This window comes from Leptodactylus fuscus, chromosome 8 (assembly GCF_031893055.1).
Source record: "Leptodactylus fuscus isolate aLepFus1 chromosome 8, aLepFus1.hap2, whole genome shotgun sequence".
NCBI lineage: Eukaryota > Metazoa > Chordata > Amphibia > Anura > Leptodactylidae > Leptodactylus > Leptodactylus fuscus.
The window spans coordinates 11,452,478-11,513,425 of NC_134272.1; the positions used below are offsets into that span (position 1 = coordinate 11,452,478).

Genomic DNA, 60,948 nt, shown 5'->3' on the forward strand with positions numbered 1-60,948 from the left:
ACATACATTACATTACTTATCCTGTATTATACTCCAGAGCTACGCTCACTATTCTGCTGGTGCAGTCACTGTGTACATACATTACATTACTTATCCTGTATTATACTCCAGAGCTGCGCTCACTATTCTGCTGGTACAGTCACTGTGTACATACATTACATTACTTATCCTGTATTATACTCCAGAGCTGCGCTCACTATTCTGCTGGTACAGTCACTGTGTACATACATTACATTAGTTATCCTGTATTATACTCCAGAGCTGCACTCACTATTCTGCTGGTACAGTCACTCTGTACATACATTACATTACTTATCCTGTATTATACCCCAGAGCTGCGCTCACTATTCTGCTGGTACAGTCACTGTGTACATACATTACATTACTTATCCTGTATTATACTCCAGAGCTGCGCTCACTATTCTGCTGGTACAGTCACTGTGTACATACATTACATTACTTATCCTGTATTATACTCCAGAGCTGCGCTCACTATTCTGCTGGTGCAGTCACTCTGTACATACATTACATTACTTATCCTGTATTATACTCCAGAGCTGCGCTCACTATTCTGCTGGTGCAGTCACTCTGTACATACATTACATTACTTATCCTGTATTATACTCCAGAGCTACGCTCACTATTCTGCTGGTGCAGTCACTGTGTACATACATTACATTACTTATCCTGTATTATACTCCAGAGCTGCGCTCACTATTCTGCTGGTACAGTCACTGTGTACATACATTACATTACTTATCCTGTATTATACTCCAGAGCTGCGCTCACTATTCTGCTGGTACAGTCACTGTGTACATACATTACATTACTTATCCTGTATTATACTCCAGAGCTGCGCTCACTATTCTGCTGGTACAGTCACTCTGTACATACATTACATTACTTATCCTGTATTATACCCCAGAGCTGCGCTCACTATTCTGCTGGTACAGTCACTGTGTACATACATTACATTACTTATCCTGTATTATACTCCAGAGCTGCGCTCACTATTCTGCTGGTGCAGTCACTCTGTACATACATTACATTACTTATCCTGTATTATACTCCAGAGCTACGCTCACTATTCTGCTGGTGCAGTCACTGTGTACATACATTACATTACTTATCCTGTATTATACTCCAGAGCTGCGCTCACTATTCTGCTGGTACAGTCACTGTGTACATACATTACATTACTTATCCTGTATTATACACCAGAGCTGCGCTCACTATTCTGCTGGTACAGTCACTCTGTACATACATTACATTACTTATCCTGTATTATACTCCAGAGCTGCGCTCACTATTCTGCTGGTACAGTCACTCTGTACATACATTACATTACTTATCCTGTATTATACCCCAGAGCTGCGCTCACTATTCTGCTGGTACAGTCACTGTGTACATACATTACATTACTTATCCTGTATTATACTCCAGAGCTACGCTCACTATTCTGCTGGTGCAGTCACTGTGTACATACATTACATTACTTATCCTGTATTATACTCCAGAGCTGCGCTCACTATTCTGCTGGTACAGTCACTGTGTACATACATTACATTACTTATCCTGTATTATACTCCAGAGCTGCGCTCACTATTCTGCTGGTACAGTCACTGTGTACATACATTACATTACTTATCCTGTATTATACTCCAGAGCTGCGCTCACTATTCTGCTGGTACAGTCACTGTGTACATACATTACATTACTTATCCTGTATTATACTCCAGAGCTGCGCTCACTATTCTGCTGGTACAGTCACTGTCTACATACATTACATTACTTATCCTGTATTATACTCCAGAGCTGCGCTCACTATTCTGCTGGTACAGTCAAAGTCTACATACATACATTACTTATCCTGTATTATACTCCAGAGCTGCGCTCACTATTCTGCTGGTACAGTCACTGTGTACATACATTACATTACTTATCCTGTATTATACTCCAGAGCTGCACTCACTATTCTGCTGGTACAGTCACTCTGTACATACATTACATTACTTATCCTGTATTATACTCCAGAGCTGCACTCACTATTCTGCTGGTACAGTTACTCTGTACATACATTACATTACTTATCCTGTATTATACTCCAGAGCTGCGCTCACTATTCTGCTGGTACAGTTACTCTGTACATACATTACATTACTTATCCTGTATTATACTCCAGAGCTGCGCTCACTATTCTGCTGGTACAGTCACTGTGTACATACATTACATTACTTATCCTGTATTATACTCCAGAGCTGCACTCACTATTCTGCTGGTACAGTCACTCTGTACATACATTACATTACTTATCCTGTATTATACTCCAGAGCTGCACTCACTATTCTGCTGGTACAGTTACTCTGTACATACATTACATTACTTATCCTGTATTATACTCCAGAGCTGCACTCACTATTCTGCTGGTACAGTTACTCTGTACATACATTACATTACTTATCCTGTATTATACTCCAGAGCTGCACTCACTATTCTGCTGGTACAGTTACTCTGTACATACATTACATTACTTATCCTGTATTATACTCCAGAGCTGCGCTCACTATTCTGTTGGTGCAGTCACTGTGTAGATACATTACATTACTTATCCTGTATTATACTCCAGAGCTGCGCTCATTATTCTGCTGGTACAGTCACTGTGTACATACATTACATTACTTATCCTGTATTATACTCCAGAGCTGCACTCACTATTCTGCTGGTGCAGTCACTGTGTACATACATTACATTACTTATCCTGTATTATACTCCAGAGCTGCACTCACTATTCTGCTGGTGCAGTCACTGTGTACATACATTACATTACTTATCCTGTATTATACTCCAGAGCTGCACTCACTATTCTGCTGGTGCAGTCACTGTGTACATACATTACATTACTTATCCTGTATTATACTCCAGAGCTGTGCTCACTATTCTGCTGGTGCAGTCACTGTGTACATACATTACATTACTTATCCTGTATTATACTCCAGAGCTGCGCTCATTATTCTGCTGGTACAGTCACTGTGTACATACATTACATTACTTATCCTGTATTATACTCCAGAGCTGTGCTCACTATTCTGCTGGTGCAGTCACTGTGTACATACATTACATTACTTATCCTGTATTATACTCCAGAGCTGCACTCACTATTCTGCTGGTACAGTCACTGTGTACATACATTACATTACTTATCCTGTATATACTCCAGAGCTGCGCTCACTATTCTGCTGGTACAGTCACTGTGTACATACATTACATTACTTATCCTGTATTATACTCCAGAGCTGCGCTCACTATTCTGCTGGTACAGTCACTGTGTACATACATTACATTACTTATCCTGTATTATACTCCAGAGCTGCGCTCACTATTCTGCTGGTGCAGTCACTGTGTACATACATTACATTACTTATCCTGTATTATACTCCAGAGCTGCGCTCACTATTCTGCTGGTACAGTCACTGTGTACATACATTACATTACTTATCCTGTATTATACTCCAGAGCTGCGCTCACTATTCTGCTGGTACAGTCACTGTGTACATACATTACATTACTTATCCTGTATTATACTCCAGAGCTGCGCTCACTATTCTGCTGGTGCAGTCACTGTGTACATACATTACATTACTTATCCTGTATTATACTCCAGAGCTGCGCTCACTATTCTGCTGGTACAGTCACTCTGTACATACATTACATTACTTATCCTGTATTATACTCCAGAGCTGCGCTCACTATTCTGCTGGTGCAGTCACTGTGTACATACATTACATTACTTATCCTGTACTGATCCTGAGTTATATTCTGTATTATACTCCAGAGCTGCGCTCACTATTCTGCTGGTACAGTCACTGTGTACATACATTACATTACTTATCCTGTATTATACTCCAGAGCTGCGCTCACTATTCTGCTGGTGCAGTCACTGTGTACATACATTACATTACTTATCCTGTATTATACTCCAGAGCTGCGCTCACTATTCTGCTGGTATAGTCACTGTGTACATACATTACATTACTTATCCTGTATTATACTCCAGAGCTGCGCTCACTTACAGGTTGCATCCTCTCACTTCTGGCTCATACATAGAATTGGACGGCCATGTATATATGACCTGCCCTATGGATGATGGGCGCGCTCCTTACTTATTGAGGGTTATAGTCGGGCGTCCATGATTCCTCCTCAGCATAGACCAATGAGATTCGTCTATAAATCGCCATGGCCATACCGTGAGATATAAATATTAGTGACATCACCCAGAAACCGTGACAGCAGGCGTGCGGCAGACGCTGTGATAATATTTGTACACACTTCCATCCCGCCTGTCTCTATCACGGAGTTTTTATTACATCTCCGGCGTCAGCGATAATGACCATGTTGCCATGGCAACTAACACAGATATTACAAGCAAATTAATCAGATGCGCCGAGAATTCGCAGGCTCGGTCACGGGTTGTCAGGTTTCTCGGTGCAGTAGTCACAAGGTGGTAAGTGCTCACAGCTCCTGCGCTATGTGCCATATGGATGGGACATGGCGTCCAGAATTGTACTGGCTTGTGTATATATACACACCGGTAACTGCGCCGGGGCCTACTGCACTGTAAGGGGATTTACTGCGTCAAAACAGTGCCACACCTGTCTGCAGGTTATGTGTGGTATTGCAGCTCAAGCCCATTCACTTTAATGCATCTTAGATACAACCCATGGCCAGATGTGGCGCTATATCAAAGATAGGTTTTCTAATCCACAACAACGCCCTGAGTATTCCTGTCCTATAAAATGATGGTGATGGGCACTAGGATACGCTATTACTTCATGACCGGGATGGTCTGAAGATTCGGACCCCCCACCAATTCTGAGAATAAAGGGGCCACAGCACCGATCAACAACGTGGCTGCTTCAATATCAGGATTGGTGGGGATCCAAAAGATCATAAAGTGAGGCCATACTAGAATCTCCCTTCGAGGCTAAGGACTACACGGCGACTTTATCGGCGACTCCCATCACGTGACCAAAGATCTGAGCCTCTATGTTATGTATTCCCTGTATGGCACTATATGGCAGTATTATATATGGTACAGGGTAGGTGGTACATTGGAGCTCTGAGCTTCTATGTTATGTATTCCACATATGGCACTATATGGCAGTATTATATATGGTAGGTGGTACATTGAGGCTCTGAGCTTCTATGTTATATATTCCCTGTATGGCACTATATGGCAGTATTATATATGGTAGGTGGTACATTGGAGCTCTGAGCTTCTATGTTATGTATTCCACATATGGCACTATATGGCAGTATTATATATGGTAGGTGGTACATTGAGGCTCTGAGCTTCTATGTTATATATTCCCTGTATGGCACTATATGGCAGTATTATATATGGTAGGTGGTACATTGAGGCTCTGAGCTTCTATGTTATATATTCCCTGTATGGCACTATATGGCAGTATTATATATGGTAGGTGGTACATTGGAGCTCTGAGCTTCTATGTTATGTATTCCACATATGGCACTATATGGCAGTATTATATATGGTAGGTGGTACATTGAGGCTCTGAGCTTCTATGTTATATATTCCCTGTATGGCACTATATGGCAGTATTATATATGGTACAGGGTAGGTGGTACATTGAGGCTCTGAGCTTCTATGTTATATATTCCCTGTATGGCACTATATGGCAGTATTATATATGGTAGGTGGTACATTGAGGCTCTGAGCTTCTATGTTATATATTCCCTGTATGGCACTATATGGCAGTATTATATATGGTAGGTGGTACATTGGAGCTCTGAGCTTCTATGTTATGTATTCCACATATGGCACTATATGGCAGTATTATATATGGTAGGTGGTACATTGAGGCTCTGAGCTTCTATGTTATATATTCCCTGTATGGCACTATATGGCAGTATTATATATGGTACAGGGTAGGTAGTACATTGGAGCTCTGACCTTCTATGTTATGTATTCCCTGTATGGCACTATATGGCAGTATTATATATAGTATATGGTAGGTGGTACATTGAGGCTCTGAGCTTCCATGTTATGTATCCCCTGTATGGTAGTATATGGCAGTATTATGTACGACGGATATGTTGCACTGTATGGCATCCTTTATGGGTACTCTATGGCACCATTATTCTTCGCCATAAGTCTCTAGTTGTCACCCAAGCAGGACAACAAGATCTAGAAGACCAGGGTATAGGTGTCCTTTAAGGTTACAGTACACGTCTTGTTATGTACCATGTAGTGCCAACCTCTAATTCTGGCCACTGGGCACCATCCAATTTACGGTATTATTTTGTACCCGTCGCCTGGTTACACTATCCTCCTTGTGGGGTAGACTTTCAAAGATGGTTCCTCCCTGTGAACTGGGCATGTAACATGACACACAATGTGGGAGGCCATTTAGGTCACTCATTCAATACTCATGGGAACACAAGACGAGAGTCCGGCGGTGACATCAATGCGGGATATGAGGCTTATGCTACAGATCCCTCAGTCCTCCAAGCCCCCCCAATGGCACCCTCACAGCGACCGCACTGTTTGCAGAAGGGGCATGTGTACCGCCATGTCACTTCATGGATTCCTTGTAATTCTGATGCTTTGAGTCTATATTGAACCAAGGAGTATCCACCTATAAAGCACACACAGATAGCAGCTCCGGCGGGTACTTGTCTGGAGTGAATGGAGCTCTGAACAATGCTGAGAACTTTGCCCAGAAGGATTAAGTGGTGATCAGGGCGGACAGAGGAAGAAATAGGAAGCCGAGGAGGTTACGAGAAGTCAACCAAGCTAAATTTAACCAAAGCCACCGCACCAAAACATGATCCGTAGTAAACTGAGTCAGTCGTAAGCTCGGACAGGACTGCGTAGGCGAGAAATACTGGGAGTATGGTTGGACCGACTCCTCTCCCCGCACCACTACTCATATCCACCATGTTGGGGGTCTTCCTCAGGGGTCATCCACTGCCTCCAGGGTCTCCTGGACCATTAGCATGTGATGGGTCGATGTCTTACCGGCCTTTGTTGATGGTGGCTTATTAATACCAACTATAAGGAGAGTGTTCAGATTTTATTTATCCTTAGGATAAGTCAACCGGCCCCCAAACTGATCAGTTTTACAGGGCCGCTTCCAACACCCGTACTATACGCAATACAGGGTCAGACTCTATATAGTCGCTGGGCATTAGTACGATAGCTAAGCTCCCATTGGCATCAATGGAAACTGAGTTGCAGTACCGGCGCCTGGCCACTATACAGGGACTGGATTTCTCTGCTTTCAGCTGTGTATTGTGTATAGTATGGGTGCTGGAAGCAGCCCTGTACAGCTATTCTGCGCGGGGGCCCAGCTGTTGGCAACCAATAATCAGATATTTATGGCCTGTCCCAAAGTTAAAAACATTATTTTATAGAGTACTGGTGGCATACCTTCAAACCGTCCTAGATACAGCGGGACAGTCCCAGATTCCAGGTCCTGTCCCAGTGTCCCGATTGGTGGGAGGTATGTACCAGCATCAACTCATCTGCATCCTCTTCAGTTGCATATAATGGTGCAGGAGGAGTCGTCCGCCCCCTGAGTCAAACTTTCTGTCCTTTGAAAGTTGGGAGCAATTCTGGTGGTATCAATATAAAGTTAAGAGGTTCTCCTCTTCAATTTCCCTACAGCACCTCTGCAGGGGAAAATAAGCATTACACCGTGTCCATTCACATTAGTAGGTTGTCTGTGCAATGTAGGACAAGCAGGTCCTCCAGAGGGAGAGTTCTTCTCCACAAGACCCTCAACAGGGACTCCCCTCTATAGACTCAGAACTCCCCGATGGGGTTCATGGAACTGGGTTTGCAAAAATGGACCACCCCTTTAATTAATAATTGCTCATGACTTGAGACCTCTGCTTGTCATGTCACACACGTGTGTTACTCGGGATCTCCACATTGGGGCTCATTGACCTGACGGGTCATTGTATTAATTAACAGTCTGAGAATAAATAGAACTTGCCATCTCTCAATAGACTCATAACTACGAGGGATGTGTGGTGTGTACTCGAACCTGAAAAAAAGTACTTTTGTGGTTCTGCTGTGTGAATGCAGCCTTATATATAATTTTGGGATGTTACAAGTCACATGCCTGTCAGTGAGAGGTCCTAAAGCTTCAAATGACGACCAAGTTTATTTTTTTTGAAGCAAGTTCGGTGCGGTCCAATTTGTGTGTCCTTGGGGAGTAAACCCAGCCCACTTCTGTTACGTTGCTAAACCAAACAATTGGGGGCTCGTCTGGGATGATCTAAAATGGCCATCTCGATATGCTTTGTGGTAAATTATTATACACTGGGGTCTCTTCTGACCCGTCACAGGTGACCCTGGGGACATTACGTCACCGACGAGGCTGAGACACTGCGAGGAGGCACAAAGAACTCACGGAAGGTGAATGTAATTTTTTTTTTATGGTTCTATACAATCTTGTTCAATCCGGAACGATTTAGGGACCCAAGCTGCCTGAGGCTAAGGCCCCATGGGCCGTAATCACAGCGCTATAGCACTGCAGAAAGAACGGCGGTGTGAACGCATTGCAGTTCTTTCTGCAGCGCTTTTAAGAGAAAGTTCACAGAGATTTCCTACACCTATACCCTAGTTGTAGATATAATTGACATGCTGCGATTCGCAAAGCCGCAACGGCTTTGCAAATCGCAGCGATCTTTTCCGCAAAGTGGGGATGGGATTTGCATGAATCCTCATCCACTTTGCCTGCACTGTACAACGCTGCGATTTTTCCCGCAGTGTCTCCGCTGTGGGCAAATCGCGGCGTTTAGGTCCCGTGGGGCCCCGGCCTGAGACGAAACAGTGGACAAAAGGAGACCTCAGTGCCATGTGACTGTGTTCTGTTATTCTCACACCTGTGATCGCTGTTTTGTGGCCATATTTGGTGCTGGGTGCGCTTGGGATCATTAGTGAAGGTGTTTGCTCAGTGATTCTATACCCATGAGCTCACGGTGACTCTAATGCTATTAAGGATTCGGCTTTTCTGCCAGCGGTGACTGTGGTCGGGAAGTGACTAATAAGACAATACTCGGCCGCTGGTAATAGTCCTCCTATTGTAAGTGTGTCAGTGTCAGTGTGTACGGCGGCCCACGCACAATGTTATCGCTGGTGTCAATCTGATTGTTTAAAGGCCCTATAAAATTGTTCTCTATTTACACTTAATTTAAGGTGAAGCCTTTGGCAAAGATAACATAAGGCTCTGATTAATCCACTTATATAATGTCCGGTAACACGCCTGACAACCATGACTGTCACCAGGACGTAGGATCCATTGTGGTGATGTCATGGGAGCACACCGTGACGCTGGGCCTACAGCCACCGATGATGAGAATATCACGATAGGGTCATAGTTATTTCCTCGACTGCCGAGGGTGCATGTTATTTTAATAGACCATTGGTAATGCATTGAAATCGCAGCGGATACCGTACCCCAGTCACATGACACCTCTGCATCATGGTGTTCTCCAGGGGATATGTCGCAGACACAGGAGTGTACTACTATGGATATTTCCATTTTCTCTTGAGAGAACACATGCATGCCTGGCCGAGCCGAGTGTGCATGTCAAAGGTGGATCAAGAGGAATAGCTGTCAGATTCTGATTCCATCCGCAGCAGGTTATTACCTGATTTTCTCAGGAGAGAACAATGGACACCTGATGACCCAGATATAGTCAATGGAGAGCCTTGGGATCCATTGTTGTTTGTCTTCAGACTGTGATGTGAACAGGCCCTTAGGTGTACGAGCGCCATAAAACTTTCCTTGTCCTATATTCCTCTCCACCTCGCTGTCGCCCCGGGGGTATCACTTGTTTTTTTAGCCAGGTTTGTCCCACTTACATAACTTGCCCCATCCTAAGGTATGTGGACGGATCAAGAGCAGGAACTTGGATGAAAACACAGGCAGGTTACTGAGAGTCAACATCTTGTACATACTGAACCGGCCATTGTTCTCTGTTCATCCATAGCCAGGCTGCAGAAATAACAGAGGACGCTGGAAAACAAAAATGTCATCAGGTAGAGGTCACCTTAATGGTGGGGGAGGGGAGAGGTCACCCTAGTGGTGGGGGAGAGGGTTGTGCTTCATGGACTGCTGCAATGAATGCAGTATTGCTTACCATTGATTACCTTGGGCTTCCTAGTTCAGGAATAGAATGCCAGAACTACAGTAAAGACTGACACAGGTAGATCCAAAGGTGTATAAACTTAATAGGCGGGCAGGGGAGTGACTACCTGAGACCCCTGATATGAACCACAGCAAAAAGAGCAACTACAATGACAAGGCAGCTGCCCTGGAGACATGAAAATGATCAGCCGGTGACTGCGGGGTTCTGATCTCTGCTTGCTGTCAGTGAACGGAAACCAAGTTATTTACACCTAGAAGCAGAAAACCTCATCCTGAATACGTCCCTGTTCACACTGGTGCACAATTCTTTACAAAAGAGCCTGTGACAAGCCCTGCACAGGTAAGGCCGTGTTCAGACAACCATATTACATCCTGTATATACGAGCCATATTCTGGCTGCAAATCCCACAGATCTAATGTCCGGTACTAGCAGCATCAGAAGGATATAACGGGCTGTAGATCTGGGGGATTAAAGGGGTCTTCCAGAGTTGTATTATATTCATGACCAATCCATAGGTTAGGTAATCAATATCAGATCAACGGGAATCCAATACTTGGAACCCCCACTGATCAGCTATGTGAAGAGACTGCACCAAGTAGCTGATCCCTGCTGAGTGCAAAGCACAGCGCTGTATATTGTATTGTGGTTGTACTTGGTATTGCAGCTCAGCCCAATTCATTTGAATGAGACTGAGCTGTAAACAGGCCACATAAGGAAGGAATGTGACATCACATGACCTTTGAGGGGAATAGGTCATCAATATTTATAACCCCTAAACTCATAGTTAGGACCGGAAATAGAACCATAATACGAATTATATAAAATAGGTCGCATCATGGACCCCTGAATGTGGCCGAACTAGGTCAGGAGAGAGGGTTTATACTGAGGATGAAGATGGAAGAAAGTATATCACTCCCTGACAGCAAACAGAGATCTTACTATCAATAAAGATAGATAGATAGATAGATAGATAGATAGATAGATAGATAGATAGATAGGAGATAGATAGATAGATAGATAGGAGATAGATAGGAGATAGATAGATAGATAGATAGATAGATAGATAGATAGATAGGAGATAGATAGATAGATAGATAGATAGGAGATAGATAGATAGATAGATAGATAGATAGATAGATAGGAGATAGATAGATAGATAGATAGATACAGTAGATAGGAGATAGATAGATAGATAGATAGATAGATAGATAGATAGGAGATAGATAGATAAATAGATAGATAGGAGATAGATAGATAGATAGATAGATAGATAGATAGATAGGAGATAGATAGATAGATAGATGATAGGTAGGTAGGTAGATAGATAGATAGATAGATAGATAGATAGATAGATAGATAGGAGATAGATAGATAGATAGATAGATAGATAGATAGGAGATAGATAGATAGATAGATAGATAGATAGATAGGAGATAGATAGATAGATAGATAGATAGATAGATAGATAGATAGGAGATAGATAGATAGATAGATAGATAGATAGATAGATAGATAGATAGGAGATAGATAGATAAATAGATAGATAGGAGATAGATAGATAGATAGATAGATAGATAGATAGGAGATAGATAGATAGATGATAGGTAGGTAGGTAGATAGATAGATAGATAGATAGATAGATAGATAGATAGATAGGAGATAGATAGATAGGAGATAGATAGATAGATAGATAGATAGATAGATAGATAGATAGGAGATAGATAGATAGATAGATAGATAGATAGATGATAGGTAGATAGATAGATAGATAGATAGATAGATAGATAGATAGGAGATAGATAGATAGATAGATAGATAGATAGATAGGAGATAGATAGATAGATAGATAGATAGATAGATAGGAGATAGATAGATAGATAGATAGGAGATAGATAGATAGATAGATAGATAGATAGATAGATAGATAGGAGATAGATAGATAGATAGATAGATAGATGATAGATAGATAGATAGATAGATAGATAGATGATAGGTAGGTAGATAGATAGATAGATAGATAGATAGATAGATAGATAGGAGATAGATAGATAGATAGATAGATAGATAGGAGATAGATAGATAGATAGATAGATGATAGGTAGGTAGATAGATAGATAGATAGATAGATAGATAGATAGATAGATAGGAGATAGATAGATAGATAGATAGATAGGAGATAGATAGATAGATAGATAGATAGATAGATAGATAGGAGATAGATAGATAGATAGATAGATGATAGATAGATAGATAGATAGATGATAGGTAGGTAGATAGATAGATAGATAGATAGATAGATAGATAGATAGATAGGAGATAGATAGATAGATAGATAGATAGATAGATAGATAGGAGATAGATAGATAGATAGATAGATAGATAGATAGATAGATAGATGATAGGTAGGTAGATAGATAGATAGATAGATAGATAGATAGATAGGAGATAGATAGATAGATAGATAGATAGATAGATAGATAGATAGGAGATAGATAGATAGATAGGAGATAGATAGATAGATAGATAGATAGATAGATAGATAGATAGATAGGAGATAGATAGATAGATAGATAGATAGATAGATAGATAGGAGATAGATAGGATAGATAGATAGATAGATAGATAGATAGATAGATAGATAGATAGATAGGAGATAGATAGATAGATAGGAGATAGATAGATAGATAGATAGATAGATAGATAGATAGATAGGAGATAGATAGATAGATAGATAGGAGATAGATAGATAGATAGATAGATAGATAGGAGATAGATAGATAGATAGATAGATAGGAGATAGATAGATAGATACATAGATAGATAGATAGATAGATAGGAGATAGATAGATAGATAGATAGATAGGAGATAGATAGATAGATAGATAGATAGATAGGAGATAGATAGATAGATAGATAGATAGATGATAGATAGATAGATAGATGATAGGTAGGTAGATAGATAGATAGATAGATAGATAGATAGGAGATAGATAGATAGATAGATAGATAGATAGATAGATAGATAGGAGATAGATAGATAGATAGATAGATGATAGGTAGGTAGATAGATAGATAGATAGATAGATAGATAGATAGGAGATAGATAGATAGATAGATAGATAGGAGATAGATAGATAGATAGATAGATAGATAGATAGGAGATAGATAGATAGATAGATAGATAGATGATAGATAGATAGATAGATAGATAGATGATAGGTAGGTAGATAGATAGATAGATAGATAGATAGATAGATAGATAGATAGATAGGAGATAGATAGATAGATAGATAGATAGATAGGAGATAGATAGATAGATAGATAGATGATAGGTAGGTAGATAGATAGATAGATAGATAGATAGATAGGAGATAGATAGATAGATAGATAGATAGGAGATAGATAGATAGATAGATAGATAGATAGATAGATAGGAGATAGATAGATAGATAGGAGATAGATAGATAGATAGATAGATAGGAGATAGATAGATAGATAGATAGATAGATAGGAGATAGATAGGATAGATAGATAGATAGATAGATAGATAGATAGGAGATAGATAGATAGATAGATAGGAGATAGATAGATAGATAGATAGATAGATAGATAGGAGATAGATAGATAGATAGATAGATAGATAGATAGATAGATAGGAGATAGATAGATAGATAGATAGATAGATAGATAGATAGATAGGAGATAGATAGATAGATAGATAGATAGATAGATAGGAGATAGATAGATAGATAGATACATAGATAGATAGATAGATAGATAGATAGATAGATAGATAGGAGATAGATAGATAGATAGATAGATAGATAGGAGATAGATAGATAGATAGATAGATACATAGATAGATAGATAGATAGATAGATAGATAGATAGGAGATAGATAGATAGATAGATAGATAGATAGGAGATAGATAGATAGATAGATAGATAGATAGATAGGAGATAGATAGATAGATAGATAGATAGATAGGAGATAGATAGATAGATAGATAGATAGATACATAGATAGATAGATAGATAGGAGATAGATAGATAGATAGATAGATAGATAGATAGATAGGAGATAGATAGATAGATAGATAGATAGATAGATAGATAGGAGATAGATAGATAGATAGATAGATAGATAGATAGATACATAGATAGATAGATAGATAGGAGATAGATAGATAGGAGATAGATAGATAGATAGATACATAGATAGATAGATAGATAGGAGATAGATAGATAGATAGATAGATAGATAGATAGGAGATAGATAGATAGATAGATAGATAGGAGATAGATAGATAGATAGATAGATAGATAGATAGATAGGAGATAGATAGATAGATAGATAGATAGGAGATAGATAGATAGATAGATAGATAGATAGATAGATAGGAGATAGATAGATAGATAGATAGATAGATAGATAGATAGGAGATAAATCTGTATTTTTACATGTTTTTACTATTTCTTTCAATTTTACATTCACAAACATTTAAAAATGGATGACAACACCAGACAATGGATACGCTCAGACAATTTTCAGTTGTATTCACAGTTTATTGATTTGTCATCGTCTTTCTAGAACATTCTTTGATGCTTTCGCTGCTATCGGTAGTTGATTAATAAAGTGCAAATGTCCCCCCTCCCCCGCACCACATGATCGACAGGTAAAAGTCCGCAATGTCCATTAATACAACGGCTGATGTAAAGGGAAGAGATATTACATCGCACATGATCCAAAGACAATAACAACAATCACCCTCGGCCTTTAATCCGCCCCGATAAGGGAATGTGTTTGACTCATTACATTATGTCCTGGCTCTATAAAAAGCCTCAGGCCCGGCCCGCGCTGTGCAAATATTTTCACTCTACACTACAGGTTCGGTAATAACTCAGCGTCTTAGAGTACGCTAATGATTTTTAGAAGCCGCCTTGGGTCGCCGAAGCACAAGCAAGACATTCGGGGCGATGCTATAAGGGGTGCAGACACGGTGGCGGCATCTTGGGGACTAAAAGGTCTTTGCCCAGTAATATAAGCACAAGGGTCCCATGACAGATTTTGCTATTGGGTCCCGGTGACCCGATGACGGATCTATACTAATAAGCTACACCATAAATTTTTTGACATTTTTTTTTTTTTTACAAAAAAATCAGTATCAAAGTTTGATCCAGTTCTATAAAACCTTTCCTAAGACACAGTCCTCAATAACCAGTGCCTATAGACTCTTCCACTGTCTCCGCCCAGCACCTATAGGCTATGTGCACACTACAATTTCTGGGTGTTTTTCAAAAAAATTTAAACTTTTTTAATGACTTTTTTTGGAAATGGTCTGGTCCAAATGATGAAGGTCTCGACTTCAAGAAATTTTTTTTAAAAAAATTGCCAAAAATAATCCTACTAATATCATTTTAGAAACCCCCCAAAACATCAGAACAATCGTCGAAATAACAAAAATAACACTACTACTAATAGACTAGCCCCAAACAGGTAGTGTGCACAAGACCTAAAGCTACCGGGGACTTTCTATACAAGGTGGAACCACATGTCCCAGCAACATACATTCTGGTTGGTACAATACACTGGTTATTTGGGTCCCTCAACCACCAAAGGGCCACAAGTGGGCAACCTATGATGCAGAAGAGACAACATGGTCCATGTTCCTCGTAAATGTGCTCAGGAGCGACCAGCGACTCTTAAATATCCATCTTCATCAGTTCTAGGCGTCGGCGTTCCTCTAGGACAAGATACAGTTCTGCTGCTTCCGGCGAGGCTGCCTCCTCCTGGGTTCGGCTTGTGCGCTGGCTCTGCGCCGCTCTAACGCGGGGCTCAGTAAACACGGCAGGTTAACCCTGCGCAAGAGTTCCTCAAAAACGTCCTGAACTTTTTGGTTGAGCTTGGCTGAGGTCTCTACATAGCCACTGTCCCATTCTAGTTCTGCAGTAGCGGCAGCCTGTAGTGCCATGAGCTGTCCAGCGTAGGATTCCACGCCGGGGAACAAGTCTGTCTTGTTTCCGACGACTACGATGGGTATGTCTGTCTCCCCTTTGATCTGGAGGATTTCTTCCCTCAGCCTCTCCACTTCTTGGAAGGATTCTAGATCGGCCAGCGAGAAGACTAAGGCAAAGGCATCACCTTGTTGGATACGTAGCTTCTGCATGGCTGGGAAGGAGTAGCTGCCGCTGGTGTCCACGATTTCAATACTTAATCGGAGGGCATTTGGCTCCGGGTCCAGGCAGTATACCTCTTCTACCGTGCACCGGTGTCGAGGCTCAAATCGGTCATATAACAACTGCTGGATCAAGGATGTCTTGCCCACGCCGGCAGCCCCCATGAAGACCAAGCGTACTGTGCCATTGGATTGCACCGAGATAGACATGGTGATCCTTGCTTGGAGTGGATTCGCAGTCACCAAATGGCTTGGTTGGGTCAGTAGAGGAGATCTGTGCAGAGATGATGGAGTGCCCCAGACCTCCGAGCCTGAATCAGGTTTTAGTCACAGCTGTAGAAATCTCCAGGACTTTGCGCAGCGCTGGGAGAGAAGATGTGCACGCCTCGACTCCTCAGTCACTACTAGTTCTCACACCCACAGCTCACAACCTGCTCCTTCTCAGCTGCAACTCCTACTTTTATGTGAGAGCCCTCGCGAGTCCAACCAATGAGACAGGGAGGCTGGAAAACACCATGTGCCAAGATTATTAGACTTTTTTTTTTCCCCTACACAATACACGTGTCTTCTGTATTCATTGCAATTTATCTCAGAGAGAAAGGATGTGGGAGGTGCGAGCTGCGAAACCAAGGCGGCAGGTTCTAGAAGTGACTGAGGTGCCTTGTCGCCTGCGACTACTACAAGGGTCCAGCTATAGGGGCTGCAGAGGTCAGATCGGTACCTGGTTCTGGTGCCTGAAGGGGTCAAAGGTTCCTTTGCCAGATAAGAAGACACAGAGGTGATGAGAATATCATGATACACATATACACTGACTGACAAAAAAAAATACCGCACCAGATTGTTGCAAAACTCATCCTGTAGTTATATCTCAGGCAGATATGTACATATCTCTGGCTCTCTGATGCCACTTTTGGGTAGTGTACTTTTTAGTGAGAGATTGTTGACAATCCTTGTCCTCCATCCAGACACCGGGAGCTCCTTCATTACTCCTTCATTAACCTACATGTAGGTTTTTTCTGTCCGCTTGAAAAATCGGACATCTTTGTGAACGGACACTTAAGGACAGACACGGACTGTAAAAGAACGCACCCGATGTCCCATTAAATCAATGCAAAATGTAACGGACACAGCTAGTGTCCAATGCTAATGTCCGCAGGATACCCTATAGAACCTGTATACCCCTGTACCCAACCGTATCTCATCTTGTATCCAGGTAGAGAAGCCAAGAAGGTCCTAGAGCCTCCACCTAGTTTGTCCAGTGTCCCCAATAACCTTCTCCTTTGGCTGTAATATTGTCATCACCTCCATAGATCACCATTACATCACACTGAGAGAACGTCAACAGGACAACAACTCCTACTCAGTGTGGTATTATTTCAGTATATATCGGTCAGATATGGCGCCAATGTTTGACCCCTCTGGGCAGTGAGGAGATGGGGTGACTTAGTAGACGATACCCCAGTGATCAGACATTGATGCCGATATTACCTGCGTGTTATCGTTGGCACTATAGCTTATATACATATCTGTCTATCTATGGCTGATGTGGGTGATACGGGAATGTGACTGATGTACATCTGGAGAATCTATCCTGACAGTGACAATCTGGTGACAGTGAACACAAGAAGACAATAGGGCTATTATCATGGCTGACAGCTGAGATGCGATTGTGCTCGAGGCTCTTAGGCCTACGTGCCGCTATATTCATACCATGTCCCAGGCTCTATGTCAAATAAAGCAGACAAGCAGCCTATGGCCTAGCTAGCCCCAGCTCTGCACTACTGAAAGTGCTGATCATATCATATCCACTTCTGATTCCTGTCAGGGACACTTGTCATGGAGATGTGGTGTAGATCCAGTCACCAAATGCATCAATATCTACATCAGTGATACCGAAACTCTTCAGGGACACCCATACAGTATAATGCTCCCTTAGTGGCCCCCCATAGTATAATGCTCCCTTAGTGGCCCCCCCACAGTCTAATGCCCCTTAGTGGCCCCCACAGTATAATGCTCCATTAGTGGCCCCCCACAGTATAATGCCCCTTAGTGGCCCCCACAGTATAATGCTCCATTAGTGGCCCCCCACAGTATAATGCTCCATTAGTGGCCCCCACAGTATAATGCTCCATTAGTGGCCCCCCACAGTATAATGCTCCCTTAGTGGCCCCCACAGTATAATGCTCCCTTAGTGGCCCCCCATAGTATAATGCTCCCTTAGTGCCCCCCCCCCCCACAGTATAATGCTCCATTAGTGGCCCCCACAGTATAATGCTCCCTTAGTGGCCCCCCATAGTATAATGCTCCCTTAGTGCCCCCCCCACACAGTATAATGCTCCATTAGTGGCCCCCCACAGTATAATGCTCCATTAGTGGCCCCCCACAGTATAATGCCCCTTAGTGGCCCCCACAGTATAATGCTCCATTAGTGGCCCCCACAGTATAATGCTCCATTAGTGGCCCCCCACAGTATAATGCCCCTTAGTGGCCCCCACAGTATAATGCTCCATTAGTGGCCCCCCACAGTATAATGCTCCCTTAGTGGCCCCCCATAGTATAATGCTCCCTTAGTGCCCCCCCCCCCCACAGTATAATGCCCCTTCTATAAGCCTGCAAGCAATACTGAAAATAAAATCACATTCTTATTCATTATCTCATGTACCGTCATGTACATTCTGCATGCTCGGCCTGATGCATATGTATGAACGATGCTGAGAAATGACATCCGTGTCGTAACCATTAACCCTGCAGGGGCCACAATTCTCCAAAACGCCATTTAGCAATGAAACATTTCCAGTACATCAGAACAACAGGAAAAACTAACATGATCCGTGTTGTCACAGAGGTGGAGCAACGTGCTCAGCTGTGAGTTCTGCAAAGCCCAGTCCTACCAGCAGAGGGCAGTAATCACAGCTGATAGTTATCATGCACTTATATAGGATCATAACAATAAACATCATCATCATCATATTATTTATATAGTCCCATCATATTCTGCAGCATGTTACTGCCTACATACAACACCGCCTAACATATATGGTGACACGGCGGTGGTACGTGATGATGTGTGTACAATATCCTTCATGGTATATCCATATATTCAAAGTTGTTTCTGCGGCCTCCATAGCAAAGGCTTTCGGGTCAGAGAGTCCATGTCTTATATCGGTGCTCAAGGTGACCTAGGGTGCTTGTCCAACTCAGCCAAGTCTTGAGAGCAAAGACTGGTAAAGTCCAGCTATGGATAAATGTCCCCAAGAGACTCCTGACCCCCGGTCACCCGACCACACCTAGAATATAGTCCTTAACATGATGATTACAGTGTACTGTGCGCTGCCAGGGGCCAAAATATCTCTGAAAGGAGAAGAAACGGTGTAACTTCTTAAAGGGATATTTCAGACATATAAGACCTATCCATGGGACAGATGACAATTGTCAGACTAGGGGAGTCCTGGTCCCGGCTCCCACCACATGCCACAGCAAACCCGATTTGGATGCTGCTGCCGCACACAATACCGTAACTGTAGGAGTGACGCTGGGTTCACACCAGCGTTCGGTCTACTTGCTCAGGTTTCCATCTTCTGGTTTTTTGAGGTGGATTCTGCGTCAAATTTCGGTCCAAAAGACCCCGTGTGAACCCAGCCTTAGTGAGCAAAGCTGCGGCAGAAATCCAAAACTCTGCTTCGGCCTTCTGCCGTGGGATCTACAGGGCAAAAATTTGGAGTGACCACTCCAAATTGCTCCATGTGGACATAGCCTTAGCCTGGCCCTAGTATTGGGGACTATACAGTATAGAGGAGCTTTGGAGAACGTCTCAGTCCTGCAGCCATTTCCAGTAATTTTCCACTTGTGAGAGGTCATCTTGTCTTTCACCTCCTTGTGCTGTCCTTCCAAGGCCATAATCTTAAGATGGCAGGCGATATTTAGCCGCCGCGGTAGCAGCACCGCGCTCTGTAAGCAGCAGCGTCAATGGAGCTCAGTGGAATTTTAAACAAGTCCCGGCCTTCAGGACGCTGCGGCTTTTTATCAGTATGGAAGATGTCCAGCTCGCGATAGAATTGTTGTGGACTTTTCGCTGACATTTTCCACGGTTCATTGCAGATCAAAATAAAAACAAGCACAGCTGAATGGACCCGGAGCAAAACATAAGAACATGTCAGCGCGCCGAATACTCGCCAATAACAGGAACATAACACGATAAGGCCGGGTGCTGGATAGAGGACTGAAGTTAAAGGTACGGTGTTGCCGAAAATATAACCCAAGACTATATACGGTATATCTTATAGGGTTAATACTGTGAAATATGGGGGGGCTATATATGCAGGACATATTATCTAATATATAGGGCAGATTTATGGGGGGCTTCACCACAAATCTCTAGACTGTCCTGCAGATGTCCATTGACACTGTGCACAGAATCGGACTTGATGTATCAGAGTTTCCCAGGTATAAGACCCAATGGTCACGACTCGTGTCTCTGCCCATCAGAACGGTTGGGCCTCTTCCTTTTAATGTGCCGGCCATGTTGTGTTGTGTTTCTGTCCAGGGGTATAACTAGAGGCTCACGGGCCCTGATACAAAAGTTTGGCTCTCCCTGCACGACCATCCGCCGAGTCCCATCCATACGTTTTAGCAGCATTTCCATTTCCCTTTCTTCTCTATCTGGTCCAGACCACCATGATGGCTTCTACATATCATACACACTACACACAAGCTTCCCATCATTCCCATTCCTTGTTGGTGTCCCCCACATAGTACTCCTGCCACGTAATCCCTCCTTGACTATATATATGCTGCTGACCATCTGCTGTTTTTGCCATTGAAATGTTAATGTTCTCCTTTCTGACAGTCGCAGGCTGTGTATCATAAATCTTCTTCCACCAATGCACCAGAGGGCAGGTTGAATACATTTACAACACACAGACTGGAGCCATCAAAGGGAATCGGAAAGAAGATCCAAGACGTTTATCCATACCTACCATGGTGAAGATAACCTGTGGAACTCCTTGGATTCTGGGCCTGGTCACAGCTGTGCCCCCTATACTGCCACCCGTGTTTCTCACAAGTATATGTAAGTGAATCATATACAATAATGGACCCCAGTGGTCCAACAGAAGACAACCCCATTTGTTTTTTGTCTAACCTCTCCCTTAGCTCCCCTGATAAGCCTACCGCCATTACAGGGCCTAAAGCATATCTGTCCCACAATCCCATATTATAATAGAAGGGCACCATGTCCCTTAGCCCAGGGCAGCCAGGTACAATTCTACCACCAGTACGGGGGGTAGAGTCACTTGCCCTAAATTTTTAACACTCTGTAGGACCCTACAAAAACTCTGCCCCTGCAATGTTAATCTCGCCTTCATACCGCCATACTTTGCCCTATTTTTGCAGTCATACACAATGAGGACCCCTCCCATAGACGTGCATGCCCAAAAGGGCATACATTGGCCAGGGAGAAACCTATGGTAACATTATAGTATACATTGCTGGGTTCTCATCGTACACCACAAACGTGATGTGAACAGAGCCCAAGACAAGCAGAGTGATATCCGAGACGATCAGGAACGCAATAGGTTAACATCATTTTCCAATTCCTCCTTGGCATTAACCCTTTCCTGTTTTCTTCGCCAGCTGACTGGCAGTGTTCACTGTAATTGTGTTGGTTTTTCCATAAATATTCGGCTCCACCTTCTCCTCGCATATTTACAGATCTGCTGTTTGCAGTAGAAAATTAAAGCATCTGGCGGGTGTTTAGTTTACTACGCGGTGCCATGGAGCGCACAGACCTCCTGGTTTATGGCCCTCACTGTTTTGATATAAAATACAGCCCTTATGAGTTTGGGGAGAGGCCATCGTGTTTATGTCACGCGGACTGATCCCTTTAACCAGTTCAGGACCAGACAGCGATCGCCATTTTTAGCACGTGTCAGATGCCATGTATAGTTTAGGATAATTTATTTCCCATTTAAAGGGAATGTCACCGAGGTAAAGCGTATTAAACCAGCAACACAGTTAGATAGGTAAGGCTTACCTGAATGTAACGCCATTTTCACCATATAAATTTGTGCCTGTGATATTCATTCATTTCACATATGCAAAAGAGCAGTCTGGAGCACTGAGGGCAGTTCCATTGCTCCAAACTGCGACACCCCACATTGCTCTGCAGAGCAACAAAACATAGAGATGGGAAACAGTTACACTGTATATAGGAGTAATCTACTGCACTGTCCGACCCCCAAATATCTAGACCCCAAGTATTGGGATGAGGGGCCATTATTCTAGTATCACTAAATATGGTGAGATGAGAAGCTCCAAGATATACAGTATATCCAAACCATCCCACATACTCCAGACCTTCACTAAAGTGGCATTAAGAAATTTAGTGAGTAAAACAGAAGCCATCAGGAGCATCGTGTAATAATGTTACTACAGGGAGTGACGCTTATCACTGCACGATCGCACCCAACCAAGACAAGCCGACTGTAATAAGTTACCACGCTCTAATGACCCAGGGCTGGAAGATCAGTATGCAAGACCAAGACCTGTTTCACAAGTGTCCTAAATATACAAGACTGTAACTGCTATCATACTGTAGAATATAACTACTATAATACTGCCCCTATGTACAAGAATATAACTACTATAATACTGCCCCTATGTACAAGAATATAACTACTATAATACTGCTCCTATGTACAAGAATATAACTACTATAATACTGCCCCCTATGTACTAGAATATAACTACTATAATACTACTCCAATGTACAAGAATATAACTACTATAATACTACCCCAATGTACAAGAATATAACTACTATAATACTGCCCCCTATGTACAAGAATATAACTACTATAATACTACTCCAATGTACAAGAATATAACTACTATAATACTGCCCCCTATGTACTAGAATATAACTACTATAATACTGCTCCTATGTACAAGAATATAACTACTATAATACTGCTCCTATGTATGAAAATATATCTACTATAATACTGCCCCTATGTACAAGAATATAACTACTATAATACTACTCCTATGTACAAGAATATAACTACTATAATACTGCTCCTATGTACAAGAATATAACTACTATAATACTGCTCCTATGTACAAGAATATAACTACTATAATACTACCTCCTATGTACAAGAATATAACTACTATAATACTACCTCCTATGTACAAGAATATAACTACTATAATACTGCCTCCTATGTACAAGAATATAACTACTATAATACTGCTCCTATGTACAAGAATATAACTACTATAATACTGCTCCCTATATACAAGAATATAACTACTATAATACTGCTCCTATGTACAAGAATATAACTACTATAATACTGCTCCTATGTACAAGAATATAACTACTATAATACTACTCCTATGTACAAGAATATAACTACTATAATACTGCTCCTATGTACAAGAATATAACTACTATAATACTGCTCCTATGTACAAGAATATAACTACTATAATACTGCTCCTACGTACAAGAATATAACTACTATAATACTGCCCCTATGTACAATAATATAATACCGTTTTCATCTTTTTATCTATGAGGCTACAGCAGAGATCACATAACAAGCACTTTTCATTACTGGATTACCTTTGTACATTGTGAACTCATCTCTATGTATTTCCCTGGGGTTGGAAGTTGATTAACATGCATGAAGGATATTTGTGCAGAGCGTAGCGGACTGAGTACTACACAATGACAGGACACAGTATGTGGTGGGATATGTCCTATACCATATATAAGGAATGAGCTACTGTGTTAGGTGACTGTACACAAGAGCTGACCATCTACAAGTCTCCCACATGAAGGCTATGGGGCCGGAGTGTCCTGAGCTACGTCCTGACCACAGATACACGGCAGGTGGGAGATGTTATCAATCCTGGAGGATAAAGTCACCATCTATTTTAATGTTTTAAGATTCGACCTGAAATGGTTCAGTGTGAGGTGACGCGTTCTCTGAAGTATAGATGACGACTCCGAACACAACACCATTAATGTAATGAGGCCTGAGCGGGCCCCAAACACTGAACAAAGCGTTTCAGGACACCCAAATAATAACCATAAGTACACCCCCTATGCCTCACTTCTTGTCCTTTTGCCAAAAACAGTGCCACTTATGTTGATAGGCAGCAACTGGTATTGCACCTCAGCTCGTTTCTGGAAGAAAGCGGCCATGTTTTTCTAACCAAATACCATACATCTCCTTTACCTCCCATTCCCCCCTCTCTGAGATTAACCAGCGAATATCCTCACGGCAGAGGGCTGTCCGCAGGGCCGATATTTGGATGGAAGTTTGAGGTAGAATACTGCCTCATAGTTCTCTGCTATTTGTTCTGTGTGACCTTAGCCATAAGCTTTGCTTATCAGAGTTGTAGCTATGGGGTCTGTAGAGGGTAGGCCCTGGTGCCTGAGGGGGGCCACATAAGAACACCAATATGATGGCAGGAGGGGGCCTAATACCAATTTATCATTAGGGCCCACTGGCTTTACGTTGTTCCCGTGCGCCTCGTATTCCATCTTCTTCATATTTAACCCTTTCCCTATTATCATACCTGTATTTAGATGTAATATTTAACCCACTCTGATATCCCATTCTCATCTTCTGTCCACCATCACTGCTCCTCATATCCAACCCATTACATATCGCCACTTTGGTCCAAAAACAGCGCCGCATCTGTTTATGGCAAATAGAATAGCGGTATATTTTACATGGAGGGATCCCCAAAACCCGCTGAACCCCCTATGGTTACGCTCCTGATACACCACCATTCCATCCACATGTGGGTGTTCCATTCTCATGAGTTCGGGCCCCCCCATACACATATTCCCTATCGTGTGAATAGGGGGTAAATAGTTATGGTAACAGTTAAGAAAATTGGACCGCCAGTAGCCGATTGTTCCGACATGGATGACTTGTCATGTCCTGTTCTCTCCGGCACCCTCATCACATGCGGCAGACAGCTGGCAGGTACATGGCGCGGAGCCGCTTGTGCTGCTCTGACAGGTACAGGAGATTGATGGTATTTGGGAATGTAATCAGCAGCACAAGCCGGTGTTTGTGGAGGGAGGGGAACAGAGGCGGCCAGAGATAGAGCCGCTAATCTCATGTTGATGGGCATTAAGGATCAATACTCCTTTATTTGATTTAAGTAGGTGTAATTTGTGCTACTTTATTTCTAATATTAACCCCTTCATGCCTGACATATGGCACAGATATTATAAAAAGCGTTTGCAATAGACAAGAAAGCATTGAATATAACTAGAAGTAACACCCGTGTTGTACCAAAGATCTAATTTGCATATTGATAAAAATGGTGACGGAGATAGCAATTCACAAGGGGAAAACACCGTGTGATTCAGGTAACTCTAACCTATCTATCTGCAGGGCTGGGGTGATATGCTGGTTCTGGTGACACTAACCTATCTATCTGCAGGGCTGGGGTGATATGCTGGTTCTGGTGACACTAACCTATCTATCTGCAGGGCTGGGGTGATATGCTGGTTCTGGTGACAGTAACCTATCTATCTGCAGGGCTGGGGTGATATGCTGGTTCTGGTGTCCGTAACCTATCTATCTGCAGGGCTGGGGTGATATGCTGGTTCTGGTGACACTAACCTATCTATCTGCAGGGCTGGGGGGATATGCTGGTTCTGGTGTCCGTAACCTATCTATCTGCAGGGCTGGGGTGATATGCTGGTTCTGGTGACACTAACCTATCTATCTGCAGGACTGGGGTGATATGCTGGTTCTGGTGACAGTAACCTATCTATCTGCAGGGCTGGGGTGATATGCTGGTTCTGGTGACTGTAACCTATCTATCTGCAGGGCTGGGGTGATATGCTGGCTCTGATGATGTGTACCCATACTGACCAGGCTATATTACTAGGCCGAGTTACTAAGCTTAATGGCTCCTTCACACAACAGGGTTCATGGGCTGTGTGCTCGGCGTTATAGTAATGGCCAGCACCGGCCCCATAGACTATAAGGGTTGTACAGTCACACGACTATAGGTTTAATAGTTTGTGTGAACAATCGGAGAATAAATAGAAGCAGTCACTTCTCGGATCCCTCATTAACGTCAGGTCTAGGAGGGATCCATGAAATCGGATTACCCTGGGGTGTGCACTCAGCCATGAAATAAGGTGCAAGGCTATGTTATGTGAATGTGGCCTAAAGCCGGGGCGCAGGCACTGATCGATTCACCGCATTCACTTATATTACCGGCGATTGTTATGTCATCTTCCTCTAAATCCTGAGATAATAGACATGCACACTTGGCCGGTCAGAACCGGTATCTTTATGGGGTCAGTGGCCAGGCCTGACTGAGCTTGGTCTGGGCCACCGAGCAGTAATACTTATGGCTGTCTTACCAACCACCAGAGTCTTACAATGCCCTTGGATGTCTATAGATGGCTCAGGGGTCTATAGGTTTAGGTATGAACTCATTAAGACGTGTTCAGATATGGAAGTGAAACGGTTAAGCGGTAGTGCTGATACGGGTTTATTGCACCGCCACCATCCGCACATCGCTCTCAGTCTATCATCGTGACTTTAATCAGGATCCTGTTATTCCGTTTTATCGGTGACCTATATTCTATTCATTGGCACAAGTGACATTACTTACTTTGGGTTTAGTTTTTGGCTCCGCTCTGGTTATTTTGTTATTTGGACTTTAACCCCTTTTATGGACCAGGAGATAATCAAGGGCTCCGAGCACTGGCACCGCACCGAAGATGGGTAGGATCCGGCAAATAACGCGGGGACATGCGTATATTGCTCTTCTGATAATAATTGTTTTGGCATGGTCACACGCCTAGCGATGATCCATGAAGCTTCGGGTTTACGACCAGGCTTCCGGTGTATTTGTCGCAATGTCTATTGGGATGGGAAATTTGCCATAAGCCAAGAGTGTGATCTGGGTGCAGGAAACAATAAAGGAGTGGTCTCAAATTGTTCACCCCTGTCCATACGCCTGATCAGAACTTATTAGAATGGCGACGACCACCAGTCCCACCCAAGTTTAGCCTCAGGTTGAGTGTGGAGAGCAAGAAAGGCCCTGCTTACTCTACCTTGTGGGACAACCCTTTTAATGGGTGCCATAGCCGACACTTCTTTGGTTGGCTCTAGTGAATGTGCCGCAACCCGTTGGAAGGAACCAGGGTATAGTAGTAGTGGCCATTGTCAGCAGTGGCCAGCAAATGCAAATATCTCCAGCTCACCACCTGAGTTGGGGCAGTGATGAGGAGGCTTGCACGATACCTCATGGTGGTGGTAGCTTCCCCGGGGTTCTTCTGGTTGAAGGTAGTCTTCAGCCTCACTAAGCCAGATGATGGGACCATGGTGGTATGTGAAGGAACATCTCAGGAGACAACCTGATGATCTTTACTGAAGAAACGCAACAGCAATGGGTGCAGCCTCCAGTTGGTGCAATGGAGGTTCCACTGTAGATGGTGGTATCAGCCAGGTAATGGTTTCTCAGCAAGTGTAAAGATGTCTACATTTAGTGACATATCTCCATCGTCTGTATATATATTTACGTTCTTGACTCTTCCACTATATGGGGGTTGAATAAATAAGCCCCAGGGATGCCCTGTCTACCTGTAGGGGTGCAAGGTCTAGTCTGTGAGACTCTTGGACAACCTGAACTTCTCTGACTCTCCTCGCTCTAGGCTGACAATGGCTCTCACTATCAGGAACCTCCATACATGTCCACACTCACCAGTGACTCACAGTCTCTTCCATTTAATCCAGCCATCAACGGGTCTGTCTGGACCATGGCTCTCCAAAAAGGAGCTTTGTACCTACATCCTCAGTGGAACACCTCCAAACAAGGGAGATTACATAGAAACATACAAAATTGGTGAAGAACCTAACTTCATCCTTGCATTTACCACCCAAAAAGTTTCAAAAATCAACACATGGACCGATTAGGCCAGCCCAGAAGGTTTCCTTGAAATCCAGTCTTTCGTCTGACACCAAGACAGTCCTCTTGCTTATAGTTTTGGGCACCGACCTCCCACAGAAGTAGTGAAAATTAATCTATATGTATGCCGGACAACCCCATTACAATGGCAATCTCTGGAGCTCACCCTTCCCTATCTATTTCCATCGGTTCTATACGACGCACCCCGCAGGTCACTGTTGTTATTTTCCAGAATCTACATTCATGTGGAATTGATGCTGAGGACAGGTAAACATACCTTAAATAGCACCCTCCTTTTTGGAAAGACTGAGGTGAGATACTATCCCCGGACTTGGAACTGACGTCAGCTACATCTGTACCTGAAACCCAACACTCGCTGACAGAGGCGACCAGCGCACTTATTCCCTGCTTATGAATCTGAATCAGGGCCGGCTGCAGGGTCACGATCTGCGCACAAGTCCAATGATGTAACACTTTCCTAGTCATACCATGCCCAGTGTGCGCTGTGTCAAAGCAAGGTATCAAACCCAAAACATTTCATGCATCACCATTGTATACTGCAACTTTAAGGGTAGAAAACCCAAAATTTAGGAATGGGTCCTCTATTGATAACCCTCATCTATTAGCTAAACTTGAGATACAGTCTGGTGCAAGTCATTGTTTTAATGAAAATGGTGTAATGCATCATTTCTCCTGCGGAGGCGCTGTAGGGAATTGAATAGGTTTTCCTAGAAATTGCAGCAGACTGACTGTGGACCCAAAGTGACTCGGCATAAAACTTCACATTGCCGTTAGTTAGCGGGCCTGATAGTAAAAATCAACACGGAATGATGTGTCCGATCACTGACTACTCTTTCGGCCAGTTGGGGGTCTCATCTTTTGGACCCTGAATATTACATCTCCTTATAGGTCTAAATAGGGCAGATTTATTATACTTTTGTGCAGGTCAGGCTTTTGCAATTTTTTTGTGCCAGGGCACCATGGCAAGGGGTGCGGGATATGGCTCCGGCCCAGCCAGGTTCAAGATCATTACCCCAATTTACTGGGGTAAACAATTTCGATGCACCACAGAGGATGCGCCTGATTTAGGATTCTCTAGTGGGTGAGATTTATGAAGATTGGCATTTTGTACGCCGGTCTTCATATCCTGCATTGGCCTCATTTATGACAAGGTGCAGGCCCCCTCGAATCATTGCTCATAGAACAGATTTTAGGCAGTAAATGACCATAACTGTGGGGCCTAAAGAAGAAAAAGTTGCAAAATTTTTGCACAGAAATCCGATTTAGCGAATTTGTTCACGCCTTCTACGCCTGAACACCGGCGCACGAGATATAATAAATCTCCCCATGTGTTGACTTGTGATATCTGCACCTGAAACCACAAGGTGTTGCCCATAAAAAAACACTATAAAAATGGCTACATCTGTGATGACAAGGCCAACAAAAAGAAGCGCCAGTGCTCTATATTTAGCAAGCGGCAGAACACAAATAGACCACACCGCTTCACGTGAAGGGATGTTGGGAGCCTCTTTTATGGCGCCATATAGACTTCCTCGCTACTACACCCATTCCATATCAGCCTCGTGTCTGTTTAGTCATTGCTAGGACCAAGTTTTTACGTCATCGAATACAATAGAGGATAACGGCATGATTGGTGGGGGTCCAACTGCTGGGACCCCCACATTGTGATACCTTTCCATTCGTCCACTATGGCAGTGCTGAAGATAGCTCAGTGCCGTATTCGACTATCAATACATAATGAAAGGAGTGGCAGGGCGCAGGACTGAAAAACTGGACCCTTCTTGGAATTGGTGGTGGTCCAACAGTCGGACCGTCACCGATCATGACGTTATCCCTATCCTACTGATACGAGATCTTTCCAAAACTTAGGACAACCCCTTTCACTGCTCAGAAGAAGGACACCACAGTAAATAAAGTAGATTTCCATTTTCATCTTGGATGGGGCTGGGCGAGGTTCCTACTGCAGACAGGACACTGGGGTAGGGGACAATTGGGGTAAGATGGAGTCTCATGAGGGCACAGCGAGACCTCGCCTCTATACAAAACCTTGATGATAACATGAAGAATGGCTTCCCAGTTGGGAGATAAGACGGCGCTTACGGGAAAGGTGAGCGCAGAGCAATCCTATTTATAGGTAGATGCTTATTCATGGCTGTACGGCGAAATCATTTCTATTCATGAAGAGATTTCTCGGCAGCAGCGAGCGGCCGGCCCCAGCCGAGCAGATCAGATAAAGGGACAATACTAAGCTGACGGCTGGGACAGGTGACATGGAGCAGAAACCAACAGCTTATATGGCCGACCCCAGGACTTAGATGAGATTCTGGCTGCGGTTTACCGTTTTGTGTACTCAGCTTCTATGCATATCCATGGAGAAATACGTCAACCCTATGTGGTCTGATCTGCCCTCAGGTCTTGTCGCTGGCATGTTTAGACACATCATATAGATTCAGGTCCACACCTATGTCCAAAATGACGGTCCTCTGACACACCCCATAATGGAGACAAGAGCGAAAGATCTCCATGAGTGGGACCTGAATCTATTGGCTAGGGTGACTTGATTTTCGCTGCAACCTAAGACGGCTATGTCACCCTGCAGCACCTTCACGAATCGAGTCCCATTGAGACCGTGAGGGGGCCGCAACTGTCCGCCATTAGACATTGCTTGATTTTTTTTGCAATAGGAAGTGCGGTACCGGAATTGGGCACGAGATGAGAGCCGTGGCCAAAATCGCTCTGTAACCCTCGCCTAAAAACATATCCTTTAAGAATCCCAGACAGATCATCTGCTCATAGCAGTAGTTCTTTTTGTCATGTGGACTGTCTGCAGCTGTCAAGTGAATAGGGCTGAGCTGCAATAAAAAGCAACGTACAGCAGCGCAGAGGCTGCAGCGATCACCTGAACTCTGTTCCAGCTGATCAGTGGGGGTTCTGGGTATCATCAATATTACAATCCCATTTGATAACAGCAGGATGTCTGTGTAGCGCATGCAGGTGTGTTGGCACAGATCAGGATCCTGCACGGCCCTCCAGTAACTCGCACAGTCGTTGATAACACATTTATCAACAACCCCTTTAAGGTCTGATACTTCAGGTATCCTAACCTGTTTGACAAGCAGCAACTTTTTACTAATCCTAGAACAATGCAGAAAGAGAATATACTGTTCTCAGTGTGAACCTCGGCCAAGACATGAAAGTACAGCAGACAAACAGCCTATAAATCCCATGTAAATAAAAACTGCACATTCTGTATCTGATGCCTCTGAAATCTCACATCAGTGGTCTCCAGTCCGTTGCTCTTGTGAACCCCACAACTCCCAGCATGCCCAGCCGCTCTGCAGCACTGACATTACGCCGGGAGTCACAGGCTACAAACCCCTAAACTGTAATACTCCAGCTGTTGTGTAACTAGAACTCCCGGCCTCAGGCTAATAGGGAGCATTAGGTACAAGAGCGCCACAGTTCGGAGACCGCACTATTAAAGGGGTTTACATATTGATGACCTATCCTTACGATATTGGTTGAAGTCGCCGCAGTTTGGGTGAGTGCTGCGGCTTCTTCGCTGAATATCAAGCACAGCGCCACACACTGTATAGTGGCTGTGCTTGGTGTTGCAGCTCGGTGCTATTCAATTGAATGGAACTGAACTTAACATTACTGGTTAGTGAAGAGGAGGCAGCGCTGAAGCAGCTAATTTAGAGGGGTCCGGGTATAAGGATTGCCTCTTCTACGATAGAGGTCCTCAATATATAAATGACTCTTTCCAGTGCAACCACTGGGCCCCTCACCAGAGCGGGGGTGCTTTAGCTCTCTGCTTGAGTGACGTCACATATGGACACGTTTCCTTTCCATCGTTCAAGCCTCTGAGTCTCCTGGAGACAGGCGAGCAATCGCAGTAATATTTCCAGCAGCCCTATAGAGCGCAATGAACATGCACGTCCTTCAAGAAGAGAGCTGTAGGATCTCAGTTCTGGAGATTGGTGGGGGCCGCAGTGGTTTGACCCCCTGATATCTTGCACTTACCCACTGTCCTGTAGATAGAGGACAACCCTCTTTAAATGGGTATTCCGCCTGGGGAGGTGGCACCTGGCCTTTGCATCCAGTAGGCTCTCATCATTTATTTCTATGGGAGTTAGAGGTGACACGATACCGGTGCTGACCAGGTCATACAGCCCACTCCTCAGCTTCCTGCACCCCTGTGGGTATGACCAAGGATGGCAGATATTAGAATTAATGCCTCATACTCTACTAGAATTTGTCTTCTCTAGTCTACCCATCACGGTGAAGAACCTCTAATTCTGGACACAAAAATCTGAGCAAATTCTTACCCGTTTCCAGGGCATGTGCAGGTCACCTATGGTTCGGGTTTTGCACAAAAATACGATTGTGTAATATAATAAATGATATCCGTAGCTGGACAAGCAAGACATGAGCTGACATTTACAATAAAATAAAAGGTACACTGTGAGTCAAAATACACCCACACAGGGAAGTCATTACTCGGAAGCCATAAATTATCACTTGCCACTAATCGCTTGTTATTTGTACGCTACGAGCGCTGAAGCGGCTGCTGGAGAGACGGCGCTCTCAGATGTGTTACCGTGATCCGATGACTGTTATATTCCCCAGGAGAGTGGTATAAAGACAAGCTATAATGTCCACAACGCAGGGTTATAGAAGCGCCAGGGGTGTCTGGCAACTAACCATCACATTACAGGGGTTTTCTGATGCTAAAATACAAATATGGTAGGATTTGACACCCAGGACCTCCACAGATCAGCTGATTGAAGAGTTAGCAATGCTCCTTCCACTTCACAGGCTATAAGATGTCATTTATTGATCACGTGACCTGTTTGTAGCTCAGTCCCATTCAAATGTATGGTTCAGTCGCAATACCAATGCACTGCCACTATACAATAGACAGCGCTGTGATAGGTAAACAGTGAGGAATCTGCATTGTTGTAGTCTGTTCAAAGAGCTGATCATTGAGGGTGCTGGAGTCAGACTCCACCGATCTGATATTGACGACTTAACCAAAAGAGAAGTCACCAATCTCTTAGTCTTGATAAACCCCTTTTGCACATTTAGCAATGCTGAAGATGGAGTCAATTTGGCTACCCGAAGTGTGTTAGGAGCTGGACTCCAGTATCCAGTTGTGGTAACCTTCTAAATAATCTTCATTAAAAAATTTCCTACCATTTTGCTGTTGTAGAGCCTGTGTAACTCCTTCACCTAGCTGGTTGTCCTGCTGAATCTGTCACAGATTGGACAGTACACAACACAATTTGCAAAAGTGATAACTGTGACATAAATAGGAACAGATTTACTAATACTATCTAATAGACAGATAAATCTGGCGCATCTTGAGACAGTCCCGTCTAGCTTTACACCACCTATTAGGATTAGTTCCTAAATTAGTTCATAAATATTGCCCATTTTCATTAGGAAACCAGCCCCTTAGTGTACAGAAAAAGCAGAGCACCCACAGCACATTCTGCAGGGTAAGGGAGGGGGAATGACAAGTTCCCCGGCATCAGTGTCGGTCAGCACAAGGGAAAAGAGATCCCTCATGGGCTTTAGAAGGAGAAATCAGTCCAGATATGAAGATTTGCCAATACAGGAGAACAAGGGAAGGCAGCAGCAGCATCCTGGACATAACTGATACCTGGAAGGACACGTCCACATAAGACGACTGCAACCTTTAGGTAACTTCTAGATATATACATAAAAATTATTTGATCAAACACTGGTCTGGGTAGAAAAACAAATTGTAAGCAATACACAGGGCAATGTTTTTTACTGCCAATTGCTGATTTATTAAAGTACTGCTGGCCAATGCCTTCTAGGCCGCACCTTGTCAGAGGGATTATGGCGATGCTGGATTTTGTGACTGGATCCCATCATGATCCATGCCGAGCAGGAGTGACGGGGATACAGAAGGGACATTAAATAAATACATAGTGTTAAAGGGGAACTCCCGGCCAGTGGAATGCAGGATATGGTAATATATACATATACAAAATAATAGAAAAAAAAAAATTAAATCAGCTCAGAGGGACACAAGTTCCTGCCTAAATCTGCGTCAGGGGTAGGAACTTTTGGTAGTAACTCTTGGTGACGTCGATCATGAGTTCCTGTGTACATTCTGGGAGCTCTCCTGAGAACAGTCCTAAAGGGCAAAAAGAGACAAAAACCCGTAAGAGCTTCACAAGGTCAGACTGGTTACTGTACAATACGCAGATGATTGACGTCCTGGAAGAATTGAGATGGCCACACACATCAGATAAAGGTCAGTCAATTTTGGAGAGACCAGCTACGTGCTGGGCCTCCCAATATTCAACCAACTGGGAAAAGGGGCAGATGGATTAGAACATGACCAATCTTTTTGTTCTCAGAACTGAGCCATTTTCTTGTGGCCGGCGAGCATGCGCAGTCGGCTATGCCCTACAAGTTTGAAGCCAACCCCTGGAAGAATACGTGTGAAGAGGAGGTCCCTGAAGAAGATGGAGGCGGCGCTGGAGAGTTCTCTTGCAGCATTGGGGACGCCCCCAGTGCTGTTTGAGTGCTGAGGACCGCCCCCAGTGCTGCAAGAGAGCTCATTTGAATACCGGCGAAAACTGGGATGGCGGCGCGGAGAAGACATCTAATGGTAGGAGAAGAATAGACTTTCTTAAGGCTATTCCTATGTGTTAGGGACAAAAAATTGAGTTTAAATGATAGGATCCCTTTAAAGTCACGCAGGAGCCGCAGCCTAAATCTTAGACTAAATTTCTCAATCCATCTAGACTCACCGGGGCAGCCAGAGAACACAGTGAATGGGGGTACCACCGTTTCAGGGGGCAGAACTGTGTTGTCCAATATTTTGCAGCAATCCTTCAAGACACATCTCCGGCCCTGCATACAATACAAGAACGGACAAGACATGAGACAGATGTCAAGGACGGCACTTCATGTTGCTTTGCTTACATTCCTGATACTTACAATGACGCAGTTCTTGCCTATGTGTACATAGGAGCCTATCTGTGCCGCGTTCACCACGCAGTCCTCTTCTATAAAGACATGGTCTCCGATGTGTAAGGGGAAAAATGCCACCCTGTGGGAACAAGACACGGCCATCTTACATGGTGCACAACCAAATTTCCCATAATGCTCCGAGTAAATTATGAGCCACAATGTTGTGTGTGTTGCCACGTGTGCCAAAATCATGTGTTCGTATCATAGCCGAGGCACGTGTACCCTTCTGGCCCTCAGTCTAATTATATGGCACATAAAGGGACCATTCATAGCAAAGACCCAATTTTCCTCAGATGGGAATCTGATAATTGGCGTTTAGCGAGGCGGCAATGAAGGGAACAGGCTGAAAAGACAGGAGCTGTCCGGCCCATTATGGACAATGAGAGTGCTAAGAATAACATTGTGTAATGGGAATGCAGGCACAGAACATGTAATGGGCGGTGGGCATCAATGGGCTATTAGCTAGAGAGCTCGCCTATGTATGCGAACAAAAGTCACGGGATTATACAAACACTTATACAACTACTCCTGTCAGATAGGCCGTGTCTTGTGTCTGTTATACAAACTCAGCAGTGACAATGGGCTCAGAAGAAAGCATCTCCCATAACTCAGCAAGTACATTAGTTTAAAGGGGTGGTCCAGACCAGGGGTAATGTATACTGACCATCTATCCACAGGACAGGTCATCAGGCCAGACCCCGCGACGATCAGCTGATTTGGTTGGTGGAAATCATATATATCCAGTGAATGGGGGGCAGCGCTGGGGTTCCCTGGCGCCACCACTACATGTCTACGTACCCTATATTCAGTTTCCAGTACACTAGTGGTGCAGCGGGGAACTGCAACTCTTTTCCCATTGACTTCAATAGGAACAGAGTTGGCGTCCCCGGCGCTACCACTGCAGTGTAGGTCCCCATACCTCATATTCAGCGTCCAGCTCTGTACACTGTAGTGGTGCACTGGGGAGCCGCAGCTCCGTTCACATTGACTTGAATAAGAGCAGATCGCCAGATACCTTGGCCACAGCTTCTGGCAGCCACATCAGCTGATCAGTGCGGGGTCCGAGTGTCAGATCCCTACTGATCTGGTCTTGTGGATAGGTCATCAGTATGCATGAGCCTTGGCTCTTTGACAACCCTGCAAAGATCTCTGGGTGTTTAGGGGAATTCTAGTTCTGGGCCCCTGTCTCTTTTTTACAAAGTGCTTTTAAAGGGGTCCTATCATTGGATACCCTTTTTTTCTGAGTAACACGTAGGAATAGCCTTAAGAAAAGTCTATTCTTCTCCTACCTTTAGATGTCTTCTCCGCGCTGCCGTCCGGTAGAAATCCCAGTTTTCTTCGGTATGCCAATGAGCTCTCTCGCAGCACTGGGGGGGAGTCTCAAACAGCACTAAGAACGTCCCCAATACTGCAAGAGAACTCTCCAGCGCCGCCTCCATCTTCTTCTGGAACGGCCTCTCCCTGTGTCTTCTTCCGTCCTGGGTGTCAATCTTCTAGGCCTCGGACAGAGCCGACTGCGCATGTCCGCGGCCACAAGAAAATGTCCACTTACATAGTAAGCTGGTGTAAGCGGCCATTTTCTTGTGGTCAAGGCCCTATGGCAGAGCCGACTGCACATACCTGGAAGAAGACACAGGGAGAGGCCGTTCCAGAGGAAGATGGAGGCGTCTCTGGAGATTACCTCGCAGCATTGGGGATGCCCCCGTGCTGTTTGAGCGCTGAGGACCGCCCCCAGTGCTGCGAGAGAACTTATTTGCATACCAAAGAAAACCCAGATTTCTACCAAACGGCGGCGCGGAGAAGACATCTAAAGGTAGGAGAAGAATAGACTTTCTTAAGGCTATTCCTACGTGTTAGTCAGAAAAAAAGGGCATCCAATGATAGGATCCCTTTAAGGAAGATTTCAGTGCTATGCGATGTCCAATCCTGATTCCCAGTCTAGGACAATTCGTAGTCACCCCCTAGAGGCTATAGTCAAATACGTAAAGTGTTTGATAGAGATGTTTCAGTCCACCGGCACCCCATGACAGCAGGTTGGAGCTGAAGAGTAGGAATGTGCAGAACATATTACAGGTGATGTATACAGGTGATGTATACAGGTGATGTACACGCGGCCTCACCCTTTGCTGAACTTCTTGAATGGCGGCCTGATCACGCTCCGGCTTTTGATGACGCAGTGTCGCCCCACTCGGACGTTCGCCAGGTCTCCTCTGATAATACAGTCATTCATCACTATTGTCTGAAACAAGTGAGAAGAGAGTCCAGTCTAATGCTTGCAGCTATTTATGTCTGGTTGATGTTGGGCGGTATTTTTACAACCAGATTGGAGCAACATGTGGATAGGACCTGAACATCCAGAGAGGGGAATAATCCTCTGCCAAACACCTCCTTATCTCCCTGAGAGATAAAGGATCAGACATGTTGACATCAAACAGCCTGATCCTCCCCTTCCTCATCTGTTGTCCATACACATTGGACGTCTGTCTGACCCGGTCACAATCAGCATGTCTGGCCGACATTCCTCTAATGTGTATGGAAAGCTTGAAGGCTTAGGACAGATCATCAGTTGAGGATCAGCAGTGGTCTGACACCCGGGATCCCTGACGATCAGCTGTTTAAAGAGACAGTAGTGTTTTGTGCCTCTTGACACAAAAACAAGCACAGCACCATCACGTGAATAGGACTGAGCTGCAGGCAGGCCATGTGACCAATAAATGTGATGTCATACCGCCACTTAAAAAAGCTGATCTGTGGGGTTCCTAGGTGTTGATCCCATAGATCTTGAATTGATTAACTATCCTAAGGCTAGGTCATCAACTAAAGCCCCTTGTCACACCCCTTTAAAGATGGCCACATACTATTAAAGGAGCACTATGGGCAGAACGGATATTCTGTGTTAGTGCTGGGCCGGAGGAGGCAAGGGCTCTTGTAAAACATGGCTGCCCTGTCTAGTTACTGGGCTGAGCTGGTCCAGACTAAAGGACGGGTTGGATAGACCAGAACAAGAGGTCGGGGTCCTCTCTGTGACGTCCTTAAGCCCCAAAACTGCCGCATTATATTCTTCCACAATGTTTCCTGCCAACCAGGGCGACACAGACTAGGAACAAGTAACACAATGCAGAAGTCATCTGAGCTGGCAGAATATTGCAGAGACCAAACCTGACAATTTCTCCTCACACTTTCTATTTTAAGAGAACGACTGCACCAATTTGTTTTCACAAGAGGAAACGTCTATGGGCGGCCTAATCCTAAAGCAACAGCGCCCCCAGGGAAGCAGGTCAGAGGAAGAACTGCAAGTAAAAAGGTCACAAATATTCTGCGCCCTCTTTTTTTTGTATTCTTTCCACATACTGAAAGAAGTGACTTGTTTTTTTCTTTTATGTTGCCTAAGTTGAAGATTTTGATTTTTTTTTTGTATTTTTTTATATTATTTTATGGTCCACATAACAATGTCGTACATGTGATATATAGTAGTGTGCAAAGCAAAGGATTGAGGCAGGTGTGGAAATAATGCTGCAAAGTAAGGATGCTTTTAAAAGGGTTAAAGGGGTTTGCTGGACCAAAATTGAGTTTTAATACTGCTGACTTATCCATATGGTAGATTATCAGTATGTGATCTGTTGGGGTCTGACAACCGGACCCCACATAGATCAGCTGCTGCAACAGCGTGTGACTAGAGATGAGTGAAGCACGCACCCGTAGAAATGAATGGAAACACCTGTGACGCCGGCCACCGGCAAAGTCAGCGTCACAGGTGCTTCCATTCATTTCTATGGGTGCGTGCTGTTCGGATCGGCTGATCCGAACAGTGTTTGCTCATCTCTACGTGTGACCGGTGTCCTGGAAGCTACTGGTAGAGACACAGCACATGCAGCACCGTTCCTGCACAAGTAATAGGAAAGGTACAGAAGATTTATGGAATGGGGCTGCTCCAACCCTTCTATTGCTTATACACGGTAGGTGCTGGAAGCCTCGCCCGTCCACTAGAGGATACTACAACAGCTGATCTGTGCCGAATCCAGATGTCAGACCCCCACAGGCCACATACTGATGACCTATCCTGTTGATCTGGGGCTGGAAACCTCCTTTAACACTTCGATTTTTGAAACTATTCTTACTTTACAATAATGTTTCCAGCACCTTTGCACATCACTGTACACTGACTGAGATTATTGCAGGACGGCCTCTGCGGATCTCGTGAACCCATAAAACCAACAGCCTCTATAGGGATGATAATGGGGCCCCTTGATGTATGTATGTAAATATATGTATGTATGTAAATGTAGATTTTTTTCTTCTCCACTTCTATCACTTACCTTCCCATTGAGGACAATATTCTGGCTGCCACACAATACAGACTGCCGGCTCACTTTATTTCCGGAGGCCTGAGGACAGGACACACAAGATTTTAGTGAATTTTCATTTCTCACATAAAGTCATAACAGATGAGACCTGTATCCTCAGTGAGTGTCATATATGGAATATTTAGAACTGTATAGTGAGCTAGGTTACAGGCGCTGGCTCTCGCTCCTCGTACACCAACGCTCTACAACCTGTCACTCTCCAACAACTGCAAAAGGTTGCAGATGAAACCCCTGGCAACAATTCAGACATGGCAGGTATAAACGATCAGTCCAGGTCACCTTGTACTGCCGGATTTAGCTGAAGAATGTGACTGAGTTTTAAGTATCATCCATGACGCTGCTACTGTAGAGCGCAGGGGGTGAGCTGATGTGATCATAAAGGGGTCATCCGGTTTCTAGTACTGCTAGCCTATTCTTAGGATAGGCCATCAATATTAGATCTGCAGAGCTCCGATCGCCAGGACCCTCACAGTCATCTGTATGAGACAGCGCAGCGCTCCATAACATTTACATACTGCAAACCGCACTACTCACTGCATGTACATACTGTAGGTACTGCAGCGCTGTCCCATTGAAGTCTATAGGCCATTAATACTAGAAACTGGATAACCCCTTTAAAGGGGTATTCCAATTTAAGTAAGAATTTGGCTATCTCCAGTGGTCCCCATTCAAGTGAATGGTGCTTTACCACCAGGCGCCCGGGATCAGTGGGGTTCCCGCTGGTAGGACATCCAGGGATCAGCAAGTTAACCCCTTTCTTCCTCAAGTGTTACTTGAATAGGAGAGACCTTACAAGCATCTCCTGTCCACTAACAACTTCCAGCACCCAGAAGCTGCTAGTACAGCTGATCTGTACAGGGTCTGGGTATTGGATCACCACAGATCACATACAGATGACCTATCCTATGAGGATATATTAGTATAAACCCATAGGGCAAGGTGTCTTGATCTGCAGGTTTTGCCCCCCAGCATGTCATCTATTGCCGTGTTTGGCTGCAAATTTCCATCTTTTGCAATGTGATGGTTGATACCTGGGTCGGACAAAAGGGTAACTGTCCGTGAAGCCGGCAGCACAAACCAGATGATTTTGTCTGTGTCTGGTGGATTTGCTGCGGGATATCTGATATGAACTGGTCTGAACTCACAGAGTCTAGCCTTAGCCTAAGGTTATATTCACACCTAATACTTTCGTGCAAACGGTAATGTGGAAAACCTAGTGGAATCAGCATAGAAAATGCATTAGATCCAGTTCTCACAGGTGACCTTGGCAGAAATAGCATGAAAACTGTGCAGAAGCCGGGGGCTCGGCCTCTGCAAGAATACACGAAAAAAACCTGCATCCAAAGCTGCATGTGTGACTATAGCCTTAAAGGGTGGCGGAGACATTTCTGCCGTATGTGAATTCATTCTACGTTTTTGATGCAGTTCTTTGGGTCAAATAAGTAGCAGCCTGAGCAGAAGATGTAGTAGAGATCAAAAAGCTGCACGTGACTACAGACTTAAAGGGATTCTCTCATTAGAATGTCTTCTCTGCGCTGCCATTTGGTATAAATCCCAGTTTTCGTCAGTATGCAAATGAGTTCTCTTGCAGCACTGGAGGCATCCCCAATGCTGTGAGAGAACTCTCCAGCGCCGCCTCCATCTTCTTCAGGAACGGCCTCTCTGTGCATCTTCTTCCAGAGCTGGGTTCAAACTTCTAGGTCTCAGGTAAAGCTGACTGCGCATGCCCGCCGGCCACAAGAAAATGGTTGCTTACACACTAATTGTAAGCGGCCATTTTCTTGTGGCCGGCAGTGTGCGCAGTTTGAACCCAAGTGCTGGAAAAAGACGCGAAGTGAGGCCGTTCCAGACGAAAATGGAGATGTCTCTCGCAGCATTGGAGGCGGCCCCCAGTGCTGCGAGAGAACTCATTTGCATATCGTCGAAAACCGGGATTTCTACCGAACGGCGGCGCGGAGAAGACATCTAAATGTAGGAGAAGAATAGACTTTCTTAAGGCTATTCCAACATAGTAGACAGAAAAAAATACTATTTTAAGGATAGGATCCCTTTAAGGGGTGCAGGGGAAAATTTTGCAACAAATCTGCTACATGTGAACACACCCTAAGATTTTGATACAGTTTATAGTAAATCCAGCAAATAGGAAAAGTATAAACACAAAAAAATGCAGGTGTGATTGCAGCCTTAAAGGGTGACTCCACCCCAGTAGGAAAGCAGAGAAGATGCACAAATAGAGATTAGGCCTCCATACACATATACATGTTGTAGGTGCGGTTCTATTGGTCATACGCACAGCCCGGACACAAAGCCGCAGCAGCAGGCAGTCACGCACACCCATGCGGCCCCCTCTCCCCTCCATGTCAGGTACCGCACTCACAGTCTCTATATACTCCGACTTATTGTACAGCTGCTCACTCAGCTCCATGGCTTCCCCGGCGTGACGTCACTTCCGCTCGGGCCCTGGGCTCACGTGATGCGGTCATGTGACCAGCCCCCGGCTGAGGAGGACGCAGGAGGTGATGACGGCCGCGTGTGTACGTACACATAGATCTGTAGGACTTTATGGCGGTTTCCATACGGGCCCCTGTATATATATATATATATATATATATATATATATATGTGTGCATTATATATGTGTATTATATATATATGTATTATATATACTGTATATGTATGTATTATATATTGTGTCTCAGGTTCATAGTCAGTAAAGTTGGGTGAAAAAAAAACTTAAAAGTGTGATTCTGGAGAATGGTGATTTTTCTTTCCTCCTCCTATGGATTTCCAGAGATATTACTATGAAGGCGCTGATTATAGACAGGATACAGCGTACACTATGGCCGCCATGTCTGTCACTATGATATACATACAGCGCTGACCCATATCATGTCATGTGACTTAACCACTTCAGTACCGGCCCAATTTGTGCTCCAGGACCGGACACATTTTCGGGTTTTCTTGTCTGTGCGATTTTGTGGTCTCTAACATTTTTCTCGTATGTCTCAGTCAACTAACTTTTGCGTCTTTTTTCGGGGCTTTATTTTTATGTTGTTTTTATTTTCAAATGTGTTTTAATTTTTTTTTTATATCCGGGAAAATATAAACATAATAGGAGGGAGATTGTGTCTGGTTCTCAATTATTAAATATTATTAAATTATTATTAAATATAATTATTATTATTATTATTATTTTTATTTTATTTAATAACACAAAGTGTCACTGAAAATCTTTATAAAACAGTTTTTCCTCTCCGTTACGGTAATTTTTATTTTATATGGTGTTGTCGGGGGTGGGGCTATAACGGCGATTTATCAGCGTATTATTATTATTATTATTATTATTATTATTATTATTTTATTTACATTTTTTTTAAACTTTTTTTTTTTTTTTTCCAGATTGTGTCCCCATAAGGTGATAAGAGACCTTTGGAGACATCTGATCACTTATTTTTTGTATTGGAGGCTGATTTCTCCTATAACTGGGGCTGCTACATTTAGCCTCAGTTGCAGGAGGAATCCAGCCTCCTGCACGCTGTATATACAGTATACAGAGCTGATCTCGGTCCTGTAGGACCCAGCAGCTCTTGTAAGACGCTGCTCCCGGCAGATCATGTGACCGCCAGGTCAGAGGGCGGCCGTATCATGGCGGCACCCATAGCCGTGTATACAGCACTCATATTTGTAACACTGTTTATTTTTAATTATCTATAAATATAGCTATGATTATGTCGATGGGAATATCCCTTTAAGCATGAGAGCTCAGTGTATGCAGTCAGATTGGGTGAAACAGTCAGGTGACTCGGTCATGTGATGTCAAATAAGATGTCCGATACATTGTTTACATGGCGGAGGAGACATTGTTAGAACCCCAATACCGTATTGTTTCGTCAGGGACCGACAAGTGTGTGCAAAAATATTGTATACCTGTAATATCCCTTTAAGTCCATGGAGTGTAGATCCAGAGGAAGATGTCACTGACTAAGGGTAAGATGGCGGTGATTATACAAGTATTGTCAGGATCAGGTTGGGGCCATGTGTTGTATTCCGTGATGTAGTGCATAGGTGCAGGCCACAGCCTGGAGAGATTGAATGCTCATGGCAAACAAAATCTTGAAATTGACAGGGTAACATAATGGTAGACGTGTGCGGGATTGTGCCCAGATGGCTGCGGTGTCACCAGTTTTCAAGTCAAGGGAGAGACAACATGATGGCCGCCAGAGCCACAATGGACTAGATCTGCCTGTAGAAAGCAGCGTGCGTGGCCAATGTTGTGTGCAGTTCATATTGACTATTACTGGAGGATCACATTGGTTCTAACATTTGGGATCACGATGCTCATGACAATGAATGTGCATCAGGCGCCATCTCCTAGCCTGGGAGAGACATTGTAATAAATCTTATATCAATGATGACCTATTGTATATTAAGTCAGCGAGGCTCTGACACCGGGCGCACACTAATCAGCCGTTTGAATTGACTCTATTGCACATTTATCTGTCACATGATCCATTTCCTATTCAAATGAATGTGACTAAGCTGTCATACCAAGCGCAGCCACTATAGAGTATATGGTGCTGTGCTTACTAAGTAGTGAAGACATTGCAGCCTCCTGAAATAGCTGATCTGTGGACTGCCAGGTGTCCGGACCCCTGCTGATCTGATAGTGATGACCTATCCTAAGCACTGGATATACCGCCTTTGATGTTTCCCTTTAATCTATTCTTCCAGCAGGACATGGAGGGCGTTGCAGAGAAACATCTAAGCTTAGAAGAAAAGACAAAGGTACTGACCTTGTATAATCTATGTATTCACATATGTTACCAGACAGAAGTCTAAGGCTGGGCTTACATGACCGTGATGTAAGTCTGCAATTGAGGGTTTTCAATTGCGGACACATTATATTCAATGCGGCTTCTTACATCACCAGATATTTTATCGTGGTCCGCAATTTATAGGACATGTCCGTAATGGCCGTGAATTGTGGCACTGCACGGACTCGCCCATAGAACTCTATGGGCGAGTGCGGCAGGACACGGACATCTGCGGAGCCTATGTTGCCGATCAGCAACTTGCGGACCGTACATTCAATACGGTGGTGTAAGGTATATTCACATGCAGTAGATTTATTGCAGAATTTCTGTAACTGTCCATTCAAATGAAGGGGATTGCAAAATCCATAGAGAAAAAAAATCTGCTGCAAAATCCACATGTAAGGCGACATATACATGACCATGCACATGGAGCCGGACTGTGATTGAACGGTATGGACGGCACGTAGGTGACATGCACGGCCCCATTCACTGATCTCAGGTTGCAAAATGGACGGGAATTGGAAAGATCCTGTGTATGGGGTCATAGAAATGAATGGGTCAGGGTGCTAGCCATGAAAAACATAGCTGGCACACTGACCGTGCACACAGTCATGTGTATGAGGCCTAATGCAGTGAATCTGCAGTATGTGGACAAGGCCTTATTATTAAAATCATATCTATATTCTGATATTTTCCAGCTAAAGGAAAGACTGGCCTTACTGAAGAAGGAATATAAGAAGACTGTTCACCGGTTACAGGTAAGCACTCAGTGCAGGCTGCCAGTATTGATCTATGGCTGTGTTCACACTTGTGTAAGGATTTTGGTGTCTGCTCCTTCTATGTATTTCAAGGAAGCATAGACACAATACTCTAGAGGCGACCATTCACGTTCAGTATTTGTGATCCGGGTTTCTTGCTTGTCTCCATTTAGAGATCCCAGAGAGCCGAGAGGGTGAAAACCCACGTCAAGAAAACCATTGAGGAGCAGAACTGGTTGTTAAGTCAGGAGCTATCCAGACAAGACAGTGCGGCCATAGTTACAGGTTAGTGAAGAGGGAATACTCTGAAGACTTGTATATCCTGGGAAGGGGTTAAGAGACAAAAATATAGATGGCCTCGTCTTAGGATAAGTCATCAATATTAGATCAGATCAGCCCCCTCGCTGATAGACGTGGCAGTGGCATCTGCTTCATAGGCCACGTCATGTTCATTGGTCACAAGGCCTGTGCGCAGTTCAGCTCCATTGAAGTGAATGGGGCTGAGCTGCAATACCAAGCACAGCCTCTCTACAATGTATGGCGCTAGTGCTTGGTAAGTAGGGAAGAGGTAGCAGCTCTCGTCGGAATGCTCCAGTCTCTTCAAACAACACATTAGATGCTCAGCTAGTTCCTCTGATATTCATTTAAAGGGATACTCTCATTAAAATGCAATTGTTTTGTGACTAACACGTAGGAATAGCCTAAAGAAAGGTTACAAATTTCAAGAGTAAAAAAGATCCAGCAAAAGCCAAGGTAGATGGTTCAATATAGAAAAATTCCTTCTTTATTATAAATCGCACATACTCAATAAAAACCGCAACGGTACAAACATTACTAGCAAAAAATAGCGTCAGACTGACGCGTTTCGGATCCTATGTCCTTCCTCAAAGTCTGAACTACCACCATTGAGATCACCACGCTATTTAAACTGTTGCTGTTGGAATTATAGAGAACACCTGATGTTGTTATAATTAGGTGCCAAGTATCCTGCGTCAGTTGCGTAAAAAACGTCGTGATCTCAATCTGTCTTGTGTATACTAGACAAAAACACATTTATGATTTTAATATACCCAAAACCCACAATAATGAACAGTCAATTGTTTAAAAACAAACAAGAATCCGTGTGAAATAAACCCACGGATCTCATACTAAGTAAAAAATTAAAAACAAGAGAAATAGAGACAAAATCAGGAAGATTTTTCATTTGCAGAAGAATGTCATCAACTTGTTTATCTAAACAATATGTATCATCTTATTTCATTGGTCTATGTCCATTACAATAAACCTATATAAGAAATGAAGATTTCGATGCACTATGTCTATACAGGTAAGGAAAAGTCCATATTCACTATAAGTCATTGCGCATACACCTACTTCGATCTCATGGTCACTATACGTAAGCAATCATCATTAGGATAATTGACAGGCCAGGGTTGCATGGATGAAGCCTCACTCGTCAACCCCCACGTCATCATCCGGTGTTCCACTGCCCACTCCTTCATATCTATACCACAGGCAGAAGTTGTAATGCACCATGCCAATATCAAAGATGGAAGATTCATGTTCTCTATAGATTAATGCGCATGCTCCTGTTAATATCCCACAATGCGCTATGCCAATATAAAAGATGGAGACTTCATGTCCTCTGTATATTAATGCGCATGTCCTTGTTGGGATCCCATAATCTCCATGCAACAGTGTCATCGGCTATATATTTAGCAAATCAGACATGCGATCTCAAAGTCTCTATGCATAAGCATCATCATTTAGATGGTCAACAGGCTAGAGTTGTATGGATGAAAACTTCACTCGTCAACCTTCATAATGTTGTCCGGTATACTATTATTTGCTCTTTCATGCCCGTTATTCCATAATGCGCTATGCCAATATCAAAAATGGAGACTTCATACACTCTGTCGTTTACAGCGCATGTTCTTATTGGGATCCCATGATCTCCATATATCAGTGTCATCGGCTATGTTTGACGAACCGGACACTAAATAAAAAGAATACCAAAGAAAGGGGGAAAAAAAAAAAAAAAAAAAAAAAAAAAAAAGAAAGAAGAAAGAAAGAAAGGTTATTCTTCTCCTACCTTTAGATGTCTTCTCCGCGCCGCTGTTTGGTATAAATCCCAGTTTTTGGCGGTATGCAAATGAGTTCTCTCACAGCACTGGGGGCGGTTCTCAATGCTGCGAGAGAAATCTCTAGCGCCACCTCCATCTTCTTCTGGAATGGCCTCTTCCCGCGTCTTCTAGGCCTTGGGCAGAGCAGACTGCGCATATCCACAGGCCACAAGAAAATGGCCGCTTACACAGTAAGCGGCCTGTGGATATGCACAGTCGGCTCTGCCCGAGGCCTAGAAGTTTGACTCCCGGCGCCAGAAGAAGACGTGCGAAGAGGCCGTTCCACAAGAAGATGGAGGAGGCGCTGGAGATTTCTCTCGCAGCATTGGGGACACCCCCAGTGCTGTCTGAGCGCTGAGGACCGTGACCAGTGCTGCGAGAGAACTCATTTGCATAATGATGAAAACCGGGATTTATACCAAACGGCGGCCCGGAGAAGACATCTAAAGGTAAGAGACTAATCGCCTTTCTTAAGGTTATTCCTACGTGTTGGTCACAAAATTTTTTTCACTTTTTAATGATAGGATCCCTTTAATGTGAAAGGTCACAATATAAAGGGATCTGTCTCTTGTCGTAGTCTCCACTGTCTTACCTCTTATCTAACAAATCTTCAGCTATATGAATAGGACTAGGTCAGGTTTTCAGCCTTTGCAAGTAAACCATTCACTGACAGCAAACAAGATCTTGAAATTTTTGAGTAGTTGAAACACCAAGTATATCAGGGGGCCGGGCGGGGTCACCCTTCACTATACAGTTAATAATTGGAAACCTATAAAATTGCAAATCTTACAAGTAACATATCTATTTCTTTCTAGATTCTCTTATTGATACCAATAATGCTTCCGAAAAAGTCCCCGAGTCAGAACAAAGCACCTGCACCCCATCAGCAGACAAGGAGAGGAAGCCGTCCGTCAGCTTTAACTTGCACCCAGAAATCCTCCATTGTGACAAGAGGTCGCCGTCCTTGTCTGGAAGTGAGAGTAGCGTGCAGGAGCCCAATGCCGCAAGCAAGACGGAGGCAAGCGGAGCGTCTAATCCAAACCAGGGCAAAAGGAGCCGGCTGAAATTAAACCGATCTGCAAGGCGAGTCTGCTGGGAGTCCGTGTCCCCAAGTGTGCAGGTCAATAATACTGTGAATAATATTCAAGAGGCCGGGGGTGCTCAGGGCTCAGCACAGGGCCGTATAGAAGATCAAGCCCTAAAGATAAGAGAGAGCACTTGTAATTCAGAGAATACAAGACGTGTACAAGGGTGTAAGGATGGGGTCGAGGTCACCAATGCTCCTGCATCACCTGTGTTTAAGAAGTGCCTTAAGGAGGATAGTCCCACCACTGTAGGGGATATAGAAGGTGTATACCCCAAGGAGAAGGTTATACTGGACACTGGTCAGTCTCAGGAGGTAACCACGGACCGTTCTCCAGATTATAGCAGAGCAGGTAATGCACATCATGCACCTCCAAGCCTCATGGGCGACCACTTACCCTCCTGTGATGTCCCTCAGATTATGGAAACCACATCTACATCTATCCCCTCCCCAAAGAATGAGTCAATGACAACATCAACGTACCACGGAGAGCCCCCATCAATGGAGGAAGAGCGTAGCCCGCTAGACTCCTGCACCTTGGTGGAAGGGCTGTTATTCCCAGTAGAGTATTATGTTAGGACAACCCGCCGTATGACCAGCTGCCAAAGAAAAGTGGACCTAGAGGCGGTGATCCATAGCCACCTGGGCACGGCCAGGAAGGGGGCAAGAGGGAGACCACGTCGGGCCAGCACCTCCTCAACTCCATCACTACAGGTGAGTGACACGCCTGTAAGCGCACCCGCGCACAGCGCCACAAGGTCCAGACAAGGACGAGGAAGGAAGTCGTGTCCTGCGCTGGTGTCTTCTGGTCTGCACAACATATCCAAACAGCTGAAATTTGGTTCTGACCCCAGCCCAAAAGATGATGGTTCTCAAAGTGTAAATGGAAGGTTTGAGGAGAAAGAAGTGAACAGAAAGAACAGTGTAAGGAAACAGCAAGAAACCTTACAGAGTCAAGTATATAACCTCAGGAACGCAGCCAGAACCGATGAGCCAGGTAAGGAAAAAGAATAGAGGTCTGAGCTTATCAATACTGTACTAGTCTGCAAATAAGATGAGCTGCACTCAATAGTCTGCTGGTGCACAGGGACTCCACTAGCAGAATAATGAGCGCAGCTCTGGAGTATAATACAGGATAAGTAATGTAATGTATGTACACAGTGACTGCACCAGCAGAATAGTGAGCGCAGCTCTGGAGTATAATACAGGATAAGTAATGTAATGTATGTACACAGTGACTGCACCAGCAGAATAGTGAGCGCAGCTCTGGAGTATAATACAGGATAAGTAATGTAATGTATGTACACAGTGACTGCACCAGCAGAATAGTGAGCGCAGCTCTGGAGTATAATACAGGATAAGTAATGTAATGTATGTACACAGTGACTGTACCAGCAGAATAGTGAGCCCAGCTCTGGAGTATAATACAGGATAAGTAATGTAATGTATGTACACAGTGTCTGTACCAGCAGAATAGTGAGCGCAGCTCTGGAGTATAATACAGGATAAGTAATGTAATGTATGTACACAGTGACTGCACCAGCAGAATAGTGAGCGCAGCTCTGGAGTATAATACAGGATAAGTAATGTAATGTATGTACACAGTGACTGTACCAGCAGAATAGTGAGCGCAGCTCTGGAGTATAATACAGGATAAGTAATGTAATGTATGTACACAGTGACTGTACCAGCAGAATAGTGCGTGCAGCTCTGGAGTATAATACAGGATAAGTAATGTAATGTATGTACACAGTGACTGCTCCAGCAGAATAGTGAGCGCAGCTCTGGAGTATAATACAGGATAAGTAATGTAATGTGTATATACACAGTGACTGCACCAGCAGAATAGTGAGCACAGCTCTGGAGTATAATACAGGATAAGTAATGTAATGTATATACACAGTGACTGTACCAGCAGAATAGTGAGCGCAGCTCTGGAGTATAATACAGGATAAGTAATGTAATGTATGTACACAGTGACTGCACCAGCAGAATAGTGAGCACAGCTCTGGAGTATAATACAGGATAAGTAATGTAATGTATGTACACAGTGACTGTACCAGCAGAATTGTGAGCGCAGCTCTGGAGTATAATACAGGATAAGTAATGTAATGTATGTACACAGTGACTGCACCAGCAGAATAGTGAGCGCAGCTCTGGAGTATAATACAGGATAAGTAATGTAATGTATGTACACAGTGACTGCACCAGCAGAATAGTGAGCGCAGCTCTGGAGTATAATACAGGATAAGTAATGTAATGTATGTACACAGTGACTGCACCAGCAGAATAGTGAGCGCAGCTCTGGAGTATAATACAGGATAAGTAATGTAATGTATGTACACAGTGACTGTACCAGCAGAATAGTGAGCGCAGCTCTGGAGTATAATACAGGATAAGTAATGTAATGTATGTACACAGTGACTGCACTAGCAGAATAGTGAGCGCAGCTCTGGAGTATAATACAGGATAAGTAATGTAATGCATGTACACAGTGACTGTACCAGCAGAATAATGAGCGCAGCTCTGGAGTATAATACAGGATAAGTAATGTAATGTATGTACACAGTGACTGCACCAGCAGAATAGTGAGCGCAGCTCTGGAGTATAATACAGGATAAGTAATGTAATGTATGTACACAGTGACTGCACCAGCAGAATAGTGAGCGCAGCTCTGGAGTATAATACAGGATAAGTAATGTAATGTATGTACACAGTGACTGCACCAGCAGAATAGTGAGCGCAGCTCTGGAGTATAATACAGGATAAGTAATGTAATGTATGTACACAGTGACTGTACCAGCAGAATAGTGAGCCCAGCTCTGGAGTATAATACAGGATAAGTAATGTAATGTATGTACACAGTGTCTGTACCAGCAGAATAGTGAGCGCAGCTCTGGAGTATAATACAGGATAAGTAATGTAATGTATGTACACAGTGACTGCACCAGCAGAATAGTGAGCGCAGCTCTGGAGTATAATACAGGATAAGTAATGTAATGTATGTACACAGTGACTGTACCAGCAGAATAGTGAGCGCAGCTCTGGAGTATAATACAGGATAAGTAATGTAATGTATGTACACAGTGACTGTACCAGCAGAATAGTGCGTGCAGCTCTGGAGTATAATACAGGATAAGTAATGTAATGTATGTACACAGTGACTGCTCCAGCAGAATAGTGAGCGCAGCTCTGGAGTATAATACAGGATAAGTAATGTAATGTGTATATACACAGTGACTGCACCAGCAGAATAGTGAGCACAGCTCTGGAGTATAATACAGGATAAGTAATGTAATGTATATACACAGTGACTGTACCAGCAGAATAGTGAGCGCAGCTCTGGAGTATAATACAGGATAAGTAATGTAATGTATGTACACAGTGACTGCACCAGCAGAATAGTGAGCACAGCTCTGGAGTATAATACAGGATAAGTAATGTAATGTATGTACACAGTGACTGTACCAGCAGAATTGTGAGCGCAGCTCTGGAGTATAATACAGGATAAGTAATGTAATGTATGTACACAGTGACTGCACCAGCAGAATAGTGAGCGCAGCTCTGGAGTATAATACAGGATAAGTAATGTAATGTATGTACACAGTGACTGCACCAGCAGAATAGTGAGCGCAGCTCTGGAGTATAATACAGGATAAGTAATGTAATGTATGTACACAGTGACTGCACCAGCAGAATAGTGAGCGCAGCTCTGGAGTATAATACAGGATAAGTAATGTAATGTATGTACACAGTGACTGTACCAGCAGAATAGTGAGCGCAGCTCTGGAGTATAATACAGGATAAGTAATGTAATGTATGTACACAGTGACTGCACCAGCAGAATAGTGAGCGCAGCTCTGGAGTATAATACAGGATAAGTAATGTAATGTATGTACACAGTGACTGTACCAGCAGAATAGTGAGCACAGCTCTGGAGTATAATACAGGATAAGTAATGTAATGTATGTACACAGTGACTGTACCAGCAGAATAGTGAGCGCAGCTCTGGAGTATAATACAGGATAAGTAATGTAATGTATGTACACAGTGACTGTACCAGCAGAATAGTGAGCGCAGCTCTGGAGTATAATACAGGATAAGTAATGTAATGTATGTACACAGTGACTGTACCAGCAGAATAGTGAGCGCAGCTCTGGAGTATAATACTGGATGTAACTTAGAATCTGTAATTGCACAATAACCTACATGATATCTAGGTAGAATTAATGTTCTGCTGTTGTTACATCTTTCTTTCTATTATTATTCTTTCTCTCTTTTTCTTGAAGCCTCGTCCTCTCATCTTTTCAGCGGCCGGCTCAGTCTGCAGAATCTATTGCGCCATTTAGACATCACGGATTTCCATTTGCCTGATGAAGACTTCGGGGCCCTTAAACTTCAGAAGCTGAAATCATTAAGTCTCCTGGAGCCATTTGTCCCGGCCAAAGAAAACAAAAAATACAGGCGGACCCATAACATTGACAACTCAACAGGGCCAACCAGCGACCACTCGGCACTGCTACATGGAGAGGTGGAGGTCTGTCCTTCATCTCAGATAAACTCACATAGGTTGTTGCTCAGCAGGGGCGCTCCCCAGAATGAACAGTCTCTTGCCAGTAGCCAGGCCCCTATGGATGACACTGTACCAGCACCTCAGCATGACAGGGCGGCATCTCAGACTTTCCTGACTATGGAGACACCTGCGATATTTCGTCCCTCGCCCTCCAAGGAGAATGCTGAGTCTTGTGCCCCTGGTTTTGCAGTCACCCATTCTCTTGAACAAGCCCCCCAGTGTTCTGCAGATTGGGGCCAAACTTCTAATGCAGATGTAACCAAGACTGACTCACAAGCGCCTTCTGGGTCCTTAGATCCTGAACTTGTCACTTCTCTGCCTTATACAAACACTATGGAAACACTAAGTGAAGGTTTATTCATCTCAAGCACAAATATGGAGTCTACAGGGCCAATAGACAACCCCCCTGAGCCAAAGCCACCGCCCCTCCTGTCTCCTACAAAAGAAGTGACTTGTAATGTCCTCCTGTCAACCTCACTGTGTTCTGTCCCTCTAGACCCTACAGAGTTTGTGTCCACAACATGCACCCCCGGCTTTCCTATGATAGGGTCAACGCCCGCTGTCTTCTCATCCCCGCAGTGCAGCAGCCGTCCTGCCCCTTGTGAGGAACCGACATCCTCAAGAACTATAGATTTCCTTCCAGAGGAGAGCGGAACGCAAAATAATGAGGCTGAAATGGTTCCAAAGGAGGATGCAGATATCGATCAGTATAGTGAATTATTAATACCGCCATCAGGGGGTGACACTCAGGGCTGTGCCGAGAAGAAACCTGAGAGTCAGCAAGTAAGTTGTGCTCCCTAAATCTTCCTATAGACTTGTGTATTGTCACCGGTCAGGCCTATCGCTTATGTCTGTGTTTGCAGCCCCGGGGTCTTGTTTTTCTCTCTTTTTCGTGTTTGGTTTTAACACTTGTCAAAGTTTTCATCTAATAAAACTGTTTCTTTTCAGGCAGATGCAGGAAGATCTGATAAATGTAACGCGGAGGGGCTGACAGGAGGAGATCGCCTGCGTCTGGTCTCAGAAATTAAGGTCAGTACTTCTCTAAGTTTGTGCATGGCTTGTTAGGTGGGATCTATCTATCTATCTATCTATCTATCTATCTATCTATCTATCTATCTATCTATCTATCTATCTATCTATCTATCTACTATCTATCTTCTATCTATCTATCTCCTATCTATCTATCTATCTATCTCCTATCTATCTATCTATCTATCTATCTATCTATCTATCTATCTATCTATCTATCTATCTACTATCTATCTTCTATCTATCTATCATCTATCTATCTCCTATCTATCTATCTATCTATCTATCTATCTATCTAATATCTATCTATCTATCTATCTATCTATCTATCTATCTATCTATCTATCTATCTATCTATCTCTCCATCATGTCTATCTCCTATGTATATCACATCGGCCTGTCTTTGCAGGATGCCTGCGCTGGTAGTTGTCCTGTAGACCTGTGCTCCGTTTGGTGGGAATTCTCTGGCAGTATAGATCTCTGTATTATATCCGCCAGTGAATATTCTGTCTGTCTTTGGAGACCCCAAGAAGTTTGCAGATGGAAATGCGTTCACAGATGGAATTTTACAGAGGTAAGCGGGTAATAGCAGTGACCTGCCCGTGGCTCTGGTCTGTACATCTATACATACGCCTTCACTTATGTGGCTACTGTATTGTGATACGATGTGTTCTTATTATAGATGCCAGTTATCCAAATTCTTCCATTGTGCCAAGAGAAGAACATGGTGTGCGTTACTCTGGGAAATCTAGAAATCATGGAGATCTGGTAAGAGGAATAAATAGAGTATATAGGGGGTATATGTTCTTGTGTACTTTATGTTGTGCAGTGGTGCCCCCTGCTGGTGGAAGAACCAAATACCCTCTAAACCCAAACTGTAGTATAAACATGTGTCAGATTAGCATTACCATGTATGAAATGAATTACTTTATTAAAGGAGTTTCCCCGCACTGTGACAACCTTTAGGGTCCCATATTCCATATTCTAGTGATTTACCATCGCTGTCTAATATTAACATAACCCTCTAAAAAGTTGCTCCTGGTTGTGTCACAGCGAGGGATCCACTTCTTGAGATTTCTCCCTAAAGGGTTAGAATAAGTGAGTTTCGCTCCCGTTCAGGACGACTGGCGATTTCCATATGGTCAGTCAGTACATGGTGACAACTGCTTGTGTTTTGTGCAGGGTTCTGTCTTCACATCCAGAGCTGCCTACCTGGGAAAAGCAATTGGTTAAATGCGGGCAAACCAAGACTGCCCAGGGTCTCTCCCGGCATCGTGTGGTCAGTAGTAGTGGTGGAGGAGACAGCCAGGTGGTGGAAGTGTGGCAGCTGTCAGCAAATGGAAGGTAAAGGAATAGCATACAAGTAAGGCCTAGTGCACACGACCGAGTTTGCAGGCTGAGCTTCTCCAGAGGGGGGGGGGGGGCGTCTGATTCTCCGTTCTGGTGATCCTAGAGCAGGTCCTGTCCTACTTTGTGTCATCAGAATGGATCAGAAGCCCCTATAGAGGTGAGTACATCACTCCCGAGTGTCACCTGTGAGCATTATGCTGCAAAATCGCTTCCACCTCCATTCAGACGGCACATTTGGTCGTGTGCATGAAAGCACGCAGATGGAGAACTGTCAGATTGTCTTGCATTTAGATTGTCTTTTGAGTTCGTAATATTCACTATGGATGTTTGCAGTGTGGCTGGATCTCATACTCTGATGGCTCCTAAAGACAGTGTTGTGGCCTTTTCCGAAGTGGACGGCGAAGGGGACGCCCTGGTTGGATGTACCGTGGACAACAATCTAGTTCTCTGGTGAGACCGGTGTTTGCATCAAAGAATAAAAAATATATTTGCTTTATATTAATGATCTATCATTTGCATGAGTCATTAACATAATAATGTTGGGGGCAACACTCGGCCCCTGCACTGATCAATGGTTCTCTGAGCAGTGTACAGAGCCTGAAGTAGGTGGCTTTGTATACTGTGTAGGGACTGGGCCTGTAGCAGTGCAGCATGGTCACTGTACTGAGCCATCCGCTTCTGGTTCTGTATGTTGTGCAGAATAGCAGTTTCTGCTATCCACGTGTATGCTTGGAACCTATTCCTCGCGTATACTGGGATCTTACTGTATTTGCAAATCTGACGTGTGATTTACTTGCCAGGTACTTGTCAATCTGGCAGGTCCTGGTCTTTGGGTCAGTAGGCTGGAGGTCATATGACTTGTAATGAGGAACATCTTTTATTAATGCTTAGGGTGAAAGTGGCAAAGGGTGTATATCAGTATAGTCCTAGGTTACTGTGAGGGACCAGATAAGATGTACATGTAGATATTTGTATTAGCATTGGTGCCAGCATCATAACGTATGTACATAAATGATGCTGGTATGGTTCGCCCAACCTGTCCCATTACCCAGAATCCACCTCACCATGGAGATACCAGTAATAAAAATATAATACAACACACCCGGATTACTGGCTGTTCTGATCTATAAAATGTTTTGATACAGGACATCCAGTAATGTGGGTTGTCAGTCTTGCTGAGCCGTCACTTTCGCTTCTACATCGGGTGCCAGACAATGGGAGGTTAGCTGTATTAATCCCAGGCACAAGCAGATTGTATATCATCCCCAGACGTGTAACACTATCACTTCTTATGTCATGTGTGCTTATAGTGATGATTTCATTATTGTATGGTGCAGGAATTCAGTGACCGGACATCTCCTGAGCACGCTTTACATCGGAGACCTTTGCTCTGACCTCACATGTATAAGTGCAACGTCTGACTCGGTAAGAAAAATCCCTTATTTTAGATTATTTTTTTTTTTCCGATGCAAAGATCAGTTCTGTTAACCAGACTAGGGCTTTAGTGAGATTTTTTGGGGATAGTTGTATGATTTACCACAACCAATAGTGTTGGGGTGCTGCAGCTCTGCTCCCATTCATCTGAATTGTATACAGCTAAACAGGGCATGCCAGTCCACTGTGTGATAGGAACCATAGTGTGCATGTGCGACCATTAGGGTTGAGCCGATTTTGACTTTTCAGGATCGATTTTGAAATCTGATTTCCAATCATTTTTCATTCGAACCCGATCTCGATCCCAATGCAAGTCAATGGGATTTTTTTACTAATCGGAGATCGGATTTTAAAAACAATCCAATTCACTATACAGCATGGAATCTAACAATTGAACACTTTAATTGTTAGAATCCACGCTGTGTAGTGATTTTTTTTTTTAATCCTCTGGCTACTTAGTCCCCCCTGGTGTCCACTTACCTGCAGAGATGGTTGGTCCGATGCCCGATGTTCTCGTTCTTCGCCTTGCTGCCCCCTGCCTCCAAGGTTAGAAGAGTATGGGCGGGTTAGAAGAGTGTGGGCGGGTACTGGGAGGGGAGACGTTATGTCCCCCCTCCCACTACCCGCCCACACTCTCCTAAGCCACAAGCCCCGCCTTCTTCCTAGCGCTTTAACACTAACCTGGGAGGCAGGGGCAGCGAGGCGAAGAAGAACGAGAACATCGGGCACCGGAGCAGCCATCTCTGCAGGTAAGTAGCTACTAAAGATGATAGCTAGTCTCCCATTAGAATGAATGAACGCAGCCAGCACCCAAGGGGTTAAGGCTGTGTGCCGGCTGCTTCCATTCATTCCTATGGAACCGCAGCGGAGCCTTCACACTGAGTATACACTCCGCTCAGAATGAGTAGAGCGTATCCTCAGTGTGAAGGCTAACATTGTTAGCTTTTCCCACAATGCTTGGCCAGTAGCAAAGCATTGTGGGAAATAATCACCGATCTCGATCCCACCTAAAAAGAATGTGAAGAACACAATCGCTCAACCCTAGCGACCACCGCTCCATTCACTTCTGTGGGACTGGCAGAACACTGTACTCCGCTATCTCAGTCCTCAGAACCGTGGTTGTGCCCATGCACTAAGTCTCCATTCACACAGGGAATTCAGATACCCCCTCTCATTAGATAGATATTTCCCTGTTTTTCTACTTCATTCTGTTCTTTATTTCCACCCAGGGGTTGTTGTTTTTGGTGGTTGGCAGCTTGTTCAGCAAATCTTGCGAGATGTCTGGTAACTGTATCTTCAAACTGATTGCCACCAACCCCCAGGGAGGAGCGAGCACTTTTATTATGGCCTACGTGTTACCAGAGGGACTCCGCAGCAGGTAAGGCTTGTGGTCCAAAGACTTTTTGTTAAAGGGGTTTCCCAGGATTTCTATAGGGATGGCCTATCTGTAGGATGTGATTGTGGGGGTCCTACATCTGAGACCTTCACTGATCAGTGCAGAATCGGGACTCAGAGCCGTCCACCAGCAAATCTGAACGCAAACAAAACTATGACTTTGAAGAGGCTGCAGCGTTCCGGTAAGCTGAATGCCAAGCAAAGCAAAATACATATTATAGGCACTGTATGTGGAACTTGAATGGGACTGAGCTGCGGGTGTGACAGGTGACTGATCAACATGACGTCATCCAGACAGAGAAGAGGACACAGCACTCATCAGCACTATGGTCAGACTCGGGGTCCCAGATGTCTGACCACCAACGATCATATAGGAGATTGCAGGGGAACCTAGCACCAATAGTTCAGTTCTTCGGCAGCGCCCCCACAGGAAAAATGAAGCATTACATAGTGTCCATTGAAATGAATGTAATGCAGGGATGTCCTGGGTCCTCCAGAGAGAGACGATCTTTGTATCCACTCTTGATAATACATGAGGCTCCTGTTTGATAAGCCGCCCCTATTAACATGTTTTATTGGTGCAGGTCATAGTTTTCTAGACTAACTACTTCTCCTTGTCCGGATTTAGATACCTGGAAGGTGATGTGAAGAAACAAAGAGCGGCTGCCGTATTGTCTTGTGGAAGCATTGCACTCTGGGATTTGTCCAGAAGCCCTTGTTCTACTGTGCTCCCTGCAGACCCCGATACTCCCTGGTGTCTGGTGCGATGGGGTCACAGGCCTTCTTGTTTACTCGCTGGACGAAAAGATGGAAAGATTTGTGTTCTTGAATATACAGACCGCAGTTAACGCAGCACGTGGAGACGTCATGTACCGAGGACAAACTCCTCGCGGCCATCTGTGACTTTAAGCTCTGGCCAGGAAATACAAGAGGATCTTCTTTCATATTGAAAACCACTTCACACGTCAAACCCCTTTGGCACTGCTCGGAGATTCCTGTTACTAAGCAAAGGGTCATTCACATTAATGAATACTGGGAATGTGTTCAGATTGCCAGTAATAGGTGTGCTCCTCTATAGCTGTATTCCCCAACCTACAATCGCAACACTACAAGGTTCTCAGGGCATGCTGGGAGTTGTAGTTTAGAGCAGCTGCAGAGCCACAGGTTGGGGAAATCTGTCCATACAGAGTATTTCAATTCTACGTGATCTTCTCAACATATCACAAGTTCTTTATTGCACTTCCCCTTTAAGTACTGTTCCTCTGACGTTCCTCAGGGAATTACCGACGTTTCATTATCCTTATATTAATCACTTGTGTTCGATACTCTGGCTCAAAAAAAAATCACACTGACAGTCTCTTCCTAGTTGTGTAAAACCATTAAAATCCTCCCTGATTCAGGATTAAGAGGCAGAGACTGGTATTGATCTGGGTAGGTGACTGGCATACAGAACAGCTGCCCTTCCCCCGCGCCATGCCAGCGATGCTGTAAAGTAGGGTATTGGTACAGAAGATCAGCACCGAACAGTTCATACACTATGTAAAGGAGACTTGAAGACGTCTTATATTGCTGCCTGTGGAGTTGCTGGAGGGTCACACGTAACGTATTGTTCTGCTGAGGATTTGGTTTCTGCAGATCTGCACATAACATGCCATGTGAATGTTCCCTACTGTATTAAAGGGGTTGTCTATTTTTTTTTTTTGAAAAATAATCAATATTCACCTAACAGGTTGCAGAACGGGAGCAGCAGGGGATTGTTGAGTCAAAATATATGAATATTCTAGAATATATTATCGAATTACTTCCATGGTGTTGTCACTGATCTAGCTTGTGGGTGCATTCAAGGCCTGCAGAGAATGGAAAGGGGTTTGGGGGACAGTATAGGTCGTCACTATGTGATAAATGGGGGTCCAACACACAGGGCTCCCACAGATCATGCACACTGCAGTACATTGCATAGGGTTGGTGCTTGGTATTGCTCATTTGGATGGGACTGAGCGGCTGCCATACCATGAGACCAATGTGATATCATCTGAGCTGTAGTGATTGTGGCCTCTTCAAACAGTCAATCTGTAGGGTTTTGGGTTATGACCCTTTCGTGGATCACATACTGATCATCCCAAGGATAGGCAGGGCATCTTAGTAAACTCCTTGCCGACATCTCCCACCAGGCAACCACTCTTACCACAATCGGCGAAGGAGACCCATCCTGTCCATTTATTATAAAGGAATGGTCGTCTTGTAATACCGTACTTCTCCAGCAGTGGCCACTGTGAAGAAAACCGTACTGGGATATATTGGGGGCGCTTTCACCGACATTTTAATACGAGACCACTAAGCATTTTTATAGCACTGCCTTAGTAAAGCATCAGAGACATTTCTACTGTTATGTTTTATAGATCTTGATGTCGGTGAAGAAAAAAAAAATCTGCATTGAAAGTGATTTCTATTATTGTGGAGCTTCTATTTCTTTTACAATAAAATTAAGGATATAAAATGGATTTGTGTGTTCTTTAGGTTTGCTTTTAGCGGTCTCCCCGACATGGCTGTCACTAGTGATGAGCGAGTAGTATTGGATGGAATAGCTCGCCGCCATAGGAATGCGTGTAAGCGGCCGAACACCAAGGGGTTAAGCGCATCAAATAGTCAATGCGTTTAACCCCCTGGTGT

At 43.9% G+C, this 60,948-nt stretch overlaps 3 protein-coding genes across 5 annotated transcripts; 1 reads left to right on the forward strand and 2 right to left on the reverse strand.

Annotated features, from left to right (window-relative positions):
* Positions 1–14,737: 14,737 nt before the first annotated feature.
* LOC142216254 (ras-related protein Rap-2c-like) lies at positions 14,738–16,776 on the reverse strand. The gene has a single exon (XM_075283941.1). The coding sequence runs from the start codon at positions 16,566–16,568 to the stop codon at positions 15,927–15,929; it is 642 nt and encodes a 213-aa protein (XP_075140042.1). The 5' UTR covers positions 16,569–16,776; the 3' UTR covers positions 14,738–15,926.
* A 17,356-nt stretch (positions 16,777–34,132) lies between these two features.
* Positions 34,133–42,182, reverse strand: DCTN5 (dynactin subunit 5). Its single transcript, XM_075284105.1, has 6 exons — positions 42,096–42,182; positions 39,671–39,739; positions 37,475–37,593; positions 35,322–35,433; positions 35,132–35,234; positions 34,133–34,509 (listed from the first exon to the last, which is right to left on the reverse strand). The coding sequence occupies exons 1-6, from the start codon at positions 42,141–42,143 to the stop codon at positions 34,412–34,414; spliced, it is 549 nt and encodes a 182-aa protein (XP_075140206.1). The 5' UTR covers positions 42,144–42,182; the 3' UTR covers positions 34,133–34,411.
* Positions 42,183–42,219: 37 nt separating this feature from the next.
* PALB2 (partner and localizer of BRCA2) lies at positions 42,220–60,731 on the forward strand. Of its 3 annotated transcripts, none has more exons than XM_075284074.1 (14): positions 42,220–42,252; positions 44,450–44,503; positions 45,231–45,290; positions 45,464–45,575; positions 48,229–49,494; positions 52,787–53,853; positions 54,019–54,099; positions 54,509–54,673; positions 54,782–54,867; positions 55,282–55,443; positions 55,783–55,899; positions 56,787–56,874; positions 58,113–58,261; positions 58,907–60,731. In XM_075284074.1, exons 1-14 carry the CDS (start codon positions 42,238–42,240, stop codon positions 59,124–59,126), a joined length of 3,642 nt encoding a protein of 1,213 aa, XP_075140175.1. In that variant the 5' UTR covers positions 42,220–42,237; the 3' UTR covers positions 59,127–60,731. The 3 variants fall into 3 exon arrangements, with proteins under 3 accessions (XP_075140175.1, XP_075140177.1, XP_075140176.1); XM_075284075.1 differs by having other exon boundaries at positions 42,227–42,252; positions 44,453–44,503; XM_075284076.1 differs by lacking the exon at positions 55,282–55,443.
* The last annotated feature ends 217 nt before the right edge of the window (positions 60,732–60,948 follow it).

Coding starts and splice junctions, on each gene's coding strand:
- PALB2 (XM_075284074.1), top strand. Junction 45,291..45,463: donor AGACTGTTCACCGGTTACAG/GTAAGCACTCAG, acceptor GTCTCCATTTAG/AGATCCCAGAGAGCCGAGAG. Junction 55,444..55,782: donor CAGCTGTCAGCAAATGGAAG/GTAAAGGAATAG, acceptor GGATGTTTGCAG/TGTGGCTGGATCTCATACTC.
- DCTN5 (XM_075284105.1), bottom strand. CDS start 42,143: ATGGAGCTGAGTGAGCAGCTGTACAATAAGTCGGAGTATATAGAGACT. Junction 37,594..39,670: donor ATATTGTCCTCAATGGGAAG/GTAAGTGATAGA, acceptor CACTTGTTTCAG/ACAATAGTGATGAATGACTG. Junction 35,434..37,474: donor TTCAAGAAGTTCAGCAAAGG/GTGAGGCCGCGT, acceptor TTGTTCCCACAG/GGTGGCATTTTTCCCCTTAC.
- LOC142216254 (XM_075283941.1), bottom strand. CDS start 16,568: ATGTCTATCTCGGTGCAATCCAATGGCACAGTACGCTTGGTCTTCATG.